The sequence below is a fragment of the Polypterus senegalus genome, chromosome 13, assembly GCF_016835505.1.
Source record: "Polypterus senegalus isolate Bchr_013 chromosome 13, ASM1683550v1, whole genome shotgun sequence".
NCBI lineage: Eukaryota > Metazoa > Chordata > Cladistia > Polypteriformes > Polypteridae > Polypterus > Polypterus senegalus.
The window spans coordinates 121,082,375-121,154,463 of NC_053166.1; the positions used below are offsets into that span (position 1 = coordinate 121,082,375).

The window sequence follows — 72,089 nt, forward strand, 5'->3', positions numbered from 1 at the left end:
GGTGCTTGACCACCTGGTCCTAATTGCACCTCCGGGTGGGGCTGAAGATTCATCCAGCCAGGCTGCTGAGTCCATGCAGCTCCCCCTAGCAGCCATCCGAGCCCCCAACCAGGCTGTGGAGGACTCCACCTCCCATGGAGCCCTGCGGGTGGTTGGGGAATCGCCGTCAGCCATGGAGGCTGCCACCAAGCGTCCTGGGGGAGGTACTGGACTGCCCATGGTGGCTCCCTCGGAACACAGAGGGGACTGGGCGGTATCATGGTCTGGAATCCCTACAGATTTTATTTTTTCTCCAGCCGTCTGGAGTTTTTGTTTTTCTGTCCCCTGGCCATTGAACCTTACTCTTATTCGATGTTAATGTTGATTTATTTTTTATAATTATGTCTTTCATTTTTCTATTCTTTAATATGTAAAGCACTTTGAGCTACTGTTTGTATGAAAATGTGCTATATAAATAAATGTTGTTGTTGTTGTTGTTATAAGCAGCAGAGGCGTCCCTGCCGGGCTTGGGACCCGGCTCTCCTTCACTATATATATATATATATATATATATATATATATATATATATATATATATATATATATATATATATATATATATATATATATATATATATATATATATATACACAGTATATATATATATATATATATATATATATATATATATATATATATATATATATACACAGTATATATATATATATATATATATATACACAGTATATATATATATATATATATATATATATATATATATATATATGTATGTATATATATGTATATGAGGTAGTCTGTAGAATACTAATAGATTAAGCTATCTTTGTTCAGTCTATGTTATCGTATGCAGGAAGAGTCCTTTTAAAATCATAAGTTATTGGTGTTTCACAAATCTGTTACCATCCAGTGATCGTTATTCACTGCATGGACTCTGTTAATGATCTCACTAAATAAAATTCGTGTTGATGGGTCTTTTGGGAACCAAAAATCTTTCCTAATGGCGTTAAAGACCCACTGGCACCTTTATTTTTAAGCTTAATAAAACTGAGGTCTAAAATCAGAAAATCACATAATTGAAGAAGTGGAACTGTTGGCCATCCATCCATTCAGCATAATGATGGCAACGATCACAAATAGCAGTAAGCAATGACTCCTTCTCATTAAACAAAGGCATATCAGAATTGATCAAGAGCTAAAGTCGGATATTGCATTGACAATAAGTCATGCTATTTAAAGAAATGAAGGAGCTTTTTTATAGGCATATATTTTACAAGTGCACAATCAAATAATTTACACACTTCAATGTATAACTGCAACACTGACAGGTTCAGTAACTTACTCTGTAATGCACAGCAAGTAATTAGTAGTGGTAGTTACGCAGCTTTGCGGTCTTATACTTTAATATCTAAGCCACCTGGTCATATTGTACAATGCAGTAAAGAGTTAAACAAGAAGGTGCCAGAACTGAACATTAAGGTAAATAATAAAATTGGAAGCAAAAAGACAAAAAAATACCGAAAGATGCTCGTTAAAAGCTCTGTCCCTTTGGTTACCTGGGTCAGGAACAGTTAACAGCTTTAAACTGTAGAAGCCAGCCTGAAGTATTTTACAAAGGTCTACGATTAATGTAAGTGAAGGATCACATTGAAAATAAAACGAGTTGGAAAAACTGCACTAATTTCCCAGAGATCAGTTCAGTTGTTTTCCTTACTGAGGTAACATATTTTTTAGCGCTCTTGATACCGTGTGTTTGTGTGTGTCCTGCGGTGGGTTGGCACACTGCCCAGGATTGGTTCCTGCCTTGTGCCCTGTGTTGGCTGGGATTGGCTCCAGCAGACCCCCGTGACCCTGTATTCAGATTCAGCGGGTTAGAAAATGGATGGATGGATGGATACCATAGCTTTGGTGTCAGCCAACTTTCAGGTTGGAATTCAGATTTTTTCCTTCTCACAAACCAGGAAAAAAGTATAACTGCGTAACATAATTTAAACGCTGCACGACTGACATAATGTATATCCCTAGTCATAAATACAGACTTAAGACATAATTATAAGATGCCCAAACGGCTAGTGGTTAAAGCGAGCGGTATTAATATAATTCAGAATTATGAAGTCTTTTTTTAAAGTCGTTTTAATTCATTCCTGCTTACGTACAACACTCGTAACAAAATAATTTGTTTAGTGTGGGTTAAGCAAGCTTCATACTTAATTTTGAAGAGCTTTTGATACATACTTTTAAACTTAACTGTTCCAGAAATGATTCTTTTTCCAGGCTCTTAAAACAACGATTTTAAGCGACATCTACTGGTCAAAAAGTGTAACGAAATAGTTGTCTACCCTTGAAACATTTTTTACAGTTTGCTTCTTATAGGTCAACATCCACCCTCAATGTATTTTATATTGTTGGCATTACCTCATATTTTCAATGTCTTTGCTAAGCTCTAAAGATTATTCAGGTCATTTTTGATCTATTTTGATTTGATTTCTCGTCTTTCTGATTTTTGTCATCACCTGCAAATTTCAGATTTATTCACTACTAGCAAAATACCCGCACTTCGCAGCAGAGAAGTAGTGTGTTAAAGAAGTAATGAAAAAGAAAAGGAAACATTTTAAAAATAACGTAACATGATTGTCAATGTAATTGTTTTGTCACTGTTATGAGTGTTGCTGTCATATATATATATATATATATATATATATATATATATATATATATGCACACACACACACACACATACAGTATATAAACACTAGCAAAATATCCGCGCTTCGCAGCGGCGAAGTACTGCCTTAAAATTTTTATTAAGAAGAAAATTAAACCTTTTTAAACTGAGGGAAAATATACCAATAATTATTTGTTAAGGATCTCTTTGTATACCACATTGTGAGTTCGACCCTCCAGTTGTAATATGACCAAGCTGTGCGCTGAGCTTACTCTTGAACATGCAATGTACAGTTGGCCATGTGAACAGTAATCTTGTTTCAAATCTCACAGCTTGGATTGCTGCTGTCATAATCGGTTTGAGTTTCATGGTTTGTTTCAATTATGTTAGTATTTATAGGACTTGTGTTGAAGAGACATTCGGCATCTGTCAAGCGTTGTTTCATCGATAACTTCACATCCAGCTTTTGAGAGTTTAAACATTCATAAACATCAAAGTGTCCACTACTGAAATCGTCACCTGTCAATCTAAGATGTTTAAGAGGCATTGGCGGTTGTCGAAAGCTGTAAAATATTTGGCCATTTCGGTACACTTGAAAGCGACAACCAAACAATTCAGCGGCAGAAATCTACTCACATGCAGATGCATAGGTGAAGGGCTTAAGCATTTCACTCTTATAGTGCTCCTGTGTAGTATAATTATCTCCTGTACCGTCATCAGTCCACACCTTGAACCTGTCCCAGTCATTCAATACATAAGACACAATGTTCTTCCGGATATCAAGAGTGAGCCTGATATGGCCATGCAATATGTAACACAGAGAATGGAAAAGGTAGGTGCCATCTCCAGGTATGGAAACCACTCGGTAAGTGACAGTTCTTTGATCGATGGTGATCACCTCGATGTTAATGGTGGTACGGTTGGGACGATAAAGGAAATGGGTACCTGAACAATGTAAAGTAAGTCTAAAATACCTACACAATAACTATAATCGTAATAAATGAACAATAAAACAGCGGAGAAGCTGTGGATTAAATAAAAAGGCTGTAGTTATCAGCAAGTAGACGTGAATCCCGTGGTGAAGCAAGGAAGGGAATGTAGAGACTGGAGCGACGGACGGCCTTATATATGCAGGCAGCCAACAACGTGGGAGGCGTTTGGATGGGGGACCCAACACGCCTCACACGGTGACTGAGCTGCAGGCTATGGACGATATATATGTACGTAAGTAGGATTCAGTTAGCGTTGGGAACCCGCGTACCAAATTTCTTGAAGATGGGCCCATAAGTAACAAAGACCGTTGAAAAGTTCAATATGGCGGCCAACAGTGGCATCATACCACCGAAATAAGTACCAAATTTCAGCCTTCTACCTACACAGGAAGTTGGAGAATTAGTGATGTTAGAAAGTTCAATATGGCGGCTGACAGTGGCGTCATACCACCGAAATAAGTACGTACATTGGTTTCGGTTAGTGCAGGGAAGCCACCTACCAAATTTCGTGAAGATGGGGCCATGAACAAGAAAGTTCAACATGTCGGACGTTGTTGACTGTTATGACCGTTACGCCTAGAATTTCGAAATGAAACCTGCTTAACTTTTGTAAGTAAGCTGTAAGGAATGAGCCTGCCAAATTTCAGCCTTCTACCTACACAGGAAGTTGGAGAATTAGTGACGTTGGAAAGTTCAATATGGCGGCCGACAGTGGCGCCATACCTCCGAAATAAGTACGTACATCGGTTTTGGTTAGCGCAGGGAAGCCACCTACCAAATTTCGTGAAGATGGGGCCATAAATAAGAACGTTCAACATGCCGGACGTTGTCGACCGTTATGACCGTTACGTGTAGAATTTCAAAATGAAACCTGCTTAACTTTTCTAAGTAAGCTGTACGGAATAAGCCTGCCAAATTTCAGCCTTCTACCTACACGGGAAGTTGGAGAATTAGTGATGAGTGAGTGAGTGAGTGAGTGAGTGAGTGAGTGAGTGAGTGAGGGCTTTGCCTTTTATTAGTATAGATATCAGAACGAACGTCATTAATACAAAATAGTAAGAGTAGCTCTCTAGCATAGAAATGGGCTCCTTTAGAGACTGCACTGATGACTGTACCCATGTGAACCATTCTCATCTTATCTGTACTGTGTCCCCATCCAATAACAAACACGGAGAAACGTTTCATGCATTACCTGTGATGCCAATAGACTCCAGCTGCAGAATTAAGTTCTGGTGCAAAATTGTACTAGATTTTGAAAGTGTAAGGAAATCATGACACATTATTTGCTTTTGCCTACAGCTTCTGTTCAAAAGACAACAAACTGGTTTATTCCTATCTTTCTCGTACAAACTTAATGTTAGCTTTTTAGAATATGACTTAAATATAAGTAAACTTCTAGTTTATAACTTATAGTTTGTAAAGTTTTCTAAGATATAGAAATAGGGCTTATTGGTTTATGATTAGACAGTAGTTACCACACTAGTTATCTAAAATAAATTATTGTTAAAATGTGTTATATTATCATAAAATACATATGTTAACTTTACATAGTTATAAAATAACAAGCTTGTAAGTTTTAAATTCCTTATACTACAGGAATTGGAAACATTTTGTCTAATTTATGGGGTGACAGAAATTTATTTGTAGACTGTCGAAGATTTGAGAAGAAATCTTGCCTCCTAGTTTATTATGAACTTCAAAAGTGTAATTCAATATCAGGAACTTTCTGAGCAAGTAAATCTCACCAGAAGTTCCCATTGACATGTAGCCATGTCAGTGAAAAGTGTAGGTCCACTGGTTCCTCTTCTCCAGTTCTTTATATGTCTCACTCTGTCCGTATGTCTGTGACTCTGACTCTATTTTGCTTATCCAACCTTTTGATCAATGCCCGGGTCATTTGAGACTCTGACAGAATGTATCGGGTGTGTTTTTCAGGGTTAGACTAGGAGTGTGACTCGTCTCTTGGTGGTGACAAGAAACACAACTGTGAGAATCCTAGCCAGGGATACAACTCTTTTTCATGTCCCCATTAAATGCTTGCCCATAACAACACCTCAGTAGGCACTCATAAAACAGTACAAAAGAACTACTAGATAACTGTGGTTTTGTTTTGTTTGTGAAGATGGCCGATCATCAGCCTGTTCTTGCCTCATTGGCCATCTAGCTAAATGTCAGTAGCTATTTATTCTCTCCTTCCTGCCATTCTGATGGGTTGCCTTCTGATGATAGCAATGCTCCTTTATATGAGATGACTTTACCATAGGCAAAAGAGCAGCTTGTCAGTAGAGCAGTGACGCCAACATCAAGATTCCAAGAAGAGAAACAGAATAGAGGAGGGTTATTAATGGTTTACAATTTTTGTATTACTTCCATTTTTTATAAATGAATAACAATCATAAATGCAGTATGCACAACTAATCAGCAGCTCTAATCACGGTATGCTAGACTAAAGAAGTGAGTCTTCAGTCTTGATTTAAAAGCTGAGATGAAGGGGGATCTCTTATATTAGCAGGCAGATCATTCCACAGTTTCAGGGGCCCTGTAACTAAAAGTTCAATCTTCCATTGCTACTTTATTGATTTATGAATTTCAAAAGAGTAATTCAATATCATGAACTTACTGAGTAAGTAAATCTCACCAGAAGTTCCCATTGACATGTAGCCATGTCAGTGAAGAGTGTAGGTCCACTGGAATTATAAATAGTCCCAAACTCATAGGCAGTTTTAGACAGGGGCCAACAAGGCCAATGCCCCTGTAGAACTGGCCCTGGCCCCTGTTATGGCCCCTGTGCTGAAGAGATAAAATTTAATTAATTACTTACGGTGATGTTCTGTGCCCCCATGAAAAAACAATGGCCCCACCCTGGCCTCCCTGGTAAATTTGGTCTGGAACCGCCACTGCCCAAACTTAATGTAGGGTAATGTTTTGTAAGAAATGATAAATTCAGTTGTCAGCATGGCCTTGGACATTTAAGGCTTTATATGTTATAAGGGACACTTTGAAATCAGTGCTGAAGCCTGTATTACATTAGACCACTTTTATAGTGATTTTCAGTTGTAGCCTTCATTTTGGCATGACACTTCAGCAAAGCCGGTCATTTAATGTGACATACCCAATGACTGACACTAACTAGTCTGCGGCTGGCTAGGATATTCAAACAGGTTTGATTTTCTCTTTGGTCAGAGGGTTGTGCTCTTTAGGTATAAGAGATGAGACCAAGTGGCAGTGCAATGCATAAAATGTAGCAAGGAATAAGGAATACATTTGTTCTGAACATTGCAAACAGAAGAGTAGTGTGTCTATGATTTTTGTGTACTGAAACAAAATGAATAAAGGGGCTGTGACTGTGGCTGAATGCACCACAACTATTAACCCTTCACACAGTGCCAGCTCTATCAGGCAATAGATAGATAGATAGATACTTTATTCACATTCTCCAGCAGCATACTGATAAAAAACAATATTAAATTAAAGAGTGATAAAAATTCAGTTAAAACAGACAATAACTTTGTATAATGTTAACGTTTACCCCCCTAAAAGCATAGTGTTGGGGAGGAACAATCTCCTCAGTCTGCCAGTGGAGCAGGACAGTGACAGCAGTCTGTCTCTGAAGCTGCTCCTCTGTCTGGAGATGATACTGTTCAGTCCATGACTGACAGGAGCCTACTCAGTGTCCATCGCTCTGCCACGGATGTCAAACTGTCCAGCTCCGTGACTGCAATAGTTTGTCCAGGCGTGAGGTGTCCCTCTTCTTTATGCTGCCTGCCCAGCGCACCACTGCGTAGAAGAGGGTGCTCGCCACAACCATCTGATAGAACATCTGCAGCATCTTACAAAGAAGCAAACTGTATTTTACACCCCATAACAGAATGGAAAAAGGAAATAAAGGGCAGTGATTGCGGCTGAATCTGTTTCTGTTAACACTTCATACATCTCCAGCTCCATCAGGCAGCACGCTATTAGTTATCAAAAAAAGGGTCGAACATAAATGATACCAGCGATCAGTGCTCAGTCGGTAAATGTGATATGGGCTGAGATTCTCAGTCATGTAGTTTCACATGGTGCAGTAATAAGATCAGTGACTGTGATCAGCAAATCTGATTTACTCCCGGACAAAAATCTGTGCAATGTGGCATTGGCTTAAATTTAACTTTTGAACTTTCTGTTTTTTGTAGTAATTCTTGCTGCAGCAAAAGAAGAAAATACACCTACAGAGATGCATGACTGAAATAAAATAGGAAAGCTAGCCTAATGTACCAAGGACAATCACACAAGATAGATCCATCACCTGCCCTTCATTGCATGAAATATGGACAACCTCAATGATACAACATCCTGGGCTTGCACTTTCTCTTTGTGTCTGTGTGTTTTTTTTCTTGGTGCTCTAATAATCCAGCCACACACCAAAGATGTGCATATGTGGTTAATTGGCAGTTCTGAAATAGCCATGTTTGTGTCTTTTCAGGTTGCGTTTAATTTTAAATGCAGTTAAAGGGATGTAAGAGTGTTTTGTTATGTATGCAATGATTGATCTTTCTGTCATCATTCTGTGCCTTTCACTAAAACTGTTATTGTTCATTTATGTTTTCCAGAGATATCTAATATAAAAGTGTAGTGAAATATTAATTACTTTCATTATGTGTGGGTCATTTGGTAAAATGTATTATTTGAGATTTAATTTAAGAGATTTTTACATTTTGGCAATCATCTTGTTAAAATAATTTTGAACAGAGGCCGTTGGGTTTGTGTGTGTACTCTCACTGTCTGCAACAATGAGACATTGTGCAAAGAAAGAGACTTGTTGCTTTTTCTTGGCTTGTATATGTTTATTTCTGTCACTTAATTAATTTTGAATGTAGCTGTTTGCCAAAACAGAATGTCTTCTCATCATTAGCTTGCATGTACAATCCTACTCACTAATTAGTGCATCAAGCTACTTAAAATAAATTTAACTGCAAAGATAAAGTGGCAGTGGAAGTGACATGTTGAATTGTGTCCGTTGCTTTACACATTACTTGTGTCTTACAGATCGAAGTCGGCACTTGTTAGATTTAATAACATGTTTACCAATACCACCAGGGTTAAAGATGGCAGTGCTTATAGGATTTGTCCTGACAACATGCTCATATTAAGACAAAGGTAGCTCCTTCTTTGAGTCATTCTAGTGAATATTTAAAGGGTGAGTGAAAGAAGGATCTTAAAATATGTAAGTGATTTTATATAACAGCTATCACAGTTCTTTAGTGTCCTCTTTAGGTGCATCTGAGAAAAAGCAAGCAGTCTAATGTGTGAACTTGTCACCTGCCTCTCTCTATGGACATTTCTACTTTTTATAGATGTTAATGTGTGGGGCCAAGAGACTGTACTTGCATTGCATCAGACCTGCTGCAGCCTTCTGAACAGTGTGACAGCAATTAATGTTTCTCCAGACAATGCCTAAGTGTAGGTTACTTTCATCAAGATATTTTTAAATAGACTTTAGGCTTCAAATAAAAGAATTATGAGCACTGCAGAAAAGAAAATGAAAAAAATGGAAAACAATCCACCTTTCCACATATTTTCCTTATCCATTTATAATCAAATTCAGTTGATAGTTGTGGGACCAAAACCTGTTCTGGCAACAATGGGCCAGAATCAGTCAGAGTTTGTCAAAAGAAAAATTCAGAAGGTTGGCAGTCACTGCCATGTTTGCATGTTTCAGGATTGTATGGAGAGGTATATTGATACTCTATATTCTTAAAGAAGGTGCCAAAATGGTTCTTCAAAAGCAATGCCAATTCTCAAAAGAGCCATCCACATGAAATTTTTAGAAAATTAAAAAAAAAAAACTACATTTATTTAGATCCATAACAAGGTCCATAAATAATCACGAATAGATGATAACACATTTGTGAAATATCAATGGGATCTTGATTTGAATAACACGGGCTGATGTCAGGTTCTCTTGATCTATTAGTATCCCTTTACATACAGTGTACAACACATTAAATGATTTGTATTTTGTCCACATATTAGGGACCTTGTCATCACCCAAAGAACAAATTTCATACACAAAGAACCCTTCCCAGAATGAAATGATTCACACAGCCCAGAAAAGTGCTGATAAAGAACCAAAATTTTTAAAAGTGTAGAGCGGTGGATTCAAGTGGCAGAGTCCCCAGTGGCTGCAGGTTTTTGTTCCAATTAGTTACACAATCAGTGAGTCATTTTCTTTTCTACTCTTATTCTATATTTGGAAGAGAGCAGTTTCCATTTATAAGAAATTTGGAAATGTTTTTATTTTTACTATATTTTTAGGTTCTTAACTCTTTTGTCATTTTCATCCACTTTTGTTTACTAAGTTTGCTTCCTTAATTTTGTCCCAATGACAAAAACTAACCATGTAGATGCCAGGACAGTGTGATATAGAGGGGCTACGGCTTAGCAATCAGTGGTCAGTTTTTAATACATAAATAGCCGGCTCAATCTCCGTGTCCTTGCTTTTGTCGTGGCAAAAAATTCATCATCAGAAGGTTTTTTACCTAAAAATAAAGGCTATTCAGACTCGAGATAGACAGACAGAGTTTTAAGGCTTTATTGCAATAAATCAACCACACGGACTCAACCCAATTCGGCCGAATGAGATTGAGCACTGAACATTACAACAATTGAAGTTTTTATAACAATTTCTTATCATTTTGGCTGTGTTCGATTAGCTCATTCTGCACCTGGTTTTACTGTCCATTATTCCTCTTGATGTCTGTTTGGCTTATTTTGATTGGTCTAAAACTGGGTGGATGGCTTCCTCTTACCATTTTTGGGCTTTTCTTATGTCATTTCCTATCTTTTCTGACCTCGCTATAATCAGCTCTTTTGCCCATCTTCTCTGACCCCCTCCTACTCCTGTCCGGCCGAACCTTGAGTTTCCACAGGAACCCTTATTATCTCCTTACTTTTCCTATCACTGGCCCCCTTATGGAATTTGTTATCTTTCTATGTTGTTCCCATTTTCTCTAACTGGCCAAGCCTTCAATTCCATATATGGGTTTCCTCTCATCATTTTCTATCTTAAACCTTCCAAACTTTTTATAATAGTGACCTGAAGCTTAAGCTTTTAATAAAAAAGTATAGTATGTGCGCTCATTTAATCATTGTTTGGCATGCTTGATTTGTCTTAATTTCTACACTAAAGTTAATTGCTAATATTCTTCTAGTATTTTTGCTAATGCCTGAATTTACTAAGATTTTCTCTTCACGCATTATGTCAGCGTGACCCTGTTTACAGCAAAAGCCTTTTGTTGCCTTTCTGCTGATTCATCAGTCCGGCTGCTTTTTGATACAAGCCTTTCAGAGGCATCTTCTCTGTGTTATCACTTCCTAGCCTTGAATCACAGGTGTTCTCAAAGTCTTATCCTGTCCAAAACTGGTCTTGGTGTATCAATTTACTGTTCTTTTCTTGCTCTGGAAATTTTACTGTAAGCCTAAAAAATAATGCAGTATAACTGATTTTTTAGTTAACTATTTGCTAGACCTATCTTATTTGCTTAACATTCTAATTTATGCTTAATCTTAATATTTTAGAAGCTTTTAATTACTTTTTATGGCTCTATATGTGAATGTACTATTTTCTGTTAATATAAAAAAAATTCCTTCTACACTTTCACAGCTGCTGGAGGTTGATGGAGTGATTGAGATGGGGTGCACCTGCATGTGAGGGTGTGGTCTGTCTTGATTATTTCATTGGCTTTTTGCGGTTCACGACTGTGACGCTACGCCCATGGAGGCATATAAGGGGGAGTTGGGAATCAAGAAAGAAATTGTATTGAGAAAGAAAAGAGTAAGAAAGGGTGGAGAAAGACAAGGAAGGAGAGTGGAAGTTAACTGTAGAGAAGAAGGAAGAGACTGACAGGGTGAGAGACATTGAGAGAGAGAGAGAGAGAGAGAGAGCACCCGTGTGGAAAGGAGTGAGAGGCAGGTGGTCAGGAACGAGCCACAGGGCTGCAAAAGCCTGAGGCTAAGAAAGAAGTGATTCTGCTGAGCATTCTCCCAGGGAGTAGGAGAGGCTTGATGTGCAGTAACCCATAGTTACCAAGGGACTGGGAATGAGAGACGTGTGGGGCTTGGACTGGGAGCCCACCTGGGTGCCGTGGACAGCAGGGACCTGAACCTGGAGGTGTTTCCACAGATATGGAGGGACTGGTGGTGGTAGACATATGAGATTTGGCACAGTGCCCTGCTGGGGACATGGGCAGCATGGACCCAGGCCTGTCAGTGAAAAATGATATAACCTGTCGGAGTGCGTCTCCTCCTACCACAAGGTCTGGCCAGGATGAATGAAACGGACGTTAAGTTAGAATGAAGCATAGGAGCGCTTGAGTGTTTTTTTGTTGCCTTTCTGCTGATTCATCAGTCCAGCTGCTTTTTGATACGAGCCTTTCAGAGACATCTTCTCTGTGTTATCGCTTCCTAGCCTTGAATCACAGGTGTTCTCAAACTCTTATTCTGTCCAAAACTGGTCTTGGTGTATCAATTTACTGTTCTTTTCTTGCTCTGGAAATTTTACTGTAAGCCTAAAAAATAATGCAGTATAACTGATTTTTTAATTAACTATTTGCTAGACCTATCTTATTTGTTAAGACGTTAAGTTAGAATGAAGCATAGGAGCTCTTGCGTGTTTTTTAAAAGGATCTGTCTCTTTGGGATTTGTAACCTTTATTTTAATAAAATATTTATTGGATGACTTTTAACCTCCATTTCATCACTTTAGTTTTTTTAGATTATTTATTTGTTGAACTTTTTGAATCACTTAGACACTGTTTTTCCTTTATTGAATTTAATAAAAAAAAAAAAAAAACACTGTTCTCTTGTTGTACCTAACCCTTGCTGTAATTGTGTGTATCCTCATCTGCCTGGCTAATGTTGGTTATGACTATTGATGATCTGGGTTCAAGACACTCCCAGATGCAACAGGTAGAGTGGAGCAGACCTGGATCGTCACATTTGGTGGTAGCGGTGGGATGAGTTGAGACAGTGAAGGAGAAACAGCAAGTGAGCATGGTGCTAGACTTTTAAAGAACACATAAACTCAATTCTGAGGAGAGCATTTTATGATTTTGAGCTTTTTAATGGACATTTATTTATTGCTGAGTTTCATTGTCTTTATAAGTTCTTCGTCTTTTAATGTCCTGTTTTTAGGTGGGGCTTGGGCTTTATTTTATAGAAGGGTTTGGTTTTAGTGCAGTGAAGGGCCATGCCACGCCACAGACCTGGGCCACCAGTTGCACTGGGTTAAGAGAGGTGAGAAAGCCCTCCCTTGCAGCTGGCAGCCATGTGGAGGAAGATGTGTGATAACTGGACAGTGGCAATGTGCATATTTTTAAATAATCGCACCCCAAAAAGTGCAGGCTCCAATTTGGTATGGGCATGTGTTACTGCATTTCGCTCTGTACTTGATTAAGATTCTGGCTTATCATGCCACATACATGTGTGGTGGCAGACAGATCAGTCAGTCACCTCAAGCATGCTTCAGAGGAAGTGGTTCATTGCACCTGCACCAAATTGGACAGGGTAGATAAGAGGAGCCTGCATGGAAGAGAGGGTGAGAACAGAGAAAGAAGAAAAGAAAAAGAGCAGAGAGATTGGAAACAGAGAACTGTGAGAACAGTATTGGGTGGAAAGGCATGATGCACCAACCAGCCAGTGTGGGAGAAGCAGTGTGAGTGTTGGCTCACTGAAGGAGTGAAAGATCAGCACTCTAGGGGCAGTTTATCCCCACTGATATTTATAGAGAAGTGAGTGCAATTGAGGTGGGAGTCCTCCCCAGGGATCCAAATTACGACAGGGTAGCATGAAGGATGACGGGAGGATGACCAACCCTGAGCAGTGTGGCTGGCTCTGCTTGAGGCAGCTAAGATGGGGGTTGGGAGGTAAGGACCTTGGCGACTGGAGTCTCTGCCAGCTGAACAAGTAATGGGTGATCTGATAAGATGAAGAGGCGATTGTGCTGGGCTCCCCTTGGATCTGATGAAACATTAAGGATCCAATGACTGTGTTAGTTTTACTCTCATTTTAACTCTTGATTTTAACTCATGGACCTTCACTGTTTTTAATGGATTATTTGTATTCGAAGATGTACTGTTTTGGACACCATGTTTTCGATTATTTTTAATAAAGGCACTGATCATTTTTGCACTTACCCCTTGCTAAGTGTGTGTCCTCATTTGCCCAGCTCATCCTTGGTTATGCCATCAATGGTGGCGAATTCAAGAGGCTCCCAAAAGAAAAACACGAGCATGAAGCCAACCATACTTTCACAGGCAGATAACACAGAAGGTCGAGGATTGGTTTTTGTAACATTAGAAGGCAATAATAACTGGCAGATTTTAGTAAATAAGCATACTAAAACATATTGTCAAGCATTTTTTTAGCCACCAGCCACTTTTTATTGCTCATGATAAACTATCAAAGCTATCCAAGTGCAAAGCTTCTGTTTGGGAGGTCATGGTAGCACAAGTACTTCATGAATCCAGCTTCCAGTGTTCTAGAGTGATTGCTGCATGTGTGGAGTTTGCACATTCTCTTCACTCCTGAGCAGTTCCACCTCCTTGCATTCTAACAATTTTCTAACAACAAATAGAAGTATGTTAAGATAATCAGATGTTCTAAATTGATCTGGAATTGTGTGGGAATAAACCTTGAAATTACCTGCCGTCCTGCCCAGGGCTGTTTTCTGCCTTTTCTTTATTGCCAGGATGGGCCCTAGCCCTACAGCCCTGAATTGAATAAACAGGTTTGCTAATGGTGATTAGGTTTAGGCTGGCTCAAAGTATACAGTTCTGTTTTGTAAATAAAATCTGAATGAGATACTAAGTAATTTTGCTTTTTAGCTGCATCAAACATTCTCACATTCCATTATATTCCTTAATGGCTTTTCAATGTATGATACAACCATTTCAAGAGAGACACACTTCTAAACTGTTTATAGGTTTTCTTGGACACTTGTTCTGGTATTTATTGCATTATTTTATTGGAACATAAAATGGAATTAAAAACAGTACTTTTGAAGGACACATTGCAGTTTGTTGAGTTTATAGATTTATTGGTATATTATTGTAAAAGTGTAAAGGGTACACTTAAACAATTTAAAATTGATATTCCAGAAAAGTATCCACTACTTTTGAAGACACTTGCCATATGTGCAATTGTTGTACCTGTGAAAATGAGAAGATCCTGTTATTGTCAGTACTGCTTCTTCACTACTCCAAGAAATGCTGTGCGTTTCTCCCACTGTTCTTTCTATCATGCATTGCTGATGTGAGAAGAACTTTCTTGAATGTAAACTTACTCAAAGCTGTCGGACCAGACAACATACTAGGCCAAATTTTCAAGAAATGTACAAACCAGCTTGCAGATAGCTTTATAGAAATCCACCACCACCATAATACCTGTGTTGAAGAAGTCCTCTGTCTCTTACCTTAATCACTATCACCCTACAGATTTCACACCAGTTATCATAAAGTGCTATAGGAGGCTAGTTTTGGGCCCACTGAAAGTTGGACATCCCACATCACATACCCTTTCCAGTTAACCTATCATCTGAACCATTCCACTGATGATACCTTATCATGTTTTCTCCATCTGGCCCTGTCACATCTGAACGAAAGTGTCACTTACACTTTAATGCTGTTTATCGACTTCAGTTTAGAATTCAGCATGATCATACCCCAGAAGCTAGTAAAGAAATGGAGTCTGCTGGCTATGACACTTCTCCATGATGACTGGATCCTGAGGTTCCTGACAGAAAGATCCTAGACAGTCCACTTTGTAAACACCATCTCCAGTATCACAATAAGCACTAGCTTGCCCCAGGACTGCGTACTAAGCCCACCTGTGTTCACGCTAATGAGTCATGACCGTATGTGTACGGCTCTAACACCATTTTTAAATTTGCTAATGACACAAGGGTGATGGATCTCATCAACAATGGGAATGATTTAACTTAACAGAATGAAGATGAGATAACTGGCAGACTGGTGTAGGTGCAACAATCTGTCCCTTAACGTAGACAAGACTAAATAGATCACTGTTTCTTCACCAAGGCCCATGTAGTCCATAATTCACTGTACATTGAAAGCTTTACTTTGGAATTGGTAAAGAGCAACAAATTCCTTGGTGTGAACATGGCAGCTGATCTTACTTGGCCAATTAATAGCACCTCTATAGCCAAGAAGGTGAAGCAGCACCCCCATTTTTTTTCAGTGGCAAAAGGAGGAAAACCTGCAATTTTTCACCACGTTCTGGGTTCCACCATCAAGAATGTTCTGACCAGCTACATGACTGTCTGATTTGGGAATTGCAGTGTCTCTGACTGTAAGGTCCTAGAACAGATAGAACACACAGCAGAAAAGATCATTGAGACCTCTCTGCCGTCCATTAAAAACATAAACCAGTGCATCCGTTGACCCTTCACATGGCCTCTTTTTCCCACTTTCCATCTGGCAGAAGGTTCTGTACAATCTAAGTCAGTTATGCCAGGTTCTTCAACAGCTTCTACCTCCTGGCTATCCAGACTCTGAGCTCTGTGTACACCCCCACCCTCAGATCTGCTCCTAGTAGCTTATTTATATGCAGTACATTTGTTACACATATTACTACTGTTGTTTTCATTATTAGTTGTCATTTATGTATTTATTACTATCTATTCAAGTGTATTACTATCTTTTCATTTTCCTCTTATTTATTTTTGCCCATGTAAAATGGGTTGAAATCTGAGTAATCAATATAGTCCTCAGCGTTAACATTTGCAGTTCACCATGCAAAGCATATGTCTCTAATATATGCCATTTGGTATGAGATTAAATAAAAACAGTGTCACTGTTTGTGGTATGCCCTCTGTTGGAATGACAAATGCAATGTATTTTTTCCTCTAAAGAAGTTTGTGATGCACCATTTTTGGAATGATATAGGCATTGTAACCAGACGGACACATATTCCTTTTTTAAGGTGTATAGTATAGTACAATCCAATACAGTACAGTACAGTATAGTATAATATAGTATATTACTTTACTTGTCCTGCACTTGTCCTGTGCTTATGTTTATGCTGCACCTGGGCCTAAAGTTATTTCGTACCACTGCATACTGTAATGCTGTGTATGTATGGCATGACAATAAAGCCACTTGACTTGACTTCACCTGAACCCCAGTCTTCTCCGCTGTCAGTCTATCATAAAGCATGCGGTATGTACGTAATAGGAAATTTAATTAAATTGCTGTATTTTGCTGGTTATACACGTAATGCGATTTGTATTTGAGACGCCTAAATTCTGTTGTCTTGAATATTCCCTGTTTATTTATTATTTTTCCTCGTAATACGGAACTTGTTGACTGAGTGTAAGAAGTGAAAAAAGAAAGTACAGTTGGTTAATAGCTGCCAGGAGTATAAAGCGGTGACACGAAGGACAGAAGCTTCTATCATCTATAAAGGCTTAAAGGAAGTGAAAGCCCAGGGCTTGAAAGTCAAACATTATTTTATACATAACTTTAACATACAATAACGTTCACAATCCTTTTTCCAGTTCAGTATCGCTCGGTATTCATATTTGATGTTTATTATTTAAAAACCCTTTATGTATAGTATAATTTTAAGCTATATTTGTTTTCAAATTCGCTAATTGATGTCCGAGTGATAGTGATATTAGAAAACATTGGATGGACAAATTTTGACTCGAACGAATTGCAATAAATCAGTTCTTGAATTCACTAGACTTCGTATTTTTCCCCTCTTCTTAAACTTCACAGTTCTGTTCAGAGTTTCGTGCTGATTAAAATTTGCACTCGAATATGCTGCGTAAACAAGTGTCACCTCACGGTGGCGCAGTGGCCAGTTCTGCTGCCTCCCATCTCCAGCGTCCGCAGGGCTGTTTGTATAGAATTTTCAAGTTCTTCTCATGCGTGAGTGGCTTTCTCTTCGATGAGCTCTCTTTTCCTCTAACATCTCATTGATGTTGAACATGCTATGCCACTGAAACAGATTAGTCAAGTGTAATGATACACTACGAAACGGACACTTGCGTTCTCTAGAAAATCAAACTTGCATTTCTCTTCGCCGCGCTACAGTATGAAGACCTCTTTCAGTGCCTATGCCTGCTGATAAACAGAGGAACTGCAAAGTGCGCTTTTTTTCAGGGCTCACTTGCTTGCTCTCCGGGGAAGTTACAACATACTATTCATTAAGCAGAAAGGAATGATTTCAGCAGGAGCGAAAAGGGCAGAAACAAATCTGTCCTGCATCTGGTGCCTCTGAATGCAGCCCAAAAAGGCGGTCTTACGGGCCGAGGAAGGGAGCAAAACCAATTTGAAAGGGCACAGCGGTAGAGAAACAGCTGCTGTCTGTTCAGGGCCTAATTCTCTTTTCCTAAGGCATTCATGGGATCTGCTTGACATGCAAAAGGCATTTTACATCATTATACTTAATGAAAATAGAGAAAAAGCCCAGTGGAGAATTGTAACAGTAAAAATAAGCATTGTGAAAATAATCAAGATCTGACTAAAAGGAAAAAGTTAGAAGTTATGTTTCACACTGCATTATTTTTCAAGAGATTTTTAAAACATATTTAAATCCTTTACCACAGGCATTTGTATTCTAGTGAATTTGTAAAGTGATTGTTGGCATTAATTCAACTGCCTTTGAAGTCCCTAAAAGAATAAAGTGTTCAGCAAGAGAAAAATCTTTATAATGTAACAAAAACATTTTGTACGGTGTTCATTTGCTTTTTTGACCGCAGACAACGCCTGGTTTTCTGTGGTTGCTGGCACTTCTGTCTTTCTCAGAATCTATCATTTGTTATGCTTTTCCACATGCATCTGCTCCATTTCCTACTTCTGTACTGAAACAGAGAAACAATAAACATGAAGTAAAAACCTGACAGGTGAAATGCTATGTATCAGATTTATCATTCAGTTGCAAACCACACTAACATCAGGGCCAACTCAGGTATAACATTGCTAAGACTGAAGCCAAAGTCAAGGAAAACTTTATTATCCTAGAATTTAATTTGGTCATGAGAATTGCAATTAAATCATACAAATAACAGATTAACAAAAAGAAAGTTATACTTTGACCATGCTCCTTTAAAACGATTTTACATTTATTTGGCAAACACCTTTATCAAAGGTGATTTAAAACATTTGAGATATAATGGTTACATTTCTTTTGGTCTTTCTGTTGGCGCACAGGCAGGTAAAGTGACTTGCTCATTGTCACATAGTGTCAGTGGTGGAATTTGAACCCACAACCACAGTGTCTGAAGTCCAAAAGCCTAAAGCAGCTGCACGCTTCTTTTGATAATGTTCCAAATTATATGGATGTCTATAACAGAGATTTAAAGTAAATTATAATTGAGAAGTCTTTATGTCGTTGATGTAGTTTTTTGAGTCATAACTTAACACCCTCCATAGGTAACAAATGGGATGTTAGGGCACAATCAGTGCACTGCTGAACCCACTAAAACACACACTGACACATACACTCAGGCCAGTTTGGCATCTCCAACTAACCTAACCAGCACTTAGGGGATGTCTTGTCTTGTTTGTGTTTTAATTTTCAATTTTTAATTTTAAAATTTTTTAATTTAAAATTTGAATTCTATTTTTAATTTATAATTTGCATGTCATGTTATTACACTGTGGACCCTGAGCTTCACAATTTCATCTATCTGTATACTTGTATATGGTTGAGATGACAATAAAGTTCACTTTATTATTTTACCAGGACACTGGAGTACCAGGAGGGAAATCCACAAAGCCATGATTAGAGCTTAAGAACTCCACACAGACAGTGACAGATGCAATACAGGATTCAAGCCCTGGATGCCGATATTTGTGAAGTGGCAGCACTAACCACTGCATTACCATGCCACCTGCATTGTTGTGAAATTTGTGAGACTTACCACATACGTTTACTGTATTCATCTTCTCCCGACCATGAAGATTAACACGAACACAGATACATACACATACACTGAGATCCTGTCCAGACAAAGTCTCGGGTAGTGCCAATTGACAGTTAATCTGACATATTCTGAATTATATTCTCTACATAGTGATTCATTATTACCTGCACTAACAATCATGCAGGTTTCATCACAACCCACATCAGATCACAACTCTTTTGGTTACAAGCCACTTACCAACCAAACAATGTTGGTAATAAGTGTGCAACCCCAATAGCCTTAATAAACCCTGTGAGCAAAAAAGTGGCAAATTTAACCGACACTTACCACACTCCTATCATTTCAGTCTATCTAGATGGAAAAGTATAGAAACTATAAAAGCAATATGGCATTTATTAACATAGGACAATACCTAATAGAAAAAAAATATTTGAAAATAAAATAGATAGGAAAGTCTGGATATTAACAGTCTTTGAAAAGCTTACTGAAAATCAGAAATGTCAAGGGGTGGATGATGTCCTGGGCAGCTTTTGGTTTAGCAATCAGTGTCCTTCATTGGTTATGTTTTCATCCATCCAAATCAGATGGTTTCTTGATGTCTGACATCACTTCCTGTGTTGTTGCCCTTCTGTCAATGTCATCTTTTGTCCCTTGTACAAGCTATATTTATGTTCACATACTGCACACACGCTGTACTGATGACAAATATTCTGATCAAAGTGTTTGATCTTTTAAACACCTCCTTACTTCTTCCTTTCTCAAGCTGTAAACTAACTCGTAATTCCTAGCCCTGCAGCATCCATCTGTTCCCATGTTATAAATAAATGAAAATAGGTTTATGGCATCTGCACGTATTTCCCATTCCTAGGTCAAAACTAACTGAGAAAGAAACTGACTGGAATAAATGCATAAATTGTCAGCACAGTGCAAAAGAATGTAGAAGAAAAGATGCTTGCAATACCTGTAATTAAAGTCCTATGAATTCAGCCCATCTTGGTTCATTTAAACAAATAAAATAAAATAAATAAATAAAAATTATTATAAGCAGTCTTATAATAAGGGGTTCACAGAGGTTCACCAAGACACAACAGATAGACACAACTGGGAAACGGGCAGTGAGACTGAGGACTGTTGTATACTATTTTTGTCTGTCAAAGTCATCATGAAACTGTATCCTTGTTTGCCTTATTTGGAATTGCATGATTCACCTAAGTGGGGGCCTACACATGAAGAAAGAGTATAAAGCCTTGGAACATTGCCCGGCACACCTTTGAAGCCGATGGACGGATGGGAGATAACGTCATCCGATCCTGAAAATCCTTCCACTGCAATGGTGAAAATGGCAGACTCTACACATCGGGCCCCTTCTCCCAAACGGTTCTTGTCATTGGCTTCCTTCACCTGTTATGCAGCGTAAGCCGTCATTAAATAAAGCTAAATTATTTCTGCTATACGATTTCTTACCGCCATATCACTAAGCCAGGGGTATCACCTTTTTATATTATATCTATATAGTTTTCGGTTATGTAACACGCTGCAATTACAAAAAAACTCATTCCAAGGGAGCAAACACTCTTTGCTGGATACCAGTCTGTGTTCAGAAATGGAAACCTTTCCACTCCAGTGCACCACCCAAGATCAAGATCATGAATAAATGACAATAATTTAACTAGATAGAGAAACGAAACCAGCCAGTGATCACCAGAATGAAAATGAAAGTGATTTGCCCTGTTGAAAGCATAGCAAATGTGTCCCATCTCACAGGGTAAGAGAAATAGGCAGAAATACTAAAATTCATAGCTACCCTTTAGTATATGAAAGAGTTAATTTTACTCAAGGTCCATGGTTAATTTGGGAAATTTTGTTTTGTTTAAACTCAAGTTCTTTTACCTTTGCCTGTGACCTGCAGGCAGCTCATGTGAATTTAGTTTTGGCCGCTTTCTCGTAGACAGTAACTTCTCAGCATCCAGCAGGTGGTGCAGCATAAACCATAATCACGCTGATCATTTTCTGCAGTTATTTGCTGTCTGTTTTTTATTTTGTTTGTTGGTGTAGTTTTGTCCTGTGTTTTCTGACTCATCAGTAAGCAAACACCCCCATATTGACATACCATTTGATTCGTCTTGGTGTCTAGCGATGTAAGACATCAAGCTTTTTGAGATTCCCCTTTAGTTTTGGACCTTATTTGTAGGTTATTTTTAGACCATATTTTGTGCAGGAAATTACACCTTATAATAAACTGTAAAGCAAAAGGTGTCTGCAAAAATGATCACAAGGACTTCAAGTTGTAAATGCCACATCAACTGACCCAAGGAGTTTACTCCATAAAGGGATACGAGGGTTCAAATTTACACATTACATTTTCACAAACCCTCAAAAAAATGAGGATTGGTATAATATCGGCATGTGGAGTGTCGAATAATGCTGTTGTGAGGTTGCTGATAACACATATGATGATATTTTAGCGTTTTATTCTTTGCCATCCCTCTAAAAGCCATTCCCAGAAGGTTTAAAATTACAAATTTCAAACAAAAACAAATTGAGGCACTGTTATAGATTATTTCAAAGTCAGTGATTGCAAATTGGAGGCTATTTTTTTATTTTTGATTCTACACTAGGGATCTAGACCTTTATGGAACTCTATCAAAAAGTGAAAAATGCCAAAATTGTAAATGTTTAGTCTTTAAACATTTAAACTGAAGCACATATTTTAATATTTCAAGCATATGATGCAACTATTCTTGTTTATTATGTACTTCTAGGTCATGAAGTAAATCATTATGTTTCTTTCGGACATCCTGAACTATGGTGGTTTATGCTAATTCAGACATTTTTGTTTTATTAAATGTTTACTTGCAAAGGCAAAAACAATGTACAGTAACTCTACAGTGCTAGTACATCTGGTAATTTATCTATACTAATAAAAGGCAAAGCCCTCACTGACTGACTGACTGACTCACTTACTCACTGACTGACTGACTCACTCATCACTAATTCTCCAACGTCCCGTGTAGGTAGAAGGCTGAAATTTGGCAGGCTTATTCCTTACAACTTACTTACAAAAGTTAAGCAGGTTTCATTTCGAAATTCTACACGTAATGGTCATAACGGTCGACAACGTCTGCCATGTTGAACTTTCTTATTTATGGCCCCATCTTCACAAAATCTGGTAGGCGGCTTCCCTGCGCTAACCGAAACCGATGTACGTACTTATTTCAGTGGTATGACGCCACTGTCGGCCGCCATATTGAACTTTCCAACGTCATTAATTTTCCAACTTTCTGTGTGGGTAGAAGGCTGAAATTTGGCAGGCTCATTCCTTACAGCTTACAAAAGTTAAGTAGATTTCATTTCGAAATTCTACGTGTAATGGTCATAGCGGTCGACAACGTTTTCCATATTGAACTTTCTTATTTATGGCTCCATCTTCACGAAATTTGGTAGGCGGCTTCCCTGCGCTAACTGAAACCAATGTACGTACTTATTTCGGTGGTAAGATGCCACTGTCGGCCGCCATATTGAACTTTTCAATGGTCTTTGTTACTTATGGGCCCATCTCAAAGAAATTTGGTACGCGGGTTCCCAACGCTAACTAAATCCTACTTACGTACATATATACACGTCCATAGCCTGCAGCTCGGTCACTGTATAACATTGTTATCCCACATTGTTGGCTGCCTGCCTATATAAGGCCGTCCGTCACTCCGGTCTCTACATTCCCTTCCTTGCTTCGCCACGGGATTCACGTCTCCCTGCTGATAACTACAGCCTTTTTATTTAATCCACGGCTTCTCTGCTGTTTTATTGTTCGTTTATTACGATTATAGTTATTGTGTAGGTATTTTGGACTTACTTTACATTGTTCAGGTACCCATTTCCTTTGTCATTCCAACCGTACCCCCATTAACATGTCTATCGAGGTGATCACCATCGATCAAAGAACTGTCATTTACCGAGTGGTTTTCATGCCCGGAGATGGCACTTATCTTTTCCATTCTCTGTGTTACATATTGCACGGCCATATCAGGCTCACTCTTGATATCTGGAGGAACATTGTGTCTTATGTATTGAATGACTGGGACAGGTTCAAGGTGAGGACTGATGATGGTACAGGAGATAATTATACTACACAGGAGCACTATAAGAGTGAAATGCTTAAGCCCTTCACCTATGCATCTACATGCGAGTTGATGGCTGCCGCTGAATTGTTCGGTTGTCGCTTTCAAGTGTACCAAAATGGCCAAATATTTTACAGCTTTCAACAACCGCCAATGCCTCTTAAACATCTTAGATTGACAGGTGACGATTTCAGTAGTGGACACTTTGATGTTTATGAATGTTTAAACTCTCAAAAGCTGGATGTGAAGTTATCGATGAAACCGGTTGTATGCTTGACAGATGCCGAATGTCACTTCAACACAAGTCCTGCAAATACTGTCGTAATTGAAACAAACCATGAAACTCAAACCGATTATGACAGCACCAATCCAAGCTGTGAGATTTGAGACAAGATTGCTTTTCACATGGCCAACTGTACGTTGCATGCTCAAGAGTAAGCTCAGCGCACAGCTTGGTCATGTTACAACCGGAGGACTGAACTCACAATGTGGTATACAAAGAGATCCTTAAATAATTATTGGCATATTTTCCCTCAGTTTAAAAAAGGTTTAATTTTCTTCTTAATAAAAATTTTAAGGCAGTACTTCGCCGCTGCGAAGCATGGGTATTTTGCTAGTAACATCATATGCTTCACTTTAATTGTATCCTTTTGTTGCTTCCTCATAGAATTTCAGCATGTTAGTAAAACATGACCTCCCTCTTCTGAACCCATGCTGACTGTTCAGAAAAACTTCTGTACTTGCCATGTGCTGCTTAATCTTATTGCAAGGAATTATTAAGAATAATTTTCCTGTGATGCATGTTAAGCTTACTGGCCTATAGTTGCTTGGATCTGCCCCGTCGCCCTTTTTATACAACAGGATAATACTTGCAATTTTACAGTCCTTCGAACTGTGATTTCCTAAAAATATGTGTCAAGGTTTTACATATGTACTCACTAGTCTCCTGAAGAGCTCGAGGGTAAATGTTATCTGGTCCTGGTGATTTGTTTAATTTCTGCCTAATTAATATGCTCTCATATGCTCTACGATTTACTTTTGAGATATTAGTTTTGTATACCTTATACTGCTGTTTTTTCCTTTGCAGCTTTTTTTTTAACTCTTTATTAATCCACTGTGGAGTTTTTTTTTAGTTTCCTATTACTTCCAAATTTAGGTATGTACCTGTCCTGCATTACAGGTAAAACATTTTTAAACCTGTTCCACTGCTATTTGACTGTCTCCACACTTAAAACCTTATCCCAATCTATCCTTCTTAGACTTTCCTGCATCTGCTCAAAATTTGCCCTACCAAAGTTAAATTTAACAATTTTAGTCTTTGCATCCGTCACTCTTAGAAAACACTGAGAACTGTACTATATTATGGTCACTGAACCATAGTGGTTCAATCACCTCTACCCCCTCAATCATGATTATTACAAAATACTAAATCCAGACAGGCTTCACCCAGCATTGGTGATTTAAATTACTGATTACTTCTAAAAAGTCTTGCTCTTGTGCTCCACTATTTACAAGGTTTCCCAGTTAATTCTTGGATAATTAAAGACCACCAGCACTATAATATCCCCCTATAAACTAGAATTTTTAATATTACTAAAAGATTTGTGTCTAAATTACTGTCTGCATTGGGTGGTCTATAACACACTCCTTAAATAAGACCTCTTTCCCTAATGCTTTGCAGGCAAAGCCACATGTCCTCACTAAGATGGGGCTCATCATCCAGCTGAAGAGAATTAGCATTTAAATTCTGTTTGACAGGAACAGACATTCCACCTCCTTCTCTGTTTTGTATATCCTTCCTATAAAATCTCTATCCCTCTATGTTACACTCTTCCCCATCTTTGTTATTTAGCCAGGTTTCAGTTATTGCTATAATATCATAATTATGGTCTGCTACATACAGCTCCAACTCACTTGCCTAATTTTGATACATCTAGCATTAAGGAAAGCTACTGTATTTTTAATGTGTTACACCATCTGTATTTAAATGTTGCGGATTTACATTGCTCTGCATTTTCATTTCTACACTGTTATTTGTTCCTCCATATAGAGTTCTAAACCTGGCCTTTCATAAATTCCCTGTCCCCCATTCTCTAGTTTAAACAATCCTCGACTAGCCTACTCCTCATAAGACCCCGCCAACACATTGGTGCCCCTCCAGTTCAGATGTAACCCATCACGGCAGAACAGGTCACATATTTTCACATAAATGAGAAGACCAGGATATTGGGTCAGGTAAAGTGTGTATTCAGCACAGAATCATCCTGAGATGATCTTATTGTAGTATATATTTGCAGTAACAAGACAATCTGTTGGGTTTAGCACCATTGTAGCGTGCACTTGAACTGTGTACTAGCAGCGGATGAAGACTAGTTGTGTATTAAGGCTAACTGCAGTTGCAGTGTGTATCTTAGAGCAGGTTTATTAGAGTAGTGAATGTTATAAAAGTAATGCCCACATGCATCATACAGACTAACAGAAATGAAAATAATGTATATGGAAGACATCAACTGGAACCATTACAAAAGATATGCTATAAAATATGTATGTATAGTATTTTGTCCTGATTTGGACTTACTGTAAATATACTGTAGTAAAGAATCAATCACACTTAACACAGAGTCGTTGAAAACCATATGTGATGCATGTAAAATTAAATATTTATCAACTGAAATTGTTCTGTTGTGTTTAAAACAAAATAAGAATTTTACAGATACATTTACACACATTTATATTTATTCTTCAATAAAAACTTATAGTAGAGAAGGTACTGTACAGGTGAATGTGGTTTGGGTGTCTGTTGTGATACAACTATGAGTGTAAAGCTGGACTGGAAGATGGAGTTTGCCCTGAGACATGGGATATGATGGCTGGGAATCTGCAATGGCAGCAGCTCCAGTTGATGAGGCATTTACATAATTATTAATACTCAATCAAGTAATAGACCAGCTACAGGTCTTTTAATGTATTTTGCTTTGTGGTGTACACAACATTTTCTCCAGCCATGTCACTGTTAATGACACAGTCAATAGAGGCTGTTAAATTGGGGATCAGTAATACCAATAACACCTCTATTGGCCTGAACCACAAAGGCACAGGTGGTGTTTTATGGCCTGTCAGTGCCTTTCAAGCTGCCGTCGTCATATATCTCCACCCATTCATCTTCCAAGCCACCTCTATACTGAGCAGGGTATACATGTATACATTGCAAGACAGGATAATCCCAGGGCATGTCACTAATCCATCACAGTTCAAATACACAGACACACTAGGGATGCATTTGGACTATGGAAGAAAAAATATATAGGACATATTGGAGTTGACATGGATCACCTTCTCTGTGATGCATTCTCAGCACAATATTGTGTCCATTCATGGAATATTTGGGATCTCTGAGAATAACATGGGCAATTAACTATTAAACAGATGTACCTTTAAATTATGTAACTAAAACCCTTTACTTAAACTTGACATGTCACTTTTAAAAGCACAATTGGAACCTTGGACAGATGTCTCCATGCTAGAGAAGAATTAACGAGCACATCCCTAAAATCAAATGTCCTTTTTCCATGCACAAAGTGACAAAAGAGAATTCTTTTTCAACACTTTACAGAATATAGAAAAATGTAAAATCTTAATAGATGGCCTATGTATTTTTGTAGCGGTTACTTTGCCTGTGACAATTCATTATTTGAATAAAGAAATGAAGAAGATAAGTAATTTTAAATCAATCTGGGGAAAGATTAGGAAGTGAATAGCAATTTTTTTAAATTGTCTTTACATTGATATTTTTGATAGGACTTCCTATGCCCTATCCATTAGAAACAATCCTCCTGTTTGTGTGTTGCATTCCACTAAACACCTTGAGCTCACTGCACTCCATGACCTGATATTGATGGGCTTCATACGCATTCCTCAGTAGTCTTCTGCACTCCTGGGTGCTTTCAACCATTTGTAACAATACTGTGACATTTCAGAGGTCCTCATACACAGGGTTGATGTAATTGCTCTGACTTCCACTTGCAGACTCATCTTTCAAACGAGTATAATGTCCTCTGAAAAAAGAAAAACAGAAAGAATACAAATGACACAAATGAGTGTGAGTCTAAAAAATCAATATTTGCATTCAATATTGCATCATATTGCCTTATCTTTATATATAATATGCTACCATGGCTGTTCATTTGTCAGTCCAGGATTTTAAATCACCTGTAGCTCGCAAACCATTTGACGTATTGACCTCAAATTTGGTACACGTATACTATGTGACGTTAACTATCCACTTTCGGGGTGATGATTGACCTACAAGGTTATTTCTTTTTTTAATTTTATTTTATTTTATTGTAGAATCAACTCTTGACAGCAGCCAGCAGGGCAGCCGTGTGGCGCATTCATACAGGCGCCGTTCTCATCCCTACCACCTTCGCCGTCACTTCCCCTACCTCTTCATAACTTAAGTCATTCTTGAGGCAGATTGAAGACTTAAGTGCCAGCTTAAGTGAAAAATTAAAGAAAACTTACTAAGTAATTGCAACACAAACACTGACTTAATCAGTTTTAACATGAAAAGATGCCGATCAAAGAAGAGAAGAAGCAGGCCGCTAGGGTGGAGAAAAGAAGAGCTGCTCAGGAAGCAGCAAGTGCATCAACCTCTGAGTAAATGAATGCTAAACATACAGAGAAAGAGTAGGAAAAGTATGAATGCTCATGTCAAGTGTATTCATTGCATGTTATCATGCAGTGCACCATTACTGGTTAGAAAATATTTTGTTATGGTATAAAATAAAGAATATCTCTCTCTCATATAACACATTTTATTGTGATCCCTCAAACAGAGTAAAATAATCCTTTTTACATATAAGCATGAAAACTACACGCAATCAATACAGACAATACATAGTCACATACACAAAAAATGAAATATGAATTCTGACAGCAGCAAAGTGGACAATAGGAGGTTAAGTCCACATAGAAGATCTAAGACTACTCACCTTTTCTTCCAGGCCAGTGCTGCGACCAGTAAACAAAGCACAATGAGAACAGCACCTATAGCTATTGCTGGAGCAGGATCTGTGAGAAAAAAGGAAAAGAAACAACTGCCTTACGAAACAAATGAGAAAGACAAATCACAGGAAGATGGACAACAACAGTAATTAATTAGCTTCCAAATGAATAGTCCTGCATTCTACCGTTTTCTGAACCTGATTTGCCCAGTTCAGTGTTCTGGGATTATCATGTTGTAAGTGATCCCATCAAGAAATACTGTAGTATCAGACAGGAACTCATTATGGAGGGGATGCAAATCAATTATGAGGTACACCAACATGTATTTATTAACCATATTAGATGAAACTGTATACCTGCCTTTGGACTGTATAAGGAAACCAGGGTCACTATAATAAGCCCATGTGAACAGGGCAACAAAAGGACTTCACATGAAGTGGACCTCGAGATGGAACCAGAGTTTGATGGGGGTGGAGGGTGTTAACATTAAGATGAAATGTAGGATTTTTATATGTGAATTCTATACTTATTAAAATTTACTTACACAGTGCAGTGAAGAGGTCACTACAAACAGGACACAATGCTGTGGCTCATGGAGACATGGAATGATTTTGTACAACTATTGCAAATTTTCCAGGATTGAAATATTTACTTTCTTTTCATTTCAATCTTGTTGTTATTTTTGTTGTTTTCTTGTCCCAGGTGCCACCATTTATGGCTGCCATGGAGGTTTCCTGTCATGCCATTCATGTATTGTGAGGTATGAGTTCCATCTTCCATAAAAGTATTTAGATAAATTCTTAACAGTTACCTCTCACTTATTTTGCTGTTCTTTTTTTTTTTTTGTTCTACTTTTTGAATTTTGATCCTTTTCGCTAACATGTTTGAGTTTTATGTTTGGTACTCATTAAGGTTTTGGTGGCAAGAGTTTTTTGACATTTTATTAATGAATGTGTGCCTATTTTTGACTAAAGTACTCATTCTGCAAGCTCCTTATTCATCTTGCGGTTAATTTTTGAGCAGTGCTTCTTTCTTGCCAGGCACGTAAATGTTTCATTATGGGTGTTTGATTCAAGAGAACCCTCAAGGCTTTGTCCTCATCCCTATGACATTCTAAATCTAAATTCTCCCCCTTGACCATATTATCCATATATTTGGACTGGGTTATCAGTTTTACGTTGATGATGCTCAGACCTGTTTCAGTGTTAAAAGTGAAATTTCCTTAGAGTTTTCTCCACATTAAAACCTTGATGGAATATATCTCTTTAAAATTTAATTGCAACAAAACTGAAGTCATGCTAATTGGCACCAAAGCTCAGCTTAAGAAAATTATCTCCTTTTCGATTACTCTTGGTGATGATATCATCAAACCTTCTTCTAGTGCAAAGAACCTTAGTATCATTTTTGACTCCCCCCCTTTCTTATTCTACCTACATAAATCTCATTAAGTTTTTTTTTTTACTTTTTACCTCCAAAACATATCTCATGTTTGCTGACTCCTCTCCTTTTCTGATGTGGACAAACTTGTCAGTTCTTTTATTTTATTCTCCATCGACTACTGAAATTCCCTGCTGGCAGGTGTTGCTTCTAATCTTTCATCAGAGCTCCAGTTGGTTCAAAACTCTGCTGAAATAGTCCTTATACAAATCTGCAACAGCAGGTGTGTAACACCCATTCTTCACTAGCTCCCTGTATCTTAAAGGATAAAATATCAAATTATCTTAACCTGCAAAGCTTTAAATGGCCTTGTACCAGACTACATCAATAACCTTCTCCATCACTATGCTCCTGTTACCCCCTAAGGTCCACTGATTCTGACATTCTCGTTGTGCCCCAAACTATCCTGCACCCTGTGGGTGAAAGAACCTTCACCTTTACTGCACCCAGATTTTGGAATGACCTCCTTAAATTGATGAGATAAGCCGACTCAACTCATTCTTTTAAAAAACAGCTTAAAACTCATTTGATCAGGAAGGCATTGAATTGACTCTTCTTTCAGTTTAGCCTCTCTGTTCTGGTGCTCAGGATGATTTGCATTTGTATCACAAATTATGACCTTGGTTCAGGGGTTTCTTGTAGTATTTTGCATATTTTGCATTTTTATTCTGGTTTATTGCATCTTATTCTAAGACAAAGCTTTGTGTTTTCTTTATTTTTCTTTATTTAGTGTTTTATGCAGATATTATTTGCTTCCAATGATGTATATCCCCTGTTTTTCATTTTGAATTTCTGTGAAGAGCTTTGAGCATGGGAAAGATACTACTGTATATAAATAAAAGATATTATTAAAACAGCTCTGACTAGTAATTGTTTGCTTCAAACCAATCACAGCACATTTAGCTATAAACTGGCAACAACAGGAATTATGAGTATAGAAAGTCCTATTCAAAATATTACAGATTTTTTTTACCTCAGAAAACTTGTGCCACAGCATGTATTTTATTTCTACAAGTAGATTAGTTTGTAACTGATACAAGCAAGATCACAGTTACATGGTGGAAACTTTTGCAATCCAGACTAACACTCTAGGGACACAGGTTTAATTCTCAACCTCAGTACTGTCCTCGTTTAATCTGCATGTTCTCCGTGTATCTACATGGATTTTTTCCCAGTGCTCCAGTTTCTTCCCCTATTACAAAGGTGTGTATGTGTGTGTGTGTGTGTGTGTGTGTGTGTGTGTGCTCTGCAATGGACTGACATTCGATCCAAGGTCAATTCTTGTCTTGGGTCTGATGGTTTTGAGAGTAGCTTTGGCACCACTGCCTCTTCAATAGAATATGCAGGTTTGAAAAATGAATGATTGGCACATTTTGACCTCCACCATGCAAGACATTGAACTCTTTGCTGTAAATGCGGCAGATGTTCTCTTTCATGTAACACTGGGCCCTTCGTCTGCTATTACAAGTTTTTACTACACTCACAAAGCAACAACCTGTTGGGAGTGAACAGAAGTTTCTTTCTGAGACTCTGAGCATGGGGAAGGTGCTATATAAATAAAATGTATTATTATTATTATTATTAAGAGTTCACTGCAGTTCTTTTCTCCGCAGTTAACCCCGGTTCTTACATTCAAACACATCCTCGGTTCTTTTTCTGTTGCAGCTAGTCAAAGAAGATTGGATGATATGCAGCTTCTGTTGGCTGTGAATGTGATTATTTATTTAGATTATTTAGAACGGATGGTGAGAGATCTGATGTCAGGCAAAGACAGTATAAAGAAAGCAAATCAGAATGTTTTTAATCTACATTCTATGCGGGAAATATGGCCAAGCGGTCAGTGTGATGGACTGTAATGTTCAATGTGTTGTGGACAGCCAGGATGGACTGTCACCTTTCCCCTGACTCCTTGCCTGGCCAGGAGACCAAGTAATGGGTACTTAGAGGCAGGATATGTCCTGTCTGAGCCAGGAAGTGGGCATGTCATGCCAACATGGACAGGGTAAAATCCTGGTGAGATTTGACAGATTGGTGGATGGACATGGACTGCATGCACCTCTGGTGAATGTTTGGACACCTGCAGGGCAAAATGGGAATTATAGTCCCATGAGGCAGCCCTGCTGGGTTCAATGGGTGCTGCCAGGGTGTGCTGCAAAGAATGGCTATTCCTGCTTTCTGGGACTTTCTCCTGACCCAGAAGTGCTTCGTCTGTGCAGACACCCTGGATCCTGCATAAACGGAGCTGCGTCACATTCATTCGGTGTGTTGGAATCAGGAGGTAGGGAACAAGGCTTACCTGGAGGAGTATGAAAGAAGACTCCTGGAATTGTGTGTGGAACTGATTGCAGTGGTGGGAAAACCAGGAATAAGGTACTTTGTATGATAAATTACACTTTACTTGCACCCTTGGCTGTGTTTGTGTCTGCAGTCTGAGGCTACACACAAACATTATGACCTTGAACAGGACATTTAACATGCAAGTGCTCCAGAGCTAAAACATACATAAACTATTATACTATAATGCCAATGTAAATATTATAATAATGGTTTTATATTTACTATACAAAGGCACAAAAAAAAAAACTCTGCAATGAAGCAGATATGGAAGCATACACTATGTGTAATCAACCCATGTTCCATTTTATGTAACAATTTATTTTAAAGTAATTAACAATATTTTGCCAGTTTTTTCAGCTATCAAAAACCTCTTCCTGCATAGAATATAGCAACTAGGTCAATTGTTTCCATCCCTTTGCTCAAATAAGTATTTTAACCGCTTCCTTTTGCTGTTGAAGAGTGTAGTGCAATGTTTGCATTTAGCCTGCTGCAATTTAGGACAGCTTATAATGATATAAAAACACAGAAATTTAAAGATGACAACATACCCACCACCAATGAAAAATTACTATGTGGCCGGCCATGTTTTACTAATAGCTGACTGCATTCTAAGCAAGGTCAGCTAGAAATTACATAGAGAATATAATGGCCATGTTCTGATATGCTTTCAACTTAAGGCACTTGGAAGCTTGAATTGCAACATCTAGACCCATAACTCTGGACCCTTGTAATTGCATTCTAATTCATTCCTGTTTTTTCACTTTGTTCTTGTTTTAATTAAATACATCTTCATTGTAACAAGCTGGAAATTCACAATAGGTCTCCTTCATTTTTTTAAGAATTTTGCAGGATGTACACACTATACAGTGATGATACCAAAGCAGATGTTTGTGTTTACCATTTTTGTCATGTCTAATCCTACCTGCTCTTTGTAACTTGACATTAACAGGATACTCCTAACTGAGAAAAAAACTAAAACAAAATAATCCTAAGCAGTGTGGAGTAGTGGTTAAGGCTTGGATCTCAAACCCTGAGGGTGTGGGTTCAAATCCCACAGGAGACACTATGTGACTGAGAGTAAGTTACTTGAGCTGTCTGTATTCCAATTAGAAAACTAAAAGAAATATAACCAATTGTATGATAAATGTTGTAGGTTGCCTTCAATAAAGGTGTCAGGCAAATATTTAAAATGAAGATAGTGAAAAATACACCCACATAACTCTGTAACAAAGGAAACAGAGTGAGGCAAATGAAAGAATTAAAAACTAAAATCAAAAACTGCAATTTTTGTGCAAATACAGTGAAATTGTACATACAAACTAGAGCCCAGGAGTTCAATTAAAAGCAAAATGTAGTTGGCTAGTACAAAAATCCACAGCCACTGGCTTCCCTCAGTACCAAGTCCGAAAGACAGTGCAAATTCAGATATGCATGCACTGTCAACTTGGGAAACTAAATCAGTGTTGAGACCAGTGTCCCTAGTACTTTGTCCATTCTTGTGTTGTGCATTGGGAGTACTATTAGCTCTCTTGCTTTGATGCTGGCCTGACATAATTATTTGTAAGTGAACTTTGAAAATGTACTTTAACTCTTTCAGGGCTGATGTTGACTTTTGTCAAAATTCAGGGGTAGAGGATGGTAATCAGCTGTAAACTGCAACAAAACTCACCCTTACCTTTAGGTTTGACTCTCTTTGCTAGAAAGAAAATGAAGTAGCTTTGTTGATTTAACTGTAATTCCCTGTGTGAGTAGCGAAGAGCAAACAACCTCTAAAATGGCATGGACATCTGGAGAGAGAGACTAAATACGCCATGGATGTTTTACATATTATCGCTGAATCGGGCTCCGACTGGTCAGACTTGGAGTTTGATGCAAGTGATCAGGAGATGGACATCGAATACTAATGTGAGGTTCTAGCATCAGCTGATCGGTGCTCAGTTGATCGTAGTGTTGAACACGTTTGCGTAGCTGCGTTTACCTGGGAGGACCACCACTTATGATAACAAGAGGTACAAACTATATTGCGTCACACTGCGAATGCCACCGCCGCCCACCTGCTGTGCTAAGGCAGCTAGTCCACCGTGCATTCCTGCTGGCCATCGAGGTGCCCCTGCACAGACACTGCTTCCAGAGATGCCGAATATGCGCCATCAGCAACCACAGCACATAGCAATAGATGTTTTATGTTGACTTATGTGTGAAACTGTTGCTTTGTGTGCTTTTCAGAAAACTGAGTTTTTTGGAAAAAATACTCAGCCCTCAAAGAGTTAATAATACTTTGTAATCTTTCTGTACTAACTGTGAAATTTGGTGCAGGAAGATGATATGAACAAAATGTCTCTGCATTTACTGGCCATAGCTCAAACACCTCCTTGTGCCCTTTATGTGATTGATTGGATATGTTTGTGCAGGGGGCTCACATAATCTGCTGGTGTTAACTTCTGCTGGGAAACAGGAGCTACAAGTTTCTATGCACTCTATCTGTTAGAAAGACACTCTGTAGACTACAGGGGTACCTAAGATGGCATTTCAGAGGGTGTGACAAAGAGGAAGGTTGCATTGTGATTTGCCAAAATCGAGTGAGGTGCGTTGTCCAAACTTTATTGTGGTACAATCGGTGTCTTGCAGTGTGGTGTCATTTGTAGGTCATTTATTAGTTGGTGCTCCTGTTCTATATGAAAAGAGTCCAGCATTGTGTGCCCAATTGTCACCTATAAACGAGACACAGAAATGCACACTTTCTCAGGTTCCTTGCTGCAGGCTGAGCATTCATAAAGGCAAATAACTTTTTTTTTTAAAGAGAATGGAATTTGGACCTTGCATTGATCCACAGAGAAGGGTGATGTCTAATTTTGATTTTTATGCAAGCCATGATCATGAAACATCACTGATTTTGAGGTTTGATGGACTTTTTTAACAGCTTTGATATTTTTAACAGCAGCTGCTGCTTACACTCAGCCCATCTCCTGGTGGTCCTGGCAGCAATGCAGCAATTTTAACTGTGCGGCTCATCTGTTTCTGAACTGCAGTGCTGGTGTTATTGGGGGACAAAGCTCGTCGACTGTGTGGCACACCGGCACCCATTGCTTCACAGAGGTCTTCCATCCCCCAAACCCCTTGATTGTTGATCATGTGTCATATCCTTGTGGCGCTTGATGCTTCGTGGGATTCCCCAACCCCCAGATCATCAGTCGAGGGTGTGAGCTTCATGGGCGGACACAAGATTACTGAGATTTCTAAAGGGAAATTGCTTGATTTATTTTTTATATTTTTTAGCTCAATTTGTTTACCTGATGTATTGTTCGTAGTACAATTTGTGGTTCAAAAATTAGGAATTTGACTTTTTCATCTTATATCAAAAGTGATATTTCATATTTCTTTTGTAGGGGGTGTAAACATAAATCAGACTTTTTCTAGGGGTGCGGGCATGGAAAAGGTTGAGAACCACTGCTGTAGAAGAAGAAAAGGTGAAAAGTCAAGAGGAACTTACAATCAGTTTTGACACGTCCTGGTTGTGTTCTTCTTGTGTTAATGTATATACAGTAAGTATCCTTCACGTTAAAGCCAGAATCACACACATTCACAAAAAAAAACAATAATAATTAAAGTAAAGGTGTAACTATCAAGGCACAATGTCTAAAAGCAGAAGGGTCACACTTCTTCATACTTGACTTCTCATTGAGAAGAAAAGTGTCCAGTAATGAAGTTGCAGGTGATGAATCATTCATCCACATTAATTATCCAGAAGTGAAACCTTAAAAATATCTCACATCGGATACCCTTACTGTTAATTTTGGAATGAGTGCACTCTTCTTTCTCTGCTCAGTTTACACAGAACTTATTTAAAGGCTGGCAGTGCTATTTAACTATAACAACAAGTACCAGTATATTGCAATATACCAAGAGAATGAAAGGAAAAAATCATATGAAACTGTGGCCAAACAATATGAAAGCAAAAACAATTACTTTTCAAAGTGACATTAATCTTAATTTCCTGGCCAATGGCAGCCATATTCCCTTTATTTGAACCATTCAACATGTCCCCAGACCAAGCAAAGAATTGTTTTTATCCATTGGCCCTGACCAGTGGTGTTTTCAAAATTTGCAGATATCAGAGTCTTAGCTCCTTCTGGGATTTTTGTCTTACTGGTCTTACTGATATAAGATCAAAGAGAGGGACAGTGGGTCCCCCTTGAAGTTTCATGACCATCTTTTCATTATGTAAAATCAAAGAGTAGTGGTGTTTAAACCCATATAATTTTCGCCTGCTAATTTGTCTAGTGCATGATCGATAAAAAGATCAGCAGCTGGGTGCAACAGATTAGGGTTTTAAGCTTCTAAAGCATTCCTCCCCAAACCACTGACCTTGACACCTGGTGAGACTCATGTCACACACGTGTGCATAGGAGGGAGCTAAATGGATCAAACAAAGGTAATTCTACGCCAAGGCAGGGAGTGGCAGGATGCACTAAACCTTCCTCTGTTATCTCTGCAGACCAAATACGGGAAATTCTGCCTGATTCAGATGACATCACTTCCAGTTCCGGGCCTAAGAATGGTGTCACTTCCGGTTCCTGACCTCAATAAGATCACTTGCAGTTCTCTGCCTTAAATACCAGACAACTTTTCATGTACATCAGTTCTGTTTTGGATTCCATTCTGTAAAGATCATTGCTACTTATTTGCCTATTTGTGGCCAGAATTCAAGTATATGGGTGGCTGCCCCAAACCTTTTTTTGTGTCGAGGCTTGTTATTTCACACTTATCAAAACATCACACTTTTCATTGGTTTATTGGGTCATTACTATCAAGTGTACAGACTTGAGTGAAATTCTTATTTCCATGTGCTAATCAACATGCAACCCACTCTCCTGTGCCACGACAGTAGGTTGTCACGCATGTGCACCAGACGATTGATTTACAGGCTTACCTGAGGCATACAATACCATTCTGGGATGAGAGGGGGCACTGTTGCTAACAATATTGTCTCCTCAATGAGGATAATTAAGCCCCAGCCCAGATGCTATAAGACCAGACATTCCCAGGAGGTGGTGTAACAATTTGGACCTGAGCACCCAGAGGTACAGTACAGAGGGACGGAAGCTCTGCCAAAAGCCTGACCTAAGATATATGAAGCCCAAGTGAGGCATGAACCTAGGCGATTGCTTATTCTTTTTGTATTGCAAAGGACCAAAGAGCACTTATTTCTTTTCTGTTCTTTTTCATCAGCTTTAAACAGAGTAGCCTGGCTGGCACTGCAACATTCTCTCATTTTGTTTTTCATACAACCACAGGATATAACATCTTTACTTCAAAAAATCTGTTTTCCTACCTGAAAAATCTCACAACACAGATTGCAAGACTATCTAACACAAGGAGTCAAGGTAAATTTCATTCAATAAGATGTGTTTATGGATGTCAAATTCATAATTGTAGAAGAAATCCATTTCCACCCAGCAGAGAGAAAACAAAATTTTAAAGGAATGGTCTTTTGCATAGGCTTGCCAGAATCCTAAATTTCACCAAATTAATACACCCTCACAAATTTGATTGCATGCATTATCATCAAATTTATATGTAAGAAGGCAGAGCATTGCAAAACTCACCTTCAGTAACCTGAAGTATAACCCAGAAATTACTGCAGACCAGCTATTATCATGTCACATGCCCCACAAATGAGCATTGATTTGTTTAAGTGTATTTAAAAATCAATGGATGCATGAAATTTAGTAATGACCATTTCTGCCTTTTCATTATTCTGTCTATTTTGCTGAACCACAGAAACATTTTGTGCTTAGCACGATCAATTTCAATGTATAAAACTAGTACTATATGTATTTATCAATATTAGAAAAAGCTGGGTGGTATAATAAACTTTTAGCCTCTTAGGCTTTACCCAGACTTCAACCCATAACTGTTAAAGACAATTGACAAGTCAACATACATAAGAAAGTAGCTTAACTCATTTGGATTGACTGTTTCTTTTACATACTACAGTACAAACTGTAACAGAAAATAAATTATTATCACATTTACTGAATATCCAGTCTTGATTTGGTATCTGGAAACTTCAAAATCAAGGTGGCTCCCACTATTGCATTGTTGTAAACTATCATTGCTGTGTGCCACATTAAGGCTTTTAAGGATTTTAAGGCTCAGAGTTATGCAAAGATTCAAATCTACAACTGTGTCCCACTCTTCAGCCACAAAATACGTGTACAAGCAGAAAAGGTACCTCTCTTTCATTTTCATTCAATAAATGAAAGATGCTGGTTTCCCAGCAGTAAAGGGAGCAAATCAATTTTGTCATCTCCATCACACCCGGCACATTCTAAGTACTGTAATAGGCTGGGATTATGAAGGGCCAAAGACTCTGAAATCTAATATATTTTTTACTAGCCTGAGTTCTAATTTGTATTTCAATACCTCCAGGTAGGATGATAAAATAACCAATCATGTAGGATCTGGAGCTAAAAACACAATCCATTTGGAATAACTAAATGTCTTTCACTGCCTTACATTCAGATTATGCTGCCCAGTGCTTTCCCATCTAATCCTGAGAATGTTAAGGAAAAAAAAAACAATTTATACTGCCACCTGGAGGTCCTCCTCTAATTTTGCTGGAGCAGGGTCTAATCCAGGTATTAGTGCCAATTGCAACATAACAGGGTTTTGAGACTAGTTTTAAATTAATTTATAAGTAACCTGCAACCAGTGCTGCAAGTATCTCTACAAGGATGGGCTTGAAGGGTTACAAGCAATGCCTTACTCATGTTTTTCTGAAACACATAGAACATTATATAATATTTGAACTGTATATCACGCTGAACTCACCTGAGCTTTTCGTGCCACTTGAAGGAAGGTCATCACTTTGACCGGTACTGGCCCGGCCTTTATTTGGAGAACGGGGATCTCCCACCTTGCTGCTGCTCAAAGATGTAATGGAAAACACCAGACTCTGCTTTTTGGTGGTGTAATAAGGGGTTTCTGATATCTTGTTGGTTGTGGTGTACTCTTTACTTGTTGTTTTACCAGTCAAGGATGAATTTGCTGTGGGAGTCTGTGTGTATATACTCATAACCGCTGTAGTGGTGGAAGTGCTTGTGTTGACCCATCCACTTGTCTTGTTCCGTTCATCCCAAGTGGTGTTTTCAATAAACGGTGTGGTGCTGGAGTAGGCCAGTGAAGTGACATTTTCTGTACTGTTTAGAAGTGGTTTGGCACTTGTCTCTTTGAAGATGCTAACATAGCCATTAGTGGTGTTACTCCACCAAGACGAAGCAGATGATGTCTGATTCACAGAAATGCTGTTGTTTGTAACTGCTGCCAATGTGTCTTCAGCTCCTTGACTTTGAGAAGTTGTCTCTGACTCTGGGGTTACCAGGGTGCTGTTTGTTGCAACTGAAGCCGTTGCCCACCCTACAGAAAGAAGAAAGAAAAAAGTAAAAGTAGTAATGACCAAGTAAAAATTTAAACTAACAGCCATTGCATCTAAACTTCAACTTCAACTTTATTGTTATAGGTACTCAGTAAAATTAATATCTTATTATACAAGTCCTCCTGAAATAAACAAGAATACACAGCAACAGACAAGAATATACAGCAAACAAAATCACTCAGGTGCAAATGAAATGCAAAAGCAGACAGAAGTAAGAGGACATGTGCAAATAAATAAATGATTTAGTGTAAGATCTTCATGTACAGTGGTGTGAAAAACTATTTGCCCCCTTCCTGATTTCTTATTCTTTTGCATGTTTGTCACACAAAATGTTTCTGATCATCAAACACATTTAACCATTAGTCAAATATAACACAAGTAAACACAAAATGCAGTTTTTAAATGATGGTTTTATTATTTAGGGAGAAAAAAATCCAAACCTACATGGCCCTGTGTGAAAAAGTAATTGCCCCCTGAACCTAATAACTGGTTGTGCCACCCTTAGCAGCAATAACTGCAATCAAGCGTTTGCGATAACTTGCAATGAGTCTTTTACAGCGCTCTGGAGGAATTTTGGCCCACTCATCTTTGCAGAATTGTTGTAATTCAGCTTTATTTGAGGGTTTTCTAGCATGAACCACCTTTTTAAGGTCATGCCATAGCATCTCAATTGGATTCAGGTCAGAACTTTGACTAGGCCACTCCAAAGTCTTCATTTTGTTTTTCTTCAGCCATTCAGAGGTGGATTTGCTGGTGTGTTTTGGGTCATTGTCCTGTTGCAGCACCCAAGATCGCTTCAGCTTGAGTTGACGAACAGATGGCCGGACATTCTCCTTCAGGATTTTTTGGTAGACAGTAGAATTCATGGTTCCATCTATCACAGCAAGCCTTCCAGGTCCTAAAGCAGCAAAACAACCCCAGACCATCACACTACCACCACCATATTTTACTGTTGGTATGATGTTCTTTTTCTGAAATGCTGTGTTCCTTTTACGCCAGATGTAACGGGACATTTGCCTTCCAAAAGTTCAACTTTTGTCTCATCAGTCCACAAGGTATTTTCCCAAAAGTCTTGGCAATCATTGAGATGTTTCTTAGCAAAATTGAGACGAGCCCTAATGTTCTTTTTGCTTAACAGTGGTTTGCGCTTGGAAATCTGCCATGCAGGCCGTTTTGCCCAGTCTCTTTCTTATGGTGGAGTCATGAACACTGACCTTAATTGAGGCAAGTGAGGCCCGCAGTTCTTTAGACGTTGTCCTGGGGTCTTTTGTGACCTCTCGGATGAGTCGTCTCTGCGCTCTTGGGGTAATTTTGGTCGGCCGGCCACTCCTGGGAAGGTTCACCACTGTTCCATGTTTTTGCCATTTGTGGATAATGGCTCTCACTGTGGTTCACTGGAGTCCCAAAGCTTTAGAAATGGCTTTATATCCTTTACCAGACTGATAGATCTCAATGACTTCTGTTCTCATTTGTTCCTGAATTTCTTTGGATCTTGGCATGATGTCTAGCTTTTGAGGTGCTTTTGGTCTACTTCTCTGTGTCAGGCAGCTCCTATTTAAGTGATTTCTTGATTGAAACAGGTGTGGCAGTAATCAGGCCTGGGGGTGGCTACGGAAATTGAACTCAGGTGTGATACACCACAGTTAGGTGATTTTTGAACAAGGGGGCAATTACTTTTTCACACAGGGCCATGTAGATTTGGATTTTTTTTCTCCCTAAATAATAAAAACCATCATTTAAAAACTGCATTTTGTGTTTACTTGTGTTATATTTGACTAATGGTTAAATGTGTTTGATGATCAGAAACATTTTGTGTGACAAACATGCAAAAGAATAAGAAATCAGGAAGGGGGCAAATAGTTTTTCACACCACTGTATGTGCTTGAAAGATGGCCTTCCATCCTCTAGACACAAGCTAGCCAGCAGTGCTGAGGGGAGGGCGAGTGGATGGGCTTTATTTACAAGTTTTGTAAAAGGAATCACTGTAAGGCAGGATAAGCAGTACCACCTAATACTGTCCAACTCAAGGACTGTGGAAACAACATTAAGTCTCATTCCATCCATCCATCCATTCTCCAACCCACTATATCCTAACTACAGGGTCACGGGGGTCTGCTGGAGCCAATCCCAGCCAACACAGGGCACAAGGCAGGAAACAAACCCCCAGAGGGCACACACATATACACCCACACACCAAGCACACACTAGGGACAATTTAGGATTGCCAATGCACCTAACCTGCATATCTTTGGACTGTGGGAGGAAACCGGAGTACCCAGAGGAAACCCATGCAGACACGGGGAGAACATGCAAACTCTCATTCCATTGTTTGTTTTAATTTTTGCATTGCAATTTATTTGTAAAAAATTTTAAAAAATGGTATAATTTTAGGCCGACAAATTTAGGCCTTTCATTATGAGCAAACATTAATGTCTTATGATTGATAGACTGGACTCATATATCTGGGATATATATTAGCTTCAGTTTAAATTCTTTTTATCTCATCCAAAAAGGGTATGACAGACTAATAAAGCAAGCCAAGATGTCAAAACAGAAACCCTATGAGACATCGCTTACAACTTAAGAAGCACACAACAAATAAGTCCAGAAGAGGAATTATACAGTAAAGATAAGGGTACGTTAAATACAATTGTGGCACACCTGATCTCAAAAAGGAAGTCACAGAAAGAGAGAGAGGCTGGAAGCATGAAACTGATAAAGCGCATTGCCACACTCATCATATTACGAACCACCTCATGATCCCAAAGTAGGACCAGAGCACTGCTGTGCTGTGCAATGGGTGACACCTAAGCACCATGCTAGTTTGAATGCTTTGGAACAGTGTGAAGTTTTTCACAGTTGCTGGAGTGCCAATCCTGCCAACCATACCTGAGTTTTCCCCGCAATTTGGAGGAACTGCTTGAAGGGTTGGATGCAGGTTAACATCATACCCCAGATGGAGCAATTGCAGGTTAAGGGCCTTACTCAAGGGCCCGATGGAGTGGAGTCACGTCTGACATTTATGGGATTCAAATTGGCAAGTCACAGGATGACAAGAAAAAAATGCAAACAGAAAGAACTTGAGATAAGGCTAACAAGTCAAACACTGATGAGGAATCTAGAAGATTCTAAATAAATAGTGATGCCAAAGATAAGTCAGTATATCAGAATAAAAATGTCTCACAGTAAGCACGTCACCCTACCTGCACTACCTGTTTTTTGCTTACAAAATGGATGAATCTCTTTCAAATTGAGCATTATTTCACACTTTTCAAATTAAAAAAATGGGCCACTCATGCATGGCTGGAGGACATAGCAGAGAGAGAATGCTTTTACTATAGATACCATGGGGACATTTATTTACATCACAAATCTGCTTTGTGCAGGAGCACTGATGTGCATTAGCTTGTTGCTGTAGGGCCAGATGATCACACTATACAGATGGAGAACCATTGTTAATATGTACACTGCATAATAAGTGTACATATAGGTTAGGTTACTCACTCAAGTCAGGACACTGAATCAGTAATCATCTAGTTTGCATTCACCCACTCTACCAACTAGGCCACACTCCCTGACTTATTCAGCAATTTAAGTGCAATGCGAGGCCTAAATTTTAAACATGTCTGGTTATTTTTTGTTTTTTAGGTGTTGTCTCCATTTTATCTCTCTTTAATTCATCTGCAGGGGAGAAAATCATTTGTGTAAATTATACCTACTTATCTGATCATTAGGAGGAAGGCTGCTTTAAAACATATGGTTATAATCCATCCATCCATTATCCAACCCGCTATATCATAACTACAGGGTCACGGGAGTCTGCTGGAGCCAATCCCAGCCAACACAAGGCGCAAGGCAGGAAGGCAGGAAACAAACCCCGGGCAGGGTACCAGCCCACCGCAGGGCGCACACACACAGACACATCTAGGGACAATTTATGGTCACCAATTAACCTAACCTGCATGTCTTTGACTGTGGGAGGAAACCCACGCAGACACAGGGAGAACATGCAAACTCCACGCAGCAGGGACCCAGGAAGCGAACCCAGGTCTCCTAACTGCGAGGAAGCAGTGCTACCCTCTGTGCCACCGTGCCATCTCTATGATTACAGTATAATAAAATAATTAAATGAACCCTGTTTAGAGATTGTTCCTTTCTAGTGGCTGATGCTTGCTGAAATAGGCTGTAACATCCCTGCAATATGGCTCAGGATAAGCAGGCATGGAAATAGATGGTGGATAGATGGATGGATGGATGAGCAAACCAATAGAATGCACAGAGGTTAATATTTTTAACCTGGAAGCCAGGGGGCAGCCAAAGAAGACTTTGTCTACACGTGTCCACCCAAACTAATATTCCGAAACACTACTGCTCAAGTGGGTTGCAAGGTGGTGCACTGTTTAGACTGGTTGCCTTCAGAGATCTGGGTTAGATCAGCACACAGTTAGCTTGAACACTCTATGTTGGCTTTTATCCTGGAATTCTGCTCTCTACCCATAGCCCTAAGACACCTGTGCCCTGTGATGGACTGATGGTCAGTTCAGTGTTGGTTCATGGCTTGTGCGCAGTGCACTGAGGGTGGTTCCTGACCACTGTGCCCCTGAATAGGTGCAACTGAAAAATGAATGAATGATTGTTCTTAAAAAAGATTGTTCAGTGTGCTTGATCTCTATACTTAGCTGTATTCTCTGTCTAGGAATATTAAATGCTTATGCTATACTGCATGCTCTCCAATTATCAACCTTTAATACTGAATAAATAATAATATGGATAGCACAGGGGCACACTGGTTACCACTGTTGCCTCATGGATCCAAACTCCTAGGTCAGAATTCTGTGACTTGTCATTGTTTGTGTGGAGTCTGCATGGGATTGTGCGTATCTATGCGGGTTTTTGTGGGTGTACATCCCAAAGTAGTGCTGGTTAGGGTTGTTCCAAACTGGCCCAGTACATATGATTGTGAGTGGGTCATGAGATGAATTGGTGCTCAGTCCAGAGCTGCTTCCTTGCCTTATGCCCAACGCTACCAGGATTGGCTTTGGTACCTGATGATGCTTTACTGGATTACGCAGGTTTGAGAACATTATGCTATGTAAATGCACGAAGTTAACGTCTTGACATTAAATGCTATATACAGTAATTTAAAGAATATATCTAAGTGTGTTTGGGTTAATCTGGTGATATTAATGAATATTTGTATTAGTTAGTAAAAGTTTATATTTACTGATTTAGCATGACCGTCACCAAATCATATTCCATGTAACTTTGAAATATGGCAATAAAGGATGTACTTTAACTACACAAGCGTTTTTATTAAAAAGGCTATACAAAATCTGACATGTAAAACCAGTTTTAATAATTTGTGACACATACAAAAAAGAATGAAAATTCTTAAAAAGTATACTTATGGCATTTTTATCCTGAATATTTGCATACGATTAAAATAATAGTGCTCTTTTTGAATTATATTACAGTTCATCCGCGTTATTTTTTTCTTCTGATGTCAAAAGCAGGGCAAAAAGTAAACTAGAGATAATGTGTCGCTCGTGGGTGATGGCCCTATTTTTCTTTTTTTCATACCTCCATTTATCTGAAGTGTCCTACTAAATCTCCCCCTCCTGAGCCACCGCCGCAGAAACAGAAAGCTCGACCGCTTTAGCGCAGGTGCAGCCAGGCGGTGACAGGTGACGACTTACCTGTGGCGTAAATGCACAGCCAGAGGCTCAACGACGCTTTGCAGTTTCTCTCTCTCAACATCGCCAGACGTCTTCGGTCAGCAGTCACCCGCTTTTTAAGGTCAGTTGTCCGAGGGAGCAATGCTTTGGAGAACAGTTTTTGCCACTTGCTTCGATCCCTTGCGCGCTTCGAAATGAAAATGTGCACCTTATGCGTGAGCGCCGCTTTTACGTGTGTGGACTTCCTTCTTCCGTGGCTGTATAAGCCTGTTCTTCAAGCAAACGGAAGACTTGCTCAAATTTCATCTCCCTGAGTGATTTTGTTTCCGTCGGTGGAGGTGTGGTCGCTAACAAAGGCTTCGTCTCTTTTGGAATGCTGTACCTGTATATCTCTCCTCGTCCCTTAAAATATGACCTGGGTCTCCAGAATCGCTCATGGGAGGATTCACAACAGCAACATTTGTAGTCAGTATCTCATGTCTAATTGATAGTGTGACATCTGCATTGTATCTCCTTCTGTTTCCCATCTTTGTATAAAATCTGTTCCAAATGAACCCACGAGTGTGTATTTATTTATAATACAATAAATACAAATTGCGTCCTTCAGTTTTGAGCTCCACATTACTATGCGCAGTATTATTGTTTTGTGAAAGTTAACATACTGTAGGCATGCTTTAAATTCCGAAAGAGCAGACAGCGCCTTGTCGAGTCTGAATCTTCAGACTTTAATTAAACGTTTAAGTTAAAACAAGTAAATGAATATATTTCACCCGATGGCACATTGGCATTGACCTTGGTACTGCTTCCCAAATTAGCGTCACTTTTCTCCTAATGTTCCGGTAAACAACTTGCACCTCCACTCTCAGTAAATCATCTGTGAGTCAAAATTGACCCATACATGGGACTGGTTCTTTCATTGCGTCCAATGATCTAGACAAGACTGAGCTATCCACAATTTGTTAAAGACACAATTCATGTTTGAACAAATTTTCCCAGCAGGAGAATTCCATTAAGCAATATAGCTGTCATCTACTTACAAGGCAATATATGCCAATATAAGCTAAAGCTTTACTTTTTTACCGATTTCGTATTGGGTGGGCACTGCCCTTGCCCCTATCCACCCATAACTATGTGCTTGTAAAAAGTATACACCCCCTTGGAAGTTTCATTCTGTTTTTTACAACAGTTGATTTAATCGAGCGTTTTTGACATTGATCAACAGAAAAAGACTTTGATTTCATAGCAACAGCAGATCTCTGTAAAGTGGTCTAAATTAATTATGCAGACTTAAAAAATTAAATAACTGACTGCATCAGTATTCACCCTTTTAATACGACACACTTAAATCATCACTGGTGCAGCCAATTGGATTTTGAAGTCACAGAATTAGTGCAATTGAGATCAACTGCCTGTGATCAACAGGTTTCGGTTAACTTTAGCATAAATGCACGTGTATGCTGGGGTGGACCCTGGATGAAAGTAATGAAGCTTAAAAGGCCCCTAATTCCAGAGGGGCCCCCAGAAGCGACTTTAGTCCACATTTCTTAAAATATTTGGGTGTATACTTAGAAGGCATTTAAAGACCGCTACATGTAGTGGTTTAATTTTTAAAAAACATTACTGGTGATCCATTGTGAAACAACCACATTGAAGAAGATAACAGTGGTTACCCAGACTTTATTGCTAGTTGTGAAGGGGCCCCCATAACAAGCTTCAGGTCCCCAAAAATGTAGATCCACCACTGCCTGTATGAGGAAAGTCCAACTTGTGGTGGGTCAGTATCATGGCCTAAACTACACAATGAAGATAAAAGAACATTCCAAGCAACCCCTTAATAAGATGAGTGAAAAGCACACATCAAGGGGGTGCAGACAAGAAAATATCCAAGTCACTGAATATCCCTTGGAGTGCAGTTAAATCAGTCATTAAGAAATGGAAACAACATGGCATAGCTGTAAATTGGCTTAGAGCAGACCACCCATTAAAATCTAAGTGATTGTTAAGCTTTATAGGAGAGTGGCAAAGAGAAAGCCACTGTTAAAAAAACAAACAAAACACATGACGTCTCATGCAGAGTTTGTCACAAGGGGGCACTCTAAAGTTAGATGGAAGGTGCTATGGTCGGATGAGACCAAAATCAAGATTTTTGGCCAACATCATGTTTGTCATAAGTCAAGCACTGCACACTGCCAAAAAGACACCATCCCCACCGTGAAGCATTGAGGTAGCAGCATCATGCTGTGGGGATGATTTTCAGCAGCAGGCCCTGGAAGGCTTGTGAGAGCTTTCCACCTTAAGAGAAAGTTTGTTTTCCAGAAAGACAATGACTCCAAGAACAAAACCAAAGCTGCACAGAAATGACTTAGAAATAATGTTAATGTCTTGGGATGGCCAAGTCACAGTCCAGATTTCGATCCAAATTAGAATTTGTGGCTGGACTTGATAAAGGCTGTTCACTCACAATCCCCATGCATCCTAACAGAGGTTGAGCAGTTTTGCAAGCAAGAATGGGAAACACTGCAGTGTCCAGATGTGCAAAGCTGACAGGGACCTGTGCACACAGACTTAAGGCTGTCATGGCTACTAAATGCTGACTTGAAGGGGTGGATAGTTACAGTTTGTGATCACTTATTTTCTGCTTTACATTTACTAATCAATTTTCACCACTTTGTAGAAATCTGTTTTCACTTTGACATTAAAACAGTCTTTTTCTGTTGATCAATGTGAAAAGACCCATATGATATTTAATGTAATTTAAAGTTGTGTAACAATAAAATGTGAAACCTTCCAAAGAGAGTGAATACTTTTTATTGGCACTGTCTACTCCTTCATACTGGGCCAATTCAAAGTCTGCAATCAAAGTAGCCTTCATATCTTTTGGATTTTATGGTTGTTTTTGTTAATTTTGAATAATTATTATTCAATTTGTTCATGTTATATCTTTTTATTATTTATTTTTATTCTGTTATTTCAAATTTGTTTCCCTTTTCTGTGCTTTGAGTATGGAGCTCCAGCAGGCAGGGCCAACCTTATATCATTACTGCTGGGTCCTCCTTCTGCATTTTTGTCCAGTCAAGCAAGAGATGCCCAGCAGCAGAGTTTTGAGTTTATGTTTGGAGATCTTGTGCACTTTTGGTTCTTTGGATTAGCTGTTTTTTTTTGTGATTTCATTGCTTGTTTTCTAGGATATGCCTTGTGAAAAGTGATTTTGAACTAGTTCATCTGTTAGGCAAATCTTTTCTTTTGCTCATTTAAAATTGTTTTCATTGTTTTTTTTTCTCTTTTGTTCAATAAACTATAAAGAATCCTGTTTGCCTTTTGGTTATAAGCCAGAGTTTACACGGGTTTCTCCCTCTTGTGAGGCATGTTGATATTTTTGGGCCTAAATTTGGGCCTAGTCAAGATGAGGCCTGCAGGTAGTTTTCTGGGGCAAGTTGGTCTGGGATTATCCTGTTCTGGGCTTGCCAGTGAGGGTCCTGGACTGCTTTGTGGGTGTTTTGGATGATCAACTCCTTTTCATCATATCTGTGACTCAGGATCACAAACCAAACAAACTCAAAATAAACATTGTGGACCACCAGGCCTCCTCAGCCCGACACAGACAGGCATGGGACACAAGTTCAAGGCACATACAATTTTTATTTTTCATTTTTTACTTCATGGGAAACACCTTCCCCTGTTTCCCACAAGTACAGCACAGTCCCAGCAAAACACAAAATAATTTTCTTATTTCCTTTCTCTTCTCTTCCACTCCTCCAGTCAAGCTTCGTCTTCCTACTCCCAACTCTGGCACCTTGAGTAGTGGCTGCTGGCTCCTTATATACTGCACCTGGAAGTGTTCCAGATGCTTGACACCTCCGGGCGTAGAGGAAGAACTGCCCAAAAGGGCTCAGCAAGTCCTGCTGCAGCACCCCCAGTTGGTGGATCCCAACAGGGCTACACCAAACTCCAACTCCAATGAAGTCCAGCGGGATTCCAAGGCACCGCTGCAACCCAGGGGGGCTGCCATCTAGCATCCCAGGGGAGGTAATGCTCTGGCCACGCTTGCCCCGGCTACACATTACAACATTCAAACTTGACACAAGTAGTGCCTGGTCCAGAATTCAAGTTTGCTATCTTGGAATTGAGACAGAATGAGTTTCATGTTTTAAAACTATAAAGTATCATATCAAGGTGTTGAAGATTGATATTAAATTTGAAACCTAAAGAATTAGTTAAGTAAGTTTGAAGCCCTATAGTGAATTACAGTTGTTTACCCTGGATACTTCTTTTATTGATTTTGCTGTGTAACAGTAATGACCATAAGACATTGTGAAGGTTTGGGGCAGCCACCCATATAATTTTTCCTGGCTGCAAAACTGATTCCAAATGACAGACACATTCACACAACTGAGTCCAAAAGAGAACTGATTTATTATCAACAAGATGGCAGCTTTAAAGGCCATTAGGGGAAGTGATGTCATCAGGACCGGAACCAGAAGTGACGTCATTGGCTTCCCCAGAGCCGGGCAGGATTTCCCTAGAATGGTCTGCAAGAGATCGAGAGAGAGAATTAGTGCACTTCGCCACCCCCTGGTCCGGCGTGAAATACTTTTAATCAATCCCTTTAGTTGCCTCCTAATTACGTGTGTGTGACAACTGTAATTAGTCAGTCAGTCATTTTCTAACCCGCTTAGTCCTGAACAGGGTCGCACGCTGGTGCCGGAATAGGGCATGAAGAAGGAACAGATCCTGGACAGGGCATCAGTCCATTGTAGCTTTATAAATTGCCACATCCCACAAAGGGAAATACAACAGTAGGCACCAAGATAAACAAAACGTTATAAACTTTACAAATGTGCCCACTTTAAAGTAGGGGAAAGTATGAAATAATGATTGAAATGAATTTTATAGTCCTGCGGTGGGTTGGCGACCTGCCTGGGATTGGTTCCTGCTTTGTGCCCTGTGTTGGCTGGGATTGGCTCCAGCAGACCCCCGTGACCCTGTGTTCGGATTCAGCGGGTTGGAAAATGGATGGATGGATGAATTTTATATCAATGCTTATAAATAGTGTTTTCACTAAGATCCTGTCAATTCTGTGTTTTGAGATTCTTCCAGTATTAAAAGTGCTCTTTTCTTGTTGTATTTGCAGAATCCCCTCACTCATTCAGTGGTTTGCTTATTGGCAGATACAGAAGATCCCAGAATCTAAAGTTACAGTACGTAGATTATTCTTTGCATTTTTTATTTACTTTTTACTGTCAGATATGTTATTGGATAAGTCTGACTCCAAAGGTGACAGTAACAAAATGCATAATTTCATTGCTGAGTCTTACCAATATGTGCCAATAGTACTAGGTTGTTGTACCGTGTTAGCCATTATGAATGAGAAAGTGTTAAAATGACACCTTTTATTGGCTAACTAAAAAGATTACAATATGCAAGCTTCGAGGCAACTCAGGCCCCTTCTTCAGGCAAGATGTAAAGGAAGAAGGGGCCTGAGTTGCCTCGAAAGCTTACATATTGTAATCTTTTTAGCTAGCCAATAAAAGGTGTCATTTTGCTTGGCTTTTCTCTACAATATGTGCCAAGATATTATATAACAGTAAGGAGTGCAAAAGACACTGGTCAACAGAATAAATAGGTGGAACTGCGGAAACAGTAGAAAAAATAGCTGTTACAACTGAGAAAGCACACATGGAGGAAAGATCAAATAATGTCAGCTGCGGATCAGTGCCTGTATTGTTGGTAGTGGGACTTGCTCCTGCTGCTACTGACACATGAGACTATTTAGACCTCTAATGCTATTTATTTTGTAACTGATTTAATTATTATCAAGCTTTCAGTTCTGGAGATCTACAGTAATTGCTGAAATGTGATTAGGTCTAGAATGGTAATTCCCAATGTGGGGCAATTTGATTTTTTAGGGGAGCAATTCAAGAATTTAGGTACGTTAAGCAATTTATAAAATGAAAAAATAGAAATTCACTGTTAAAAATTATAGAAAAAAGAAACAAATAATTTTTATTTTTATTTTTTACAGAGACATTTATATATTTATATAAACATAGAAGGGATGGTGAAGAACCCTATAGTTTATGATTTTACAACAGGCTTGGGTTTTTCTACTTAGAAATCATTTTTACCATTAAAATAATAGGAATTGTAACAATGATTATACAATTTTGCAATATAACAAATATTACAACATATTACTTCATATTATATTTTTTTAACAATTTCTTAGTGATTTCTTTGTCAGTACTTCAACTATCCTTTCCCTCTTTTGTCTCCATGTTCTTTGGAAGCTTGTTTAGACCAAATTAATGACATTATGGGCTTCTTCCATGTGAGTAGGAGTTCACTTTTTGAATAGGTAATACTAAGAATAAGGTACAGTATATGTTACAGTGGGGGACATCATGATTTTAGAGAGGCCTAGGTGAGGCATGGCCGAAAAAAGTTTGGGAACCACTGGTCTAGAAGGACTCCATGAGCAGCTTTCATTCGGGAGAGTCTGATTATGGATTCTGTTTGGCTGCCATATACTTACCTGTGTAGCTATCTGTTACATAATGGCAATGATGAGATCCCAACGGTTTCTCAGCACATATTCTGAAATATTTTAGTGCACTGCCATGTCTTGACCTGTACTGAAGCTCATTGGGATGTTGATATTTGAATGAAGTGTTACTCGCCTCATCTGAAAGTGTCAAGATTATGAAAATTTAAAGTATAAAACTACTGAAGTGGGGTTAATTAAAAGAGTATGCATGTTTATTTTTTAATGTGCTTTTTAAAATTGTCAATTGTTGTAGATTTGGGACAACTTTTTACTGAGTAATGTAGCTATAGACATGTTTTGTAATTTTCTACTCAGACCACTTCTGGCCAACGTGCACTGTTATCGATATGAAAACTCTGCGCACACATTAGGTGTGATGAACAGAGAAAACAAAATTGTGGTCATAAACGCTAATTCCAAAACTGGTAAGTACTAAAGGGTTCTAGTCAGAAAAACTGGCCACAACTTTTAGAATATTCTTTGCATCAGATTTTATTTTTCAGACATTAAGTGTGCTTACATAAATGATGCTTGCTTTCTTTGCTTAATTAGCAATTTTTCTTGGATTGCCCTACTTTAATAATTCGCCTGTCAAGTATTGCAACTACAGAACAAAGATAAAAGAGGAGAACTTAGTATTTATAAATCCTGAACATATGGGCAATTTATGAGTGCTATATTTTCTATCCCATTAATTTCTTAATCAGGGACCAACATCTACCGCAAATTAAATTAAATTTAATTAAATTAAACCTTTTGTTTTGCCGTGTCTTCAGCAGAGACAATAAATTAGACATACATTCCATTTGTAAAAGATGTTTGTACTATTTACATTCCTCCACATGGTGAAAAAAGTACAATTTAGCACTAGAAAATAAAATTTCACTTGACTTTTAGTGCTTACGTAGCTGTTCAATTCATGGAAAGCAGATTACGTATGGCACATGAGGTCCAGGTTTAGTAAGGCAGCAGAAGGCAGTCTTTTTGTCCATAGACCCTACAGGTGGCTAGCTTCTGAAGGACTCTGATGGCCACACTAAATGAAAGGGCAATACAAGTAAGTGTCAAAGAAGACTGTGATGGTAATTCTATACATCTAATTGTTTTTTGTTTGCAAAACGTTTATTCAATTAACAGTTCCCACTAAATACTCTGATTGGGTGTAATTTACATTTCCCCAATGTCCCTTTCTTTCTTCTTTTGTTGTTAAATATCTACTACTATTGCAGTTAGCCATTGCCATTTAAATCATGCATCTTGTTTTATATGGCCTTTGATGTCATGTAAAATTCTTATTTGTATAACAAGGAAAGTATGTTGAATTTTGCATGCATTTAAAAGAAATCAGAATGATGGCACATTGGTTAGCACAATTGCCTCTTGGATCCAGTGCCTTGGATTTAAATTCCACACCTGCTTATTGTCAACTGTATAGATTTTTTAACTACATTCCCACCAAACCTGCAGGTAAGGTTATTTGGTGGCTCTAAATGGGCTCAGCTTTGTGTGTGTTAGTGTGTGTGTGTGTGTTTCCTGCAATGGACAGCTGACCTTCCCAGAGCTATTTTCCACCTCATCCCTAGGTCTGACAGTGTAGGCTCACTGGCTACCTGTCACCAGTTTGAGAATCTATGTGGACACATTCATCATAATAAAAAGTAACCAGCTGAATTAATTCCACAACCACATCAACTCAGTATTACATGCAATCCAGTTGATGACGGAAAAAGAAATACATGGGCATATCAATTTCCTTAATATTTCTATTGAAAGAAGTAACCACACAGGTTTAATTACAAGTGTTTATCACAAGGATTGTTATGCAGAAAAAATGCTACACTGTTCCAGAAAACATCCATCATCACATAAATGGAGTTGTGTTAGGACTTTGTTCAAAAGGATTAACATCCATTGTAGCACAATGGGCACAACAAAGAATGAAAGACATTTTCTTTTTTGCCTATTCACATCAAACTGCTACCCCAAGACATTTATTAAACAATGTCTACATAGGAGATGCCGCAGACCTCAACAAACTGTCGACTCCAAGTTGGTTCCCCACTACATATACTACACCCTTCCTTATCATTGTGGCATGTCAGAAAGCACAGCATCAAGATCTGGGACTGGGAAACACTTTACAGACTGTCCTTTTCAATGCTAAAAGCAAAATGTCAACCGTGGAGATAAGAAACGCAGTTTATAGTTCCTTGCAATGCATTCCCAGCGGTATACATGGGACAAATATCAAAAGACTCGCAACACATATGCAGGAACATCACAATCTCGTCAGAAGAAAGACTCACGGTCTACAATATAAACACATACAAGTTCCACTGGACACATGTTTAACTGGGACACTGTGAAAGTAAAATTCAGGGCCAGATTCTGGTTGAACCGTGGCTCTCTAATGAAAAAGCCATTAACAGACCCTTGGATTTAAACCCAGCATAAGCAGGCCCTAAAAAAAGAACATCTAAATAATAAAAAAGACCTTACGACAAACACCTTTCAAACCCCACCTTACTAATCCACCCCCATCCCCTTTACAATCTCCCCCTCCTTCCCCACCCTTCACTAGCTGTATATTGCCTTTAATTCCTGTACATTTAATCATTTTCCTCTGATGATGACACCTGGCAGGTTGTTGAAAGCTTACGAATAAAAAGCTATTTTAAGATATGTGACTAATTTTCTGCCTTTGTGGATCTCTAGCTACAAATATGCAAACCATATCGCAGACTTTTGCTTTCATACTATATACAATATATACTAGGGGGCTTATATATATATATATATATATATATATATATATATATATATATATATATATATATATATATATATATATATTGTCAGGGATACCAGGGGTGACGACCCAGCCAGGCGTGTGGAGCGGGACTGCAGCAGGCTACTGCGGGTACGCCGTTGCTGGAGGCGCCCGGGACAGCATCGCGTCTAGGGAGGCCACGCCGAGGACATCTCCTCGGTTAGACGGGACCCGAGAGGTGAGTTCCCTGCCTATTGGCAACCGGCCCTGGGGGGCCGGGTGTGTGTTCTTTCTTGCAGGCAGGGACGGCCCGGATCTGCGTCAGTGGCAGACGCATGCTGGTCGGCAGGGCTTTGACGGGGTGGCGGCGCCTGCAGGAGTCGTGGAAAAGGAGCCGCTGCACATGAAAAACAGCGAGGCTGCAAGCAAGCACGTCACTGCCGCAGGAGGGGAGCCAAAATGGCCACGGACCAGAAGTCCCGCCCCATGACAGACACGCGATTGGATGGTGTGTCTTGCATGCCCGCCGATGACTGGAGAGAGGCAGGACGAAGTAATGTCCATCACGTGCCGGGGGGAGACCCGATTGGGCCAGAGAAAGAGGCCCACAGGAAGTTGCCGGCGTTTGGGGCTGACGGACAGGTAAGCTCCACGTCGGTTAACTTCCTGTCTTTGCCAGCTGCTCTGTTGGAGCTGGAGGCGTGCCTTCAGCCCGCTGAGCAGCGTTTGTCGCAGGTGCTACGTGCCCTCCAGGCGGATTTGCGGTTCCTGGAGATGAAGGCGATCGCGTCTATCGAAGAGCTACTGATGGCGATTAAACGGCGCAACGCTGGATTCTTCAGTCAGAGGTGTACGTAAGTTAAGTACAGCCGTCCCCGTACAGCACAAGGGAGGGCTTGCCGAAAACGGCTGTGATAGCAATGATCAGCAACAAGTAGGCAGTCCTCAGACAGTGGATGCAGTGCAGGGGGCTGTGCGTTCAATGAGGGGAGAGACAGCGAGAGGGTTGGCAGGACACGGGCTGTTGAGTGTCCCAGGTCCTAGCGCCCTCCGCCCTGAATCAGCGGCAGTCTCACGCCGCTCTATAGGGACGCAGACAGGAAGGAATCTCTTTTTACATAGTAAGGAGACTCAGACCGTCAGGGCGTCCCAGAGTGACAGGAGGAATCGAACTGTGGATGTCGGTTCCTCCAATAGGATGGGACGTGGTGCTGGGAGTACACACCCGAGTGCTGGCCGCCCTCCGCGGGGGCAGAGGGAACCCATGACATCAGCAGAGAGGAAAGGACTGCAGGCAGTCCCGTCTGTTACACCGACAGGAGTGACACGGAACCCACGGAGGGGGTGCCGAACAGGCAAGCGTTGGGGTGCCGGTCGGAGGGGGGAATGCTGCCAGTGCACGGCACAGAGGGACGCCAGGGAAGGGTGTCCAGGCAGCGGCTCTACCCCTTTGTTTCTGTTCATTGCAGGACCGGACCCCGGACAAGCAGTAGGACCCGCTTCATTGGGAACCTGCCCTCCGGAGACAGGCCTTCTGCTTGAAGGAGACTACGAGGGGGCGAGTGGCTCCAACCAAAGGGGCACAAAAAACCTCGGAGGGGGTGCCGAAGGAGTGGGCCTCGGGGTGCCGGGAAGAGGGGGGAGCGCGGCCTGTGCGAGGCACAGGAGGACGCCAGGTGGTGGTGTTCAGGTGGCGTCTCCACCCCTAGGCCTGTTAGGAGAACAGGACCGGACCCCGGCTTCCCAGAAGTTGGACCCGCTTCGGGGGTAAGCTGCCCTCGCGGAACGTGCCGCACCTCCCGAGTGGTCTTCGCTGGCTGTGGGGCACTGTCAGGGATGCCAGGGGTGACGACCCGGCCGGGACGCCCTGAAGGACCGGAAGAGGGTCTACGCCCGCCCTGGATCACGTGGGGGCCGCCACCCTGGTTGCTTTTGGGGCCACGGGTAGAAGGCTTGGAAGCCCAACCCTTTAGGGGCCCGTGGTCACCGCCAGGGGGCGCCCCAATGCCTTGGGAACCCTGGACCTCAGCACTTCCGCCACACCAGGAAGTGCTGGGGGGAAGAGAAGCAGGGATACCCTTCATTCGAGGCTGGAGTCGGGTGGAGGCAGGACAAGGCAGAAGAAGAGAAAGTAGAGGCGGCCCGAAGAAAAGTGTTGTGTGGCCAGGACTTTGGGGGGTTTGTGTGCACTTTTGGACTTTGTAAATAGTTGTAAAATAAACGTTTGGTGGTGGATTACAACATGTCTGCCTATCTGTGTCCTTGCCACGTCCACAATATATATATATATATATATATATATATATATATATATATATATATATATATATATATATATATATATATAGTAAGAAACAGCGCAAAAACAGGATTAATAAAGTATATCATCATCATCCTCATCATCATCATAAGGAGCTGGTGCACCGAATGGCAAACCCTGTATAATAGGTTGGCAAAACAAGAAAACATGCTTAACAATAAGCTGTATTACTTCTTCACAGATTCGAGTCCTGTCATGAACTGATTTTAAAATGGCTGATTACCTAGTTTTGAACAGTTCCAACAGGAAGAGGCATTTAAAGCTTGATTGACACCAGAAGTCTTAATTTAGCGCTTCCTCCTCCCTTTCCTTCTTTATCTATAACCTCAAGCAATTATATAGAACGAAAGAACAGGCAGGGGAAAGAGCTACACTTTTAACTATGTATTATGGGTAGTAAATGTTAATTATAACTAGTGCCATACAAGCAAATAGAATGCAGTTTTCTAAACTAAGACCATACATCTTGATACAGCTAGATGTGTAGTGTCAGGTGGTGTAATAATTTATACAGGTATCTGCATGTCATTCTTCCTGGTCAGCTCATCACCTGCACAGACCCAGGCAGACTGCTTTTTTCAGGTCATTCCCTGGTCTGCTTTCATCAGGATGCAATGTGGCATGGCTTTGCAAGCATCTCTCTCTTTATTGTCCCTGTGTAGCTCTTGAAAAACACACACCATTCACCGATGGAATAGATCCCCACCCCATGCAATTTTGTTTCTCGCTAGCATCCTTTAAACAAACAACCAAGGAAAGAGATGCAAATCATTAATCAATAAAACTAGCTCTCTCAGTCACTGGTGGCCACCAATTCAGTCATAAAACCCAGCCTTCCTAAAGCTTTTGGGGGCAGAGAAAAAAAAAACTGGTTTGTCCATTATCATTGCTCTTTTTAAACATTATAAATAAATTGCTTATTCTATAAATAAAGACATACAAAATTTGTATTAACTTATAAGTAATGTAGCACTCCACCATGCAGCATGAATGAAAATGGCTTCTTAATCATTTTCACCACTTGCTACAAGGAGGTTATGGTAACTGATACATTTTAGATCCTTCTAATCACCAAACATATTCTGTTGTAGTTTATTTCTTGTCCAGCACTTCCTGTCAGTATGCTCTTCAGTGCCACACCTTTTCAGACCTGGAAACAGGAAAAACAGGTTCTCTTTTCTCAGAACTGCCTAATTAAATCTGGGAATCTTAGAGCTCTGCTTTTGAAGTAAAATCACCTTAAATACAGTAAGACTATTAGATTCAGCTTTATCATGCTTTTTATTTCCAAAAACAATCATTCATAGCATACTCTCCAGCTACAGAACGCTGGGCACAGAAAATTATGGGCACCATATTTCAAGAAGGGGAGGAACCACTTTCTGTTCCTCTATCAGAGTGTGATGTTAACGTCATAATGTGATCTTTGTTTTGTTAAAGCTGCTGGAAACTAAAGGTTATATGGTGAGAACAATAGGTGTGTTTACATGTGCCTTAACAACTCAGTTATTCACAGAAATCTGAAACTGGGTTAAATGGGGTCTGAGAAACCTGGTTAGCAGAGGTAAATTTCTCTGTGAATAATCTGATTATGTAGCTATGTAAAGGATTTTTTAATCTGTGCATGTCCGTTGCACTCTGTCAGTCTGCGCATATGTTTGCTTCACACACACTTTGAGCAGCCACAAAATACATTTCTAGAGACAAATGTTTGGACAAGCACATTATTGCTTCTCCTGGCTGAAGTAATCTGTCTCAATATTTCAGAAAACATTACGTTTATGTTGATGAGCTGAATGTATAGTAAAGTAACAAGTAACAAATAAAGTAACGAGTAACCTAACACAATTCTTATCTTACTGAAATAAAGAACCTGCGTTATTAGTATTCCAGCAGCACTGGGTGTAAAGCAAGAAGCACATCTGCTGAGTGCTTTGCAGGGCTCAATCACACAGCCAAGCAGAAGAGTGTGTGAGGAGTATGTCCAATCCTTTAGCATAAACCTATCAATAAGCACTACTTCGATTGAACATATTTATAAAACACAAGAAAATTATCACAGACATCATGCTTATTTTTAGATTCACAGATTCATGGTGACTTTTAACACTTTTTTGCTCAGTTTAATGACATTGGAGCATTTTGACAAGGGAGAACTCCAGAAGAATACTTGCCCATGTAAACATGGATTTCAAAGAAACCAGGTTTCTACCTTAACAGGGTTATTAACCTTATTCTGGTTTTATGTCTACATGTAAAAACACTGAATGTCACCCAAGCTTACTTTTGACGCAGCAGTAGGCTGGTGCAAGCCTTATGCAAAAATTTGTATATAACCATTGGGTGTTTAAAGTCAATCTCACTAAAATGGCACCTAATCCATTGCAAATTATTGATGTGCATATGCAAAAAAATAATAATTATAAACAGGGTAATAAACTTAGAATAGATCCTTTCAGTGTCCCAGGATCTAGATATTTTTTAGCAGCATTAACATAAAAAAGTATTTTAAATTAACACTATATTTAGCAAAAAAGATAAGCTGGACCTGAAAGCCAGGTCACTTCTGATGAATCACACAAGTAACTGAAATCCAACTCATCTAATGAGTTTTGTCTCCTGGAATAACCCTTTTTAGCTCTCTTCTTTTACTGTCCCTGGATTTAACCATATGGATTTGAATTTATCAGCTTTTGTAGAGATTAATTCCTTTTTTTATCACTTGCAATCTGAAAAGCATGTCTCATTTCCAAACTAAGCTTTCCTTCTTCTATACTCTACCAGCTGAAAGACACTTAAATTCTAATGAGTAAGTCCCTTACTTATAACACCTGGGAGCTACATAATAAGTTTCATTCTGAAAAATCTGAATGAGTTGTTTTCATGTTTTGTTCAGCTTGCTTGTTTGCTCAGAAAACACCTTGATGTATAACTCAAAATTTGTACTAATGATAGATTTAATAAAAGATGACTTTCTTTTGGCCAAACTGTCTAACACAGATTATACGTCGTATTTACAAATTTATACACAAGCTTATAGATTGCACCGATTTCCAATTTTCTAAACTAAAAAACTCATCAACTGAAACAGAATTTACAAACTTGATAGGGAAGCAGATTTTCTAGTCAAAATGAATGATCAAATTCTTTGTGCTTTCCTTGATTTTCAACACTAAGATTTGTCTTACATGTATGGAGCTTCACCATATCTCAACATTTCAAAGATAAAAAGACATGATAGTAAAGAGACATCCATCCATCCATCCATTATCCAACCTGCTGTATCCTAACTACAGGGTCACGGGGGTCTGCTGGAGCCAATCCCAGCCAACACAGGGGGCAAGCAGGAAACAAACTCCGGGCAAGGTGCCAGCTCACCGCAGGGCATACACACACACACTAGGGACAATTTAGGATCGCCAATGCACCTAACCTGCATGTCTTTGGACTGTGGGAGGAAACCAAAGAGACAGTAATTTTTTAATTTCCTGACCCAGCCCAAATCATTCTGGAAATAATAAACACATTGGTGAAAATACTATTAATAACTGTTTAATAAGACAATCAAACTGTTCTGTTTAGCTATAAAAAAAGAAAGGCTAAATTACATTACAACCTAAGTGTTTAAGTGTCATTCTCTGGCAAACTAGTTCATAATATAAATTTAATAAACTTCTCTAACATTTACACACACATGTATATACAGTGTATATATATATATATATATATATATATATATATATATATATATATATATATATATATATATATATATATATATATATAGTAAGGTTTCTAAACACTTTTGGGACTCCCACCAATGGGACAACACACCAAAGAGAATCCCGAAGCACTATAATTGCATCTGTGGATATCAGCCTATCAGTTGCCAGGGCAACTGCAGGCTCTCAGTGCTGGAGGAAATCCGAGCCAAATGCGTTCTCGCTATAAGTGCCTGTCATTGATGGGTGATGCAAGGAACATTATAAATGCAGGGAACAGGATTACTTGGCCACGACCCTGCCTGATTGCTGTGTCTGTGTATAGCAGAGCGGTAAATCCTGCTACAATATATAACCTTGCTGTTCTTGTTTCAAGCTGAATAAAGCTGATTTTGCTAAAGTACTGAGACTCAAATGTCACATGGTACCAGAAGTGGGGTCCTTGCATCGATAAGTCCCCAAGACGTACAGCAAAACCCAGAGCAAGATAAGGCTCCGGCGGCTGTCCCTGCCTTGACACAGCCATGAGATGTGCTGCCGAAGATGGCTCTCTCATAAGACCCTGAGTGTTTTCTATTCTGCTTTAAACGTATGGCAACATTGATTTGCTGGAACAGTGGAGCCCGAGCAGCTATTTTGGCCCTGTTTTTAACTGGAGAAGCCCTTTAAGCCATACTAAATCTCCCTAAATCTCCCTTCCGAAAGGCTGGATGATTATGATTACCTGAAGCAACAGATCCTCCTCCACACGACTGTGAATCCAGTTTCAGCTGTGGTATATTGATCTGGATTGCCCTGTATGAGGACAGATATAGAGCTTATTGGACCTGATTTAAAGTTGGACCCGCGGAGACCCTTTCGAATGCATTGTGGAGAAGCTCAGTATTGATGAAGTCCTGTCAGGGATGGATGAGATCCTTTGTGATAAAATGCTATGTAACGACATCCACTCACTGCTGGATCTTACCCACAGACTAGAAGGTGCACAAGCCACCTGGAAACAGCAGGGCTACCCAGGCTTGACCCCGATTTCGATCCAGCCAGCACAGACCTTGAGGGTCACCAGCGCCATGAGTAGAAGACGCCAGAGTGTTAACACTATGACCATAGTCCCTTTAATTCATTGCAAGACAAAATAAACAAAAGTAAAAAGCAAAGAAAAAATGCACCAATGTGCTGCTTCCCAATCAGGGTTTCCTCGTCCTTTGGAGTTTATTTTAAAGTCATGCTCCGCTGTTTGGCTTATTTGGATCTACCTGCAAAAGATGCCTCTCTTTTAGTCTACACGTCTTTTATGGCAAAACTCCTGGAAGGGGTGGGGCTAAGTGCCCTTGCTGGGCCGTTTCTCAGAGCTGTGAGGGAAGAAGTAAAACAGGACAAAGTCAGCTGTAGCCCCTCGCATCGTCTCAGCATGTTATTACATATGTTTCCCTAGCCCTGGTAAGAGACCTGTGACGCCTATGCATGACTATATATATACCAATCGGCCACAATATTAAAACCACTTACAGATGAAATAAATGACTTTGATTATCTCATTACAATGGAAACCTGTCTTGAAGTGGGATATATTAGGCAGCAAGTGACCAGTCTGTTTTTGAAGATGATGTGTTGAAAGCATAAGGATCTAAGTAACTCGGACAAGGGCCAATTTTTGATGGCTAGATGACTGAGTCAGAGCTTCTACAAAAAGACAGGTTTTTCGGAGTGTTCGTGGTATGCAGTGGTTAGTACCCACCAAAAATGGCTCAAGGAAGAGTGATCCAAGAAAAGACAACTGCTAAACTAGTGACGGGATCATGGGCATCCAAGACTCATTGATGCACATGGTTAGCTAAGGCTAGCCCATCTCATCCAATTCCACAGAAAAGCTATGTTGTGGCGTGAAATTTTGAATAATATCAATGGTTTGATGTTTAAATAATCACACACCCACACACCCCCCCTTTAGGAATGAGTCAGGATGGTGAGGAATTTTACGACGAGATTGGAGGAAGTGCCTAAAACCAGTCTGGCAAGTTATTCCCTGAAGGTCTCTTTCAACCACTTCCCACAGGAAAGCCAGACTACCTAGCTTGCAGGTATCCGCTCAAGAAATGGTTTGGAGGGCAGGTGTGAAAAGTATTGTGTGCCCCCATTGGTCTGAAGTTTGGCTGTTTGGGATTGGTTTGAATCAGAGGCCATTCTGTAGTACAATGCCCTATCAGTATAAGGATTTGGACAAAAAATGTATACATTCAGTTGCTATACCCCTCCCTTTCTCTCTCTAACACACCATCATGATGAAGGAGCATCTCGCACACCATAGACTGAAAAGAAGTCCACACTGAGAAGCACAACTCAGCAGCCATACTGAGAGAGACATGCTGCCTGTTCAGAAGAAAGCTGACTAAAAATGATGACTTACAGACATTTTAAGTAATTAACAAGTCTGTGTGCTGCCTGAAACTACATATAAGCATTTTATGGTTATATGGTTACCAATATTCAAATGCACTTTGCTTATTGTTATTATTTTAAGAAGATTATTAATAATACATTATTTAAAGTGTAACTTAACTCCTGCTTGTCTTTTACACTTATGTAATTGTCTGAGGCTATAGATGTAGAAGGGAAGGTGGGGAGAAATTCTAAAGTACAATACCTTATAAACAGTGGTAAGTCTATGGGATTTGAGGCATTCTGACAAAAACTACACATTAAAGAAAACAAAAGGGGATAGTAGAGTAATATAGAACTCTACTAAGACAAGACAATTGGCGTAGTCAGCAGGATTTTGGGGTTACCATGTGTTGTACCCTGTTTGTGAATACCATTTTGATGTATGTGTGTGTGTATATATATGTGAATTTTAGAACACACAGTGTACAAATGTAGTGGAAGTAAAACATTATATGGTTAATAAAAGGCATATAACTAAAAAAGTGTATGTCACGAGGACACGCGCATGTTTGTTAGTATTGGTGGTAGTGAGTCCCTAATTGGAATGCTAGGGAGTGATGGGTAGTGCATGCATCATTCATACGGCACTTATTTAGTTAGGATCTACATGTATATGTATATTTATGCATGTGTATGTTTTCTTACAGGGGCAAAAGTAGGCCAACCCATAACAAATTTGGCAAGTTGTATTAGAGTAGCATTGTCAAGTCAGAAATGCCTAAAATCATATTAAAGTCAGCCATCTTCCAGTGGAGTGGCAGAGGCAAGCAGGGTAAAGCTAGGAAATGGAAACCTGTAGTATAGGTAGAGAAAGCAGAAGCTGAGCCGAGTATGCCACAAAATGGAAGGAGGCTGGAAGGATTAAAAACAAGAAAACAATGATCAGGTATAAAGAAGACAGGTGCTGTTATAAGAGGTTTACTGTCTTGTATTATTAGTAATAAAGAAGATCAGAATGAGAAAGAAAATAGCAAAGTGGATGAAAATGAAAGTGGAATGTTGTGTGAATGTTTAAGTTCTGAGAAATGTAACAGTTGGTGTGAAACATGTGAAATGCTAGCATGTTGAACATGCACTGCTAAAGTGGAAAGCAGTGAAAGGAGAGTAATACGTCCATGGTGAAAGTTAGGGCAGTACTAACGGTGATCTGACTGAAACTCTAAAAACATGGGAGGGTGACTTACCTGAGACCAATGAGAGCTCAGATAAAGAGTGGGAATGTGAGTGTGAGTAAAAAGAAGAGGGATGAAAGGAAGGAAAAACAGCAAGGGCGTTTCCTTCCATTATTCTCTACTGCATCAAAATCACCAGCTAATTCTGAGGCCTGTCCAATACTTAAAGAACATGCTACACTGATAGATATTTCACCAATGTTAGGAAAGGTAACCAGTACTGCACTTAAATTTGATTCAGGAAAAAGAAGTCAGATAGAAGTCGGCAGAAAAGTCAGTGAGTTTGAATGGCAATTGGTGACTGCAGAGCATGAACTGGATAATGGAATATGGCTATTGAGTGAAGAAAGTGTGGAATTAAAACAAAAAACAGTGGAAATTAAAGAAATTCAAGTGCTTGTGTGTGAAAGGTTTGAAATTGTTAGTGCAAGAATGACTGGGTTGGAAAGAAAGTGCACACTTTTAGGAATTGGTTGGAATGAAAAAGGACAAGTGAAAGAACAAAGGATGGGGGATGGTGCAGCAAAAAGTTTTACAAGTTCAGGCAACAAGTCAGGAATGCAGAGGGGTGTGAATGTCCTAACAGCACTGTTAGTCCGGTCAGTCATTAAAAAGCACATACACATAGGTTCAGTAATTTGAAACCTGACTGACCAGTTCATTAAAAAGACAGCCTATGAAACTCCCTGCATTAAAATGGAGAAAAGTGAATTGGTTGTGAGTAAAGAACAAAGGTCAGTTTTAGGAGAGAAGCTGGATTTGGCACTTGGATTTTGGAGAGGTTTTAGTCCACATTTTCAGGTAGCAGTTGCCATACAATAAAAAAATAAGGACACACAGGCATTGACAAAACAATGGAAGGATAGCGCAGGAAGAAAGGAAAGGGAAAATAGTTATTTGCAATTGTTTACATATTCTGATCTTTTGCAATAATATTACTTCTATTTTGAACTTTTACAAACTTTGGGTTGGTGCAGGTATTAAATAGTGAAACCAATTGGTAGAGTAAAATCCATGCAGTAGACTGGGTTGCAACTAGAACACTGGACTGAAATGGCACTGGTGGCCAAGCTGTTCCAATGAATGACTGGAAGCAAAGTTTGAGTGTTGGCACCAGGTTGACAACCATGAAGATGAGATGGACAGAAACTGTTTGTCACCTTCCATGTTGCAGACCTGCCCACACAACAGAACAAAGAAAGAGGAAAAGACTAAAGGCAATACCAAAGACAAGACATGAAAACCTGTAGAGATAGCAAGAAAAAGACACTTAGTGGGGTTTAAATGAGCAACAAGTCCATAATCATATAATAATAGGACTAGTCACAATAGCTATGAATTTAAAAAAAAGTTTGTTTGGAATCCAAGGTATTGCAGCACAATGTAACTAAAGTAAAATTACATTATGAGAGGTGGAAACCATGCAAACCAGTTAGGAATACCAAAAATAAAGACATTAATTTGGGTCTCATAAAGTGTAGATTCTGGCTATCAATTAAATAATTGAGATACCTATTATAATTAATACTATTATTAAGGAAAAGGTATATAGAGCAAATTGTGAACTTTTCAAAAGAGCAGCTGCAACTGGTACAGTTTCAAGTCATATGGGCTCCGGTGTTTAGGTATAGTCTAATTGGAAAAACACAGAAGCCCTGCTGCAATTGTCAGCTGTGGTATAGGCACAGGACCTGTGGGTCGATTCTGAACTGAGGTGTTTAGCACAGCGAGTATGCATGTGGTAAGCAAACAATTCTAGATGTGGCCTACAGGGGGAATGATGAGAGTTGCATAGCTACATCTCATGGTGGTAATACCAGCCTATACTGGTAAAGGCTGATGGCAGTCAAGAGACACACCATGGGTGGAAAATCACAAAAGGCAACTAAGTCAACCCCAAACGTGTGAAAAGGGGCTACAAATGTTGGTTTATGAATAGTTTATGCAGTGGCACACATGCTCTCACTTGGGCATAAGTGGTTGTACTGGAACCTGTGGTATGTTACCCTTCAAATTTTGATGTTAATTGTACAACTGCAACTGCTTAAATGAGTAATTTGGGACAGTGTTCTAAATAGTGGTTACACACAAATCCAGCACAGATTAGGAAAAGAATTCACACAATAGACTTAAATTACAGTGGGTCATTTTAGTGGAAGGTGTGGACTTCTCTCATTTTGAACCTACTAATCTGGCTTTAGCTGTTTTCATGGTCTTGAGATGGCCCTCCTGAAAGTATTCAATGACATCTCTATTATCACTGACTCAGGTGGCACTGCAGTCCTTGTCCTACTTGACCTGTCTGCTGCCTTTGACACTATTGACCATGAGATATTGCTGTTGCAGCTTGAACATCTTGCTGGGCTTAAAGGGGCTGCTCTTAACTGGTTCAGGTCATATCTAATTGGTAGATACTTTTCAGTGAGTTTAAATTCCTTTTTTTTGTTTACTGCTCCTCTTAAATGTGGTGTTCCGCAGGGATCCATTTTGGGTCCTATTTTATTCTCTGTATACCTTCACCCTATTGGAGCTATTTTTAGGAAATTTAACATTTCTTTTTACTGCTATGCTGATGACACACAGGTTTATATTCCCCTCTGCAACTCTGCAATGAATCAACTGCACAACTGTCTTTTTTAACTAAGATCCTGGAGGCTAATAATCTTCTTTATCTGAATCAAAATAAAACAGAGGTGCTTATAGTGGGTCCATCAGCTAAAGCCTCAATTGGTCTTGGACTTCTCAGCTCTTTCTCTGTCTTTTGCAAACCTCAAGTCTGCAATCTTGGTGTTATTTTTGACAGTAACCTCTCTTTTTAGAAACAGATTATTTCTGTAGTTAAGAGTTGCATTTTCTAGCTTTGTCTTTTAGGTAAGATCAAGCCTTTTTTTATCTTCTAGGGATCTTGAGAAAGCTACTCATGCTTTTATCTTTTCTCGTCTTGATTACTGCAACTCGCTGTATTCTGGGATTAGAAAATCCCTGATATGCAGGTTACAGTTGGTCCAGAATGCTGCTGCTCGCTTTCTGGTTGGGGCAAGAAAGTATGACTTTGTTTCTCCAATATTAGCTTCTTTACACTGGCTACCTGTCAGTTTTCAAATTGATTTTAAAATCTTATTGCTAGTTTTTAAATCTTTACATGGCCTTGCTCCTGCCTATTTATCTGAATTGTGTGCTTTACACCAGCCATCTAGAGTGCTTAGATCTTCTGGTCAGTTGTCTCTTGTTGTCACTCGTACCAAGTGTAAAACTAAGGGGGACAGGGCTTTTGCAGCTGCTGCTCCTCGCCAGTGGAACTCTTTACCTCATCACATAAAGGAATCGTCTACCATTGAACTGTTTAAAACAAGATTTAAAACTCATTTCTATTCACTTGCTTTCAGTGACCTTCATTAATACTGATGGTTTCCTCATTGTGATTATGTAATCTTACTTCTATTTATTATTTACAGTATTTTATTTATGTTCTTTTATTTTATTTCTATTTATGTTGATTGTATGTTTTTTCTTCTTTTATTGTAAACCACTTTGGTCACAGCATTCCTATGTTGTTTTAAATGTGCTATATAAATAAATTGACATTGACATTGACATTGATGACATATGAAGAATGCAGAAAGCTAAAGGAACAGAATAAGCAAGCTGGAGAAGATAAAAGTCATTAGGAGAACATCCAGGTTCTTCGGATTGTCTTTAAAATAAAAAAGATATGTAATGGACAAATAGTCATGCAGTTTATTTCTTAAAGATGAAATATTTGGCAGGATTTACCAGATAAATAATTGAACAGGTGGACTTATCAATGCTTGTGCAATAGTTGGTAGATCAGCGTCATCAGCTACAAGTACAAGTGACAAACAGAGTTGGTGATATGGAAGGCAGCAGAAGCATCACTGCAAAAAGAATAGACCAATGGCCTCTCACAGGAACTTGCTTCATTGTTTAAGACAGATGATATTTAAGCCTATCTGTTTGTGTTTGAACAAACTACAGATGTTTAACTCACTTGTTGAAATAGTTGAAAGACACTGTCACACCATGGAAAGGGACCAATCAAACAAAGCGATGCCAAGGCCATTGAAAGTAATGAAAGAGAAAGAGAAAAGAACCAGAGACAGGGGCACAGTAGAAAGATTCATCATCGGTTGCACCTCACTGTTACAAATGCAGTGAATTGTCCACTCCTCATTGTGCCAAATTGTGCAGTCTTTGAGCCTATGAAGTGTGGATACGAAGGAATGTAATCCCCTTGTCATCAAATGGGCTGTCACCAAAGGGTAGAGAATTTACTCTTGTAACAGACCACATACCTCACCAGTAGATGGCAGCTTACAAGGGCTTAAACTGACCTAAAGGAATATAACTTCAACAGCCCATCTTAAGGGATTGTTGCATGCCAACATTGATGCCCTCTCTCGGATTTATGACCTCTTGGGCGAACTGGGGATGGGGTAAACATGTGAACTTAGAGAGTGTTTAATAGGTGTTGCACATGGGAAACAAACAGAAGGTTAAGAGTGTGACACAAAAAATAATCACTTGTCTGTTTTCTTGTTGACAACAGAGGAGCACCAGCAGGAAGCACAGTGACATCACTTCCAGAAGTATACTGTTGGCTATGCATCTTCTGCTACCAGGGCAAAATAAATGTGAAGAGGACTGGCAGACAATGTTCAGAGCAGTACAAGCTACCAAAGGTGCTGGATCTCAGAGCAGCATGACTAAACTCAAATCATGACTTCTTTATTGGTGCTGTGGCAACATTTATTTCCATCATTTTTCATTTTCTGGATATTAAACAGAATTCTCCAAGGGACCTCAAATCTTTAGGCGCTTTTCCACTGCATAGTACGGCACGACACGGTTCAGTTCAGCTCACTTTTGGGAAGTTTTCCACTGGGAACAGTACCTGGTACCTGGTCCTTTTTTTAGTACCACCTCAGCCGAGGTTCCAAGCGCGCCGAACCGTTATCAAAGCGGACGTGTAAACTCTGCTGGTCACTGATTGGCCGGAGAAAATCGTCATTACTGCATCACTGAACTTGCGACACGAGACACTTTTAGCACAGCCAGCGAAGATTCGGACGCACCATTTTGTTTTAACCAAAAATGGCTGTTTCGTGGTCTATTGAGGAAGTACAGACGTTCCTCTCGTTGGTAGCCGAGGAGCGGCTCCAGCGAGAGCTGGATGGGGCGACGCGGAATGAAAAAGTTTTTCAGGAGGTCGCTAAGCTCTTGGGCACACATGGCTACCATCAGATTTACAAACAGTGTAGGGACAAGTTAAAAAAAATGAAGAGCGAGCAGTAGAGGCGGCGCAACTATAACGACACGTAAATAATCCCGCCCACTCTAAAGCGGTACTAAACTGCAATCGAAACGCAAACTGAGCCGAACTGAGCCGACCCAAGGTGAGCTGTACTGAACCGTGCTGTGCCGTACTATGCAGTGGAAAAGCGCCATTTGTAGCAGTAGTACCTAAAATGGACTTCAATTCCCAGCATCCTTGGGATCAGTGTGTTATGTGTCTCCGGTACTTGTTTCCATGTGGGAATGCACATGAGTCAAGTTCAAGGCTGGGTCCATTCCTAGCATTTACAAAATAAAATAAAGATATTATATTTTATACAGAAAGACTCTGAGTACCCATATTAGATCTGTGGTTGAAGGGACTCTTGGTGGAACCCTAGCCTGGTGTCAATGATCCTACTGTAGACTAACTCCTGAGACAGAATTATCTCCAAGGGCAACAGAAGTGACACAGGAAGTGATAACAGGCTCAGCTTTAAAAAGCACTTCCCCCCCATGAAGCTGAAGTTGAGAGGATAATTATCAACATAGTGGAAGGTAAGAGAAGCCAGTGTTCAAGAAGATAAAGATAAAGGAAGAGAAAATGAGAATTTCTTGTAAGCAGTGAAGTGGATGACTATGTTAGGCACCCAGCATGGGAGCTACAGATTTAAAACCTGCTAGTCAAGTGCAGAGGGGCAGCAGGTGTCATTTTTCATTTTTTGCCCTTGCTTATTCCTCCTTGTTTGCTATACTTTTATAATAAACCACCCTCTTTAAAGTACTTCAGTTTCTTTTGGTTTGCAGATAAGCCCAGTGGTGAACATACAGTATCTTCCACAAAATATATATTTATTTAATCTGTAGGCTATACCAAAACCTTAGATCCTGTGATAAAAGAGCATGATCGCTCGTTACATAAAATAGTGTCTATAATGTCTCATGTTGATACTTGTGTATACACTTATTCCAATGGCATGCACGTGCCTAGCAACAGTGTGACTCATGGAAGAGTGACACGAGAGACCAATAACATCATTACCCAACACACAAAGCACATTAAGTAAACAAATCCATAACAAAAGCAAAACACATCATCTGTGCATATCAAGAGTATAATATATTCCAGAACATCGCAAATACCACATAATACAATCAGCACCTGACAAAAACTACAAAAAAACTTGCAAATATATTAAATAAACTGGAAGCTGATAAGAAAGTGTTCTCCATTCATTCAAACAAAAACAAAATTAAAAGATGTTCCATATCCTGTGCTGATACCAGTTTACATAGTGATTTTAAATGTGCTACTTTTAAAAATCAGTTAACTACAATAAGAACAGTTGCATACACTCAAGAACAAGGGTGTCAAAAATAAGAAAACTGAATCTTAAAAAGCAAATCAATTAAAATAAGGCAAAATAAGCCTGTTCCATTAGCAGCAGTAATCAGTTACTAAGTAAGATGGTGGGTGGAATGCAAACCTGCAGGATCTAAGTGTGACACCCCTGCCATAGAAGATGACAAATGAGAAAATAAATGTACAGTACAAATTTACAAGGTTTCAGATGCAGAGGGTAAGGAGCACCATCTTGTGGCTGACTTTAAAACCCACTGAAAACATTTTTCATAACCCAGTCATGTGGAAACAATACAAATTCATCTAACGAAAAACTCATCTGACTTATCTGGGATTTGATGACTTTGCTGTTTTCTAAATATGGCTGAAGTGTTAAAGGTCTGTAAACATTGCAAAGGATCTGGGTCTTAGTCCATCTTTTTTCAAAAGTCAGTTTATTTTTTAATAATTCGTAATTGCAAACAATATTAATGGGAGACAGATTTAAATCTCTCAGCCAGATATTGTCCATGTGCAGTTCTCTGATTGCCTGTACGGGTCCTCACCCAAGTACTTCAGATTTCCTTCCACTTCTCCATTAGCAGAGCAATCCTAAGATAGCTCTGTGTGTGCATGTGTATCCCGTATAATGCCTTGTGTCTATTGATGCTACAACAGGCTGTGACCCCCTGCCACCCTGAGATGAATTGAGTGGGTTTTGAGTATGTGTTATTTATTCATTCTATTAATGGTAAATTTTTCAAAAAGTCTTGAATTGGATTAATGATTAGGTGTGCTGTCTTCTGTATGGCCTCATACTCATTTTGCTAATCAGCACTCTAACCTGAAGTAAATGTTAGTTGAGAACTGTGGGGACACCTGGGACTGGAA

The 72,089-nt window shown here is 39.4% G+C and overlaps 1 protein-coding gene across 1 annotated transcript; it reads right to left on the minus strand.

Annotated features, from left to right (window-relative positions):
* Positions 1 to 26,417: 26,417 nt before the first annotated feature.
* Positions 26,418 to 45,867, minus strand: LOC120542636. The gene is made up of 4 exons (XM_039775227.1): positions 45,616 to 45,867; positions 39,316 to 39,900; positions 28,695 to 28,773; positions 26,418 to 27,758 (listed from the first exon to the last, which is right to left on the minus strand). The coding sequence occupies exons 1-4, from the start codon at positions 45,674 to 45,676 to the stop codon at positions 27,677 to 27,679; spliced, it is 807 nt and encodes a 268-aa protein (XP_039631161.1). The 5' UTR covers positions 45,677 to 45,867; the 3' UTR covers positions 26,418 to 27,676.
* Between the last annotated feature and the right edge of the window lie 26,222 nt (positions 45,868 to 72,089).

What these genes read in the sequence shown, in the direction of transcription:
- LOC120542636 (XM_039775227.1), bottom strand. Translation starts at nt 45,676, where the DNA reads ATGTTGAGAGAGAGAAACTGCAAAGCGTCGTTGAGCCTCTGGCTGTGC. An exon ending in AAGTGGCACGAAAAGCTCAG is followed by an intron (nt 28,774 to 39,315) that starts GTGAGTTCAGCG and finishes TTTTTCTCACAG; the next exon opens with ATCCTGCTCCAGCAATAGCT. An exon ending in GCACTGGCCTGGAAGAAAAG is followed by an intron (nt 27,759 to 28,694) that starts GTGAGTAGTCTT and finishes TTCTTTTTTCAG; the next exon opens with AGGACATTATACTCGTTTGA.